Genomic DNA, 72,089 nt, shown 5'->3' with positions numbered 1-72,089 from the left:
TATTATTTTTCCAATATTAATATTAATATTCTAAAAATTATTTTCATGAAGTGAATGAAATATATTTTTTTACAATGCTTTATTATATGAAGTACATTTTCTTCCGGTTGGTAATATACTTAACCCAAAGTAGGAAATCTATGAATAAAAGCTGGTTTGGATGTCACTTTTTTGATACGTGTAAGATACAACGACTAAGCATCATTACAGATTCTTATTTATAGTATTGTCTGACCAAACAAGCTGCTAAATTTGATCTCGCGTTTGACCTTATTTAATTATATGTTTGACTACACAATTAGTGAATTTTGTAAAAATTAAATAATTTAATATTATGATAGTTCGTTGTAGTGTAGCTTATTTAATTTTTAAAAATAACTACTCCTTGACTATAAAAATGAAAATGAGCATTAGATTTTTGGAAGAATGGAGTACGTATAGTTTTACAAAGACTTTTAGATTGTCATCCATTAGACCATTACTAATAAAAATGATATAGCTAGGGTTTAATACAAGGATATAAATGAAAACAATAAGTACAATAAAAATACGAGTAAAGCAATAAAAAATTAATTACATCTATAAGGATTAAAATGATAATTTTGCCATACATTTCTTAATTAAAACCAATTTTGAAATTATATTACATACTTATTCACAATCATAGCGTGTACATATATAACTAGTGAATATTATTTCAGACTCCCTCCACGGCGCTAAATGCATGCGTAAGTCAAAGTATGATGTAGCATTCACTTAATTTGAAAAATGAGTACATATGTAAATAATAAGTTTACCCTAAAATGTAATTATAAGAATGTCCAAAGTAATTATGGGACAACAAAGATCGATGGAGAGGGAGCCAATTGTAGAGTACGTCTAGCTAGTTCAAATTCCATGGACCACAATGAGCATTTTTGACCTTCAAATAATCAAATGTGAAAAATATTGGATTCGTTTGATCTTTTTGTGCAACACTATTTTTGGTGGTGAATCTTCTCTCCATGCTAAACTGTTACGAAATTCTCAATCTAAACATGTTAACCTACTGATTTATTACTAGCTACTCTAATCTAAACTCGATGATAAACGCAACATATGGTTAAGTTGTGCAACAAAACATGCCTAATTGAACACGCATATCAAATTCTTCTGGAAAACTATCAAATCATTACATTAACATAAATAAAATTTTGAATGAAAACAATAACATAATGCTTGTATATCATTTTTGGCTGGTCTCAAAAGCGAATTTATTGGATCTATGATCTGCATTCTCTATTTTTTTGTACTTACAAGTTGCAACACATCCTTTTGACACATTATTTGATAAAGTGGTTAGAAAAAGTAAACAAAAAGATTAAGATATAATCAGAGTAAAATTTACTTTGTATATTATAACTTAACAAGTTCACACTTGTTTCTTAACGGTGGTAAAAATATTTCAATTATCTTATCTGTTTACGTAATCTAATACTCTACATCTTCTTTAAATTGGGTGTTGTAAATTATAAAAAAAAAAAAAAAAAAGATAAAAAAAAAACTTTAAAAAAAGGAGAAAGTGTATTATAAAAACTGTGGTAGTAAAATCCAATGATATAAACTAATTACCTAAATGATCTATAATTATGAAGCCTAATTTTTATTTTATTTGTTTTATTTTGGCAAACACAACATTGTGAATTTGCAAAACTATTGGAAGATGTAGGACCAATTAGGGACAAAATGGAGTGCATGTACATGTCTATTCAAATTGTCTGGAGGGAGCTTAGCTAGCTACGATTTATAGGTGCCTAGCTAAGCTACATATAATACCCTGGGTTAAAAGTATAAAATTATGTGCAAACTTTCTTTTTTTTCGATGATAAAATATGCAAACTTTTCTAGAATAATGCCTATATTTCTATACAAGTAATTTTACTTAGCTTGCCCCTATTTTTATTACTACGGAGTAGTATTCATTATTATTGTAAGATTTGACAAGCTAGCTAGTCTAGAAGTAACTTTATTTTGGTGATCGATTTTATTCTAATTTTGTTCCCTTTCAATCCAACTACTTAATGGCGAGTATACACAACTTTTTGACGGAACAAATTTTACTTTTGCATGGAAGATTTTTTTTTTACTACGTATAAATTCAGTTGAGATGTGTTAGGAAAGATTATACGACCTAATTACGCGATGATGACGTATAAACAATATCAATGTGAGCTAGTCATGAACTATAATAATACCTAGGTTTTTTTTTTCTAAAAGATATCAATGTTAGTCAATAGTAATGTTTAGTATTTATTGATTACTTAATTTATTATATTTTGTCTTATTTCGAAAGGGTCTGTTCACATTTACTAAACTGAGCTGAACTGAACTGAACTGAATTGAACTGGGCTGAAATGAATATGAGAGAATGAAATTAGGAGCTAAACTGAACTGAACTGAACTGATTGGAGCAGAGCTGAACTTAACTGAACTAAAATTAAGTAAATGTGAACAGGCCCTAAATAAATTTATGTAGATACTCAAACAAAAATAAGTTTGAAGTGAAATTATATTTAATATACAACTTATATTTTTAATAATTAAAATTATATTTACTGGTTTTATTATTTTTGTTCTTTAAACCTATTGATTCTATTGTGATTTAAAACTTGTTTTTGGTGAAGTGAAATTATTTTTACCAAATTATAATTATCTTTACATAATTAAAATAATTGTTACTAATTATTATTATTTTAAAGTTAAGAAAACAGGGTCTAACTAAGGGTCTATTATGTTCACCTTAATTTCACTTATTTCAGGTTTTAATAAGTTCAGTTCAGAAAAAAAAAACAAATAAAAAAAATAAAAGTTCAAATAAGTTCAATTCAGTAAAAATAAGTTCTGATAAGGGCTGCCCAACTTTAAATTACAACTAAAAAAAGGTTTTAATAAGTTCGGATAAATTTAGATAAGTTAAGTGAAATTCAGATAAGTTAAGTTCAGATAAGTGAAATCAAGTGAATTGAACACACCCTAAAATTGTATTTCACAGAATCATTTGAACCAAGTAAAATCTTAGTCTGATGTTCAATACTCCGTACTATACACAAAGTAGACAAGTAGTCAACAACAGACATCTATGTACGTATATTTGACCTATGTACATCAATTTCATAGATTAAAGTAATTTCATACAGAGTATTCAATATTATGGAGTAGTAAACAATAGACGTCTATGTACACAATCTGACATATATGTGTACACCAATTTACAAATTTACATTTCTCATATTTATGGTTTATTCCAATTATATACTAGAGATCAATGCGAAGCAAAAGTTTGATACTGGTAGTTAGTTAAGTATAACATATGATATATTTACAGTACTTAATTAACTCTGATGTCCTATAAGATAAAAGTCAAAGCAAGATGGACCAAGAGAGTGTATAGCATAAATGTTGTTGCCCTTAAGACACTTTAATTAGCAACTACAGTACATGTTATTGTAGAAGTTAGTTTTCCGTTGGCTTTATATTCTACAGAAAATGTACAAGTACTAGTGTTGCAGTTTTAACTTTGTTAATGTGACATCATATGTTCGTCTTATTTTTGTAAAGAGATTGAAAACTGTCTGTCATCATTTTCTGTAAAAGCTGTCTTCATACCTTAATCGAATTGTGACTCAGCCCACTTACATCAAAAGAATTGCATTTTTTTATATTTTTGATAGAAATTTAAAAAGATTTGTAAATTTACCCTACCTGTTTTTGCCATCATACTAGGAGCTTCTTTTCAATTTGATTATCTTATTTATTAATGATGACTCAAGGAAGAAATTAAATAAATTAAACAATCACAATTACTAGTTTGCATGTGTACCTTGTATATTTAATTAATTATATGTTTATTCAGTCAACGTGATCTCAATTTATAGTACTCCCTCCGTCCCTAAATTACATTCCTCCTTTCTATTTTTGGTATTCCAAAATTACATTCCTCCTTTCTATTTTTGGTATGTATTTTTTATTAAATCAACTCTCTTTTTCTGTTTTATATTTAATGCTTTCTCACTCATCCTTACCTAATCTCACTCATAATCCGTGTGCCAAATTACAATGAATATGATTGGTTAAAATTTTTTAATTAGGAGCATGTGATTGGTCCTTTTTTTTTGCAAAGGATTGATGACTTGTCATGAGTAATAACTAATCTATCTTTGTAATTCCCATTGCATTATCTAATTATTGTTATTTGTCTTATTCTTCCCTCCTTAATTCCCGTGTAAATTTCCAAAGAGGAATGTAATTTAGGGACGGAGGGAGTACATATCTTTATTTATTGAATTATAATGAAGATAATACATACATGAATCACTTGAAAATATATAAAGGAATTCTATGTATTGTATACTTTGTATATTATTTCACATATCATACACTATTAAAATTTTGAATGTTATTGGAACATGACTATTAAAGAAAAGGTACCTAGCTAAGCTCTTTGTGATTTTGTTTTGGATATAATAATATGACAAAGATGTAATTATACGTAGACCCAACCATCCATGTACTAGCCTCTGCAATAATCCATGCAAATCGATCCACTACCTAAAGTATATCAATTGATTGAAGAAAACCATTATAACATTTTTATTGGGATCATGTAATTGGCTAGTCTATGCTGTAAAATTCCAAGAATCTTGCCATTTTAGCATTTTACTAAACCAGAGAATAAAGTCATGTCTGATTATTAATTTATTATGGTATATTATAATGATAGTTAGAGATCGACCTATGCATTGGTTGGTAGCTAGTTTATGATATTATCTATCTGATTTCTGATTTCATTTTGTTTTTAGAGTTAATGTATGACTACTTTTGAAAAATCTTCTATTTGTCATGTTGTCATTTTTTTTATATGGTTCTCAACTTTTGTGGATGCCATGCATGAACCCTCCTCATTTAGTAAATGCCTAATAAATAGTATCTCAACTTTATCATTGTTCTTTGTCATTGCTCTTTATACATAAAAAAGAAGTGAATTGGCTCTTAAGAATTTCTACTAATTAAAAAAAATGTTTATTTACATAGTAGAAGCAATTTTTTTTTTTTTAATTTTTTTTTTTTTTTTTTTTTTTGACAAAATAGAAGCAATTGTTATTGCTTTGGATCCATGCAAAATAGTAAAAGATAAACAAATAAAAATTGTATGTATTATGGGTGATAAAACATTGGGTTATCATTAGAAGAGTGAAAGAGATAAAATGTTATCATTTTAAATTATGCTAAATGTGTAACTATAGTAATAGTCAAATATTTGAATTTAAAGGAAATCATAATACTAGTATGTTGTAGACGCTTTAAATAAGTAAACTAGCTAATGATTGTGTATAAATGGATAGTATTTTTTGTATCTAGTTAGCTAGTCATTTCTTATATATATGAACTTATTAGTACCTATATATTAGACTTTATAAAAACCTATTGTAGACTTGTAGTTATAAATTTAATTTGGGTAATCTTATTTAACGCTTGTTAGCTTACTAAAATTCCTGAAATAAGTGAAAGTAAGGTGAACGTAACAGGGCTTAAGTTCTCTTCACTGTCTATCTTTAGTAAAATTCTATCTATTCCATGCAACAAATAGATTATTATATACGTCATGGCTATGTTTTTTTTTTTTTTGAAATACATCATGGCTATGTTTAGTTCAACATATTTAAGTTGAGATTAGCTTATTTTAGAAATATCTAAGTGGACCCGTATTGTTGAATATCTTTATTTAATTTTGTAATTTAAAAGATTATAAATATTTCATATTTGAATAATGCATATATATTAATACGAATCGAATTAATGACCTTTGATTTGATGATTTTTATATTACATATTAGTGTAAGAAATATTGTCAAAGTTTATTTGGTCAAATGTGAAGAAAAAATATATTCTAATCAAATCAAGTCATATGAACTGAACACACAAAGTACGTATGTCAAAAGATTGTGAAAATTATAGTACTTATTGTACTAAAGCTACTAATTTATTTTTTCCAAAATAATCTCTGTGTATGTATGTGTGTGTGTGGTTTTTTTTTTTTTTTTAAATAATATTTGGATTTTAATTTTTGTTAATTAAAGGAGTTGATTAGGCTTTACTAATGGCATATAGCTTTAAACACCAAAAACCTTAACCTATACACCTTTTAACTGATACAAAATCCAACAAACCAATAGGCATAACTTAAACTTTAATGATAATCTCACTGACCCTGACTACCAGATTATGATGATAATTTTTGTTTGCACTATTATTATGCATAATGATTTGATTGGAACTCTTTTGCTTTACACTCTATAAACTTTATTATGTTAATTTTTCTTCATCACTATATTCCATTGAAGAACAAAAGACTGTATCACAGCAAATGAATTCTGGCTCACCAATACATACACCCATGCATATAAATAATGGAAAATATATATGTATGTGATAATATTAGGATGTGATTACAAGAAGTTGGAAATATACTTAAAAAGTTTAATTTACAAGAAATAAATAGAATTGTCAATTGATAAATTTTACTTTTTCTGTTTTTTATACCAGCAAGTCTGCAACACACCTTCTTGACACGTTATTTGAGAAATTAATTAAAAAAGTTAAATGAATGGATTAATAAGCAATAAAATTAAAGATTTTAGTATATAGTATTAAAGATAACACTTTCTTTTTATCGATGGTGAAATTAATTCAATTAAGTTATTCGATTACTGTTAAATTTGATGAGATAATACGAAATGAGTCTGGGTAACTCGAATAAGGGGGAGAGGGGAGAGAGTTTGATCCACAATCAAGCCAAAAGAGGTTCCATACTAAAATCAATTGGTGATATATAGTAGGAGTAACTACTCTGTCTTATAAAGTGGAACTATCTCTTCTCTTTCTTCAATGTGGGACACTCACATATGGGTTTACAATGGGTTCAACATACAATTACCTAGCCTTATATCTTTCTTAAAGTGGTTTGTTGCAAATAAATGTAAATGTAAGAAGTACTTAGCAAGTTCAATTAAGTGTTTGGTTGGAATATTCCAAACTTATGCATGCTCAAATTAGAGGTTGCCCTTATTGGTGTTCTTGATTTCACCTTTTTAAAATAATATAATTGATGTTATACAAATTAAAGATTTCAAATCTTGCTATTGTAGCTTTAAAAGAAGGCATAATAATTGATTCCATTCAAAGACATAGTTGAAGCGATAAAAAGATTTCATAATTATGTATTCAACTATATTATCTACGTTAAATCAATTAGCTTATCTTTTAGTAAATTAGAAATTAAACACTAATACAATAATTTTGATGCACATTAAAAATTAAGTACTCATTTTTTATAAAATTAAAATTTTAAAAATATATATATACTTTGTAATAAGAAAACTAATAATCTAAAATTCGCAAATTTGATTAAAAATAGTGGAGAAAGAACAATAATATGTCAACTAAGTAAGATGACTTTATGATTTGACGGCCATGATTGTCATGCAAAACTTTTTACATGACAAAGGCTGAGAGAAAAGGCCTAGATATCAAGGATTATTCAAATTCTTTCTCTTTTTTCATGTATGTGTTTTTTTTCCATAACCTCACAAAATAAGGGCTTGTTTGTTTGTTTGTTCCTTCACTTACAAGTTCATTATCATACCACTTTCTAATTCCCACAATCACATACAACTCGGAGAAAAATACATTGGATTTTATATATAGCATATATTATATAGATTTGGATAATATTTTTATCATTGTGAAAATGACTTTTCTAAAGGAATAATCTAAAAGTAGAATTTTAGTTGCCTCTTGTTTTATGTATTTTTGCCTCTTAATTTTATTTTTTTGGGTATTCAAAAAGTGAATAAATAGGTCAATAATTGTTTAGCTTTAATTTTATCTCTTTTCTTTTTGTGATTGAAGCCTCTCATTAAAAGTTGTCTCCTACCATTTTCAACTGAGAAAGCCAAAGAATTGATAAAATGGATCTGATGCGGGCATCATATAATGTTAGCCCTCCCATTAAACTTTCGAGTTACAATTTTTGTTATAAAAAATAATAATAATAATAAAATTAAAAAAAAAAAAAAGTCAAGGTGAACCTTTGATGATGTGTGGTGTCATTTCTTAGGCAAATTATTAGTTAAGCCGAGGTGTCATATTAAAGGGTAAAGTGAAGATGTATTTTTCATGTTTAAGAATTTAAGGTTTTATTTATTAAGACTAAGAGAGCACAAATTGAGTTGTATAATATATGCACCTTGTAATAACATCGATTCTTAAAGCTTCATCATCATATAGTTCACCCTCTTCCAATTGACTTTAAAATACTATCAAATCAATCATGTGAAAATGAAATTGAAATTGTCTAGCTAGCCTTCTCCTAAGTACTAATTTTCTTAATGATGCATGTAATCACGCGTGCGTGCAATTTGTAAATTGTTGTTAATAATAAATATTGCTATATGTTTTTCGTAAAAGGGTAAGGTAATTTATTCTTGGTAAAAGTAGAGCTAATAATTAAGGCTATCATGGGGCCAAGGTTAAAATTTTCTAAATCAAGAGTTAATTGCCTAGCTTGTTGGTGGTCTTGATAATTAGGGTGAAATTTCCTTACCATTTTCCCACTTTAAAGGAGCTTAATTAGCTTGCAAAAGTTGGATAGGGAAAAGAATCTTAAACATGGTTGGGTCAAGCTACATAATTCATCTTGCCATCCAAAAAATCAATTAATTTATACCAACACCATTTACCTGCTTTTGTTGTTAAAATTACGCTTTACTTAAGAAAACACGATCTTTTTCTCTAACGATCATAACATTTATGTAAAATATAATGCGATTGATAATTTAAACACCGTACCATAGTTTCTCTCCCCCAACCCATATTATTGTGATGACCTCTTTGCTTATCATTATCATCCACATATTTTACCTAATTAGGTCACATAATGATAAACATTAGGAGACCTTCCTTACGAGCCAAACTCTAATACGTGGAGCCGGTCATCCACTACTCACCAAAGGGATTACATCGTAACAAGATGTACGTATTAAATAGTGCATGTTGATATTACAAAAACACCCAAAAATTTAAAGAAAAAGAAGAAAGATAAAGAGGGATTTCAACACCATGCAAAGCAAAGTAAGTGATTGGAGTATTTAGGAGACAAAAGTTGTCTCCTCCACATTGAAATACGAATAAATAGTCGATAGTATGTTATGACGTATGTAATAATATTCTCTAATTTTGCATATATACAGGTGTATTGCAGATTTGCAAGGATACTATTGGTGTTGTTGAGCAGTCAAGTCTTGCACATTTAAAAGGTTGCATGTAACTATTACAACTACTATTAGACTACTTTCCTCATGCTTGTATTTCATTAAATTAGGTAACTCGTTCAAATTGGTCATTTGGACTTAAAAGCAAACTTAGCTTAGGGATTGTGATTTGTGAAATTTTGAGCAAGTCTTACCCTGCAAAGTAGTTACTGACTTACTAGTAACTTTGACCCTTCATGCACTACTTGTAAGTCTAAGAAGGTTCCACCTTAAAATTATATCGACGATGAGGGGAATAATCCCTTAGCCTCTTAAAAAATGGACATAATAACTTTCACTTTTCTTCAATATGAGATACACATCGTAACACTTTACTTTTACACTTTTTCAATTAACGTGGGACAATACTTCACTCACATGTGAGTTTGTTTATGGGCTCAACAAATAAATCTACAAATTAAATTTACAGATCAGAGTATGCATGCATCAAGGTGGACTTAACAAATTAAATTTTCTTATGATAGTTTGTTCGTACTTCATACAAAATTGTTATTAAAAATGATCATTGTTTATAATCTTTGGTTATGAAGGTAAATTGTAAGTAATAATGGTCAATAAACAAAAATTAAGGTAAAGAGATTATATGGGATATTCTATTTTGTTCACAAGGACATTGTCAACGAATCTTACTTAACAATAATAATTAAGGTGATAGTATAATGCCTTGCCAAATATCAATGACGGCTTTGCGAGAAACAACAAATTGATTAAAAATGAGAGTAAAGTTAGTGAAAAGTAACCAAAAACACAAATTCTTCAAAAAAAGTAGGTGTACATTAATTTATTATAAGACGGGTTAAAGTTATCATAAAAGTATTTAAAGTTATCCTTTATACTACTAAAGTTGTTATTTCCTAAAAATGAAATTTTTTTCTTACAAAAAACTTATAATGCATTAGATTAATCATATTAGCCTTTATAGTTGTAATCATGAATCTATAAGTAGAAATAACACATTAATTTAAAATTCAAATTAAACTAACAAAAAATTAATAGTTACCCTTTTAGTGATTAAAGTTACTATTAAAATAGTTAAAGTTATTCTGTAACTGACTGTCTTACAATAAAATTAACATACACCCATCTTACATAAGACTTATTGAACCAAAAATACTACTATATACGGAGTAATTTGTATAAGCTTGCAATAATCCTAACATTCCTTCCTCACCATTGCCGACACTAGATTGTTTGATGGACGAAGATTAGACCAACAAACTTCTACAGTCGTTTTCATGCTCCCATGTAGAAATCTAGCATATCTTAATGACCCACATACAATACATATTGTAGCCAAGTTCAGCATATACAAATATCATTGTCTTTATTGATGGTTTAATAAATGCATGCAAAGGACAAATAAATAATGTGCATATACTTCCATCTTTTTTTTTGAAAATTTTACATTGGTTTTTTGGGTTAATTATTCCCCTGATGAATACAATAAAGTCATACGACTAAAAGTTTTTAATGCGCTAAAGAGTTTGTTAGACGTTTATCATTATTAAATCAATTCTAGATAGCTAGCTAATTGTCCCCCACCAACCCACTTTAATTTATTTTTCAAAAATATAATTTTTTTACTTACGTTTATGTTATTTTCCAAGTTGCCTCAAAAAAAAAAAATGTTATTTTCCAAGTTAACCTTTTTTTTTTGTCAATTTTATTCATACGATAAGATACGAGGGGTCCCCCACCATATTTATCACAGGAATGGGGGATGAGGATCGAACCCTAACCACTTGGGAGGGGGAGGGACTAACTATCCCTCCATCACCTATGTCCTCTCCAAGTTTACTTTATTACAAACTCATTACACTTGCATCATATATATATATGTTGGACTTTAGATTGACTTTAAATTCAGTTTTCACAAGTGATGGTGATACTAATTTTTATTAAGAGAAAAACCATACTGAACCATCGTGCCTCATATATATGTAGTCTATCTGTTCAACTACACAAGGTCATGTTTAATTTGAGAATAAAAGGAGGTAAGGGCAATAACTACCTATTCCCAATCACGAGTGTGATTACGGGTTGATGGAGATTTCGGATCCAAAACCGGCCACAAATGACAATAATCGGGTCGGCCTAAAGTGACCTAACTCTAATGCGTAGTAATGCTAATGCTATTTCCTAAGTGTATAGTGTTAAATGTAGAAATAATAGGACAAGAACTCCAAAGATTGGGATTTGTAAAATATAGAACACCGTAATAGGAACAAGAAAGGGGAAAATGTATGGAAATATGAATACATGACAAGACATGGAAACTCGAAAGTGGTAAACGTGCAGGTAACATTGAAACACACTCGTGCAATCTTGGAAACATAATATTATATTTGAAAATTGTGATATTAAGATTTAAGAGCCACAAAGCCCACAATATGGCCAATTAATTTTAGCTATCACTCCTACGTTTATTAGTTAATCGACCTTTTTTGTGTAGCATATGCTTGACTCTAATACTACATAGGTCTCAAAGTAGATGATCTATGCAGAGATTGTTCCCTCGTACTACAATGTTAATTACTCCGTAAACTAGAATTTTAGGTATAGCTAGCTAGCTAGCTTGTTGCGGAGTAGCTAGTCTGTATTATACTATCTCCGTTCTCAAATAATTATTCACTTTATATTATGATTATTTCTATGTTCAAAACTTATCATCAATAGATTGAATTGGTAAGCAATAATCGATACACCATACATAGCCCTATATTAAGATTTGGAAGGAGTATTACTAGTGAGTGGACTAATAATATTTAGGAGAAGAAATATACAGTATATACATCTTGTTAGGAAGTAGGGATATACAATGAACCCACTCCGTGTTTTAATAAGTGTTACACTTTGACCGACACATAGTTTTAGGCAATATAATTGACTTAAATAAAATAAGAGGTAAGTGGGGTAGTTAGAGTATTAAAAAATTGTAAAACAAAGATAGTGGCCTAGTGGGGTTAATAGTTTATTGAAAAGTAATGAATATGAGAGGAGAGAAATAATAAAATAAGTAATAGTGGGTTTGGGTGGGGACCATGAGAGGAAATAGATATTACATTTAAATGTAGTTTTTTTTGCCAAAAATGAAAGTGTAATACTTATTAAAACACGACTACATTTAGTAAGTGTAACACTTATTAAAACAAAGAGGAAGTACGTGGAGCAACTAAAACCAAGTAAGTAATCACATATCAACTATCGTCTAGTGGGAAAATTTGCATCTCGCGACTCACAACTAGTCAACCAAGAGGTTGAGTAATTAAACCCTATTAAGATGTATTTTGGGGTAAATTTCCCTTACCCTTTGTATTTTGGGGTGAATTTCCCTTACCCTTTTCCCTGCTTCAAAAGTGTCTAATCCTTTATTTCAGATATTCTGATCCTATAAGTCCCTCTTCCTTACCAACTTAAAAAAAATTACAGATGAGCTAGTAACGGATCGACAATAATACTCGTATGTATATGTTAGTGACTTTGCATGTGTACTGCATCACTATCAACCTATAGGGCTATCACATCGGAAATAGTAGTCTCTAAGTACCAACAAAGACGGTTGGTGATGTCTTATAAAAGCGACAAAGAGTGACTAAATTTAATTCCATCAGTTTTTACATCAGTAGCAGTTGTAGTGCAAATAAGGGTACAGTACAATCTTAGCTCCCAATTTTGTATATTGGCCCATTTTCTACCCATTTCTTTACCTTGGTTTTTTTGGTCCCCCCCTAATATAATTTGTAACCCCGATCGGATCGGCTATCGCCCACTGTACGGATTATTAGGCCTACGTCCCAACTCCCAAGTCCCTAAATCGAGGCGTACATGTCCTACATAATTTATAAGCTTGTGCTTATACTTTCTGCTGCAATTTATGTAACTTAGACTTGGTTTTGGACTGTTTTTGGTGTTCTAAAGGCTTGTAATTAAGTTTGTACCATTTCTTCCGCTGCGTGGCTTAGGTTTTCAAATCCCAAAACAACAATGAAGATGGTGTACAATCCCAAGATCTAACCTAAACTGTGATACCATGTCAGATAATATAAACTCCTTAATTAGAGTGATTTCCATTGATCAATATTTATATGTTACAATCAGAAACCTAATCATATTAGGTAACTATAAGATATGTACAGATATCAAAGATAATCTTATACAAAATATATCCTAAACACCTAGGATGAGAATATTCTAGGGATATTCTCTATCAGTGTTGTCATGTTGTGTCACTTAGCTTGCATAGTGTGGGAAAATGGTTGTTTCCTTCACTAGGTCACGACACGGTTCCCGATGAGGGTATGCTTGTTTTAAATTTATTTTGTAGATCAGAGAAATACATGTATTGAATACTCTGCTCTATGAGGAGATATTTTATTATTTATTTTATTAATAACCATGGTGTCTAAGCAAAATACAAGAAACGCGAAAATCCTAAAATTACAAAGTAATTTAATATTCAATTTGACATTTTATTTATTTCCTTTGAAGTATCTCTATTACTAGGAGTTTATCGACCTGCTTCATTAATATCTTCTAATCATACACGACTACACTTTAATTACAGTATTTCTTTAATTGCCTAGTATCTCAAAGGTACAATTGCATACTTCTCTCTCTGTCTCTAAATCCATTAAAACTGTGTTAACAAAAAGTAATCAGTTTAGCATACTTAGGCCCTGTTTTTTTGAGCTATTCTGCTCTACTCTGCTCTATAGAAATATGTTTTTCTCTGCTCTACAGTGTTGGAAGTTTTGCTCCGCTTTGCTGATTCCTCCTACTTTGCCCAAAAGCTCAAAAGAGCAGGGCCTTATACTCAATCAATTTGGATTTGAGTAGTTGATTTTTGCCTTTTATGTTTTATGATAAAACAATATTAATTCTTGTATTAGAAGATCTAGCAAGAAGCTAGTGTTATCATATTATTCATATACGAAGTACAAGTATTAATTACACAACAAAATTAATAGGTCGCCAAAATACGTACAATAATAGGAATATATGTCACAACTTCTCCTTTAAACAAAATAATTACTATTGAAGAGTTTTAATTAGATTTTTTAATCGTTGCAAGGGAGTTTATAAAATAAATAAAGAAGAAGGAAAAAAGTGGGAGCCTCAAGTTTGAAGGTATATATGTTGACGACAATTGATGACAAAGCAACTGACGATACGATATGTTTTTAAAAAGTTACGATAAAAGGGTCATAATTTCCCACTCGATCAACAAGATAATTCAGATTGCAACTCTCTTAGTTACTCAACCTCATAGCTTTGTAAAAACATTTTTTTATTTTTATTTTAATTATTGTTACATGTTGTTGACTTCTTGTTACGAACAATATTTTTTGCTATAATTATTGAGTAATTTTCTTTCAAAACTAATCTTTGATTAGCTAAATTGATTTATGATTTCATCTTTACAATTAATCGTACTTACTTGTATTAGAAATTACTCCATCCATACTAATTAAACCTAATTATTATATAATCTTACACGAAAAATTTATCTCCGGTTTTAAATGTTTTCATTTTGACTTTTTTGTGAGACAATCATTGTCCACTTTAGAAAAACTTTAAAAGATGGAGAGTGTACTCTGTATTTATATAAGTTGTAGAAAGCATGGCCCATATGTGATTTCCACCATCCTCAAGACAATGACCATTATAATTATAACTTGGAGCTTTTTCCATGTGTATTTCGTTGAAGTAAATTAATTTATGAAAAACAAACATTATTGTCCCACCTTAGCTTGATACTTAATTCAGTGTAAAACAAAATCAATACGTTGGTACGTACAACTTTTAGAAAGGATTTAAGCACACTAAAAATTGATTTTGGCACACCTCCATGCGAGAAGAGCATTGTAAATTATGCTCTCACATGGAGCTGTACCTAAATTAGTTTTCCTACAATTCCTTGGCAGAAAGAATAATACATCCTAATTAATTTTATTTTATCTAAGTGCTTTTATTTTTGTTTTAATGTGAAAAAGATGCTAGGAAGTATCATATAAGAATCTAAAATGAATATGAATAATTAAGTCAAACTAATTATACATCAATTGGATACACCAATTTACCCATGATTTTGTTATACATTCTAAATTAATAATTTGTACTAACTATTTTCTTTTGAAAATAACCTATCTTGTCTGTACTAATTTTAAAAATGTATTACAGGTAGTATATTTTAAAAAAAAAAATTCTTCATCTAGAAATACTAATAAATGAAATCCCTCAATTCGTGGCGTCTATTAATATGCAGTGAAAGAACCCAACTCGTAGGTTAAAAGCCATACTTAATTTGACCTTATTAACAAAAATCCACCTTTAAAAACATAATCAACTTTTATTAAAGAAAGGGATTCTGTACAGTTGATAAGTAGCCACTAATCAATCAAGTCGAATTGTTGTTTACTACACATTGTTACAAAAAGTGGCTACCTCTTCACTATTTACCCCACTTTTACCTTAATTACTCGATTCTTTCACATTAATTTCACTATGTGTAAACCCTAATACTTCCATCACTAGATTCCCAACTAACTTGCTACATTTGACTTTTCACGATCGTCACTTGTCTTGATCATATTTATTTGTCCTTGTCGTGTAAAAATATAGAATATCATCTTTCAAGACTTTTTTTTATAGGTAAAATATAGGATCTTATCGGGCCATTTTCATAAACCTTCTCGATTGTACCCCATTATAGGATTTAAACTCAATCATGAGATTGAATACAATGTGCTCTCTGATCCACCGAGTAAAATTAGCTTGGAGTTCTTTATTGAATACATAAGTATTTTCATAATTCATCGAATCACAATTTATGGCCTGTTCTCATTGACTGAACTCAGCTGAACTGAACTGAACTGAACTGAACGAGTTGAACTGAACTGAACTGAAATGAAATGATTATTTTATAAGAGAAGAAAATTAGGAGCTGAACTGAACTGAACTAAGCTGAACTGAACTGAACTAAATTTCAACGTAAGAGAACATGCCCTTAATATATATAAATAAATTAAAGATGCATATTTTAAAAAGATCTTTTTACAGATGAAACATTGACAAAGAAAAAACGCGTTGAGGGCAAATATGTTGGTATATAGAGCCATATAGAAGATTCTATAGGTCGAGTTTCATCATAGTGATAGAGAAAATATATGCACATAATATTCTCTTCATAGGTTAAGTATATGCGATTTGTAAAAATAATATATTTGTATATTTTGTTAATACCTTAATATAACTAATATATTTGTATTTTTTGTTAATACCTTAATATAATTAGATTTCTCATTGTAACAATTAGACATATATTAATCAATTGAAATCACTGTAATCATAATGTTTTACATACATATTCTAACTATTAGTTTTGACATCAGCCTCAATAATTCAATTTAATAAGGTAACTAGGTATATATCATTCTCTTCACATTAAATAAACAGTAATCGGTAAGTTTAAGGGCCTGTTCACATTTACTAAATTGAGCTGAACTGAACTGATTGGAGCTGAACTGAACTAAACTAACTTGAGCTGAAATAAATATTTTATGAGAGAAGGAAATTAGGAGCTGAACTGAACTGATTGAAGCTGAACTGAACTGAACTGATTGAAGCTAAACTGAACTGAACTGAACTGAAATTAAGTAAATGTGAACAGGCCCTAAGTTTAATTTAATATAAGTAAGCTAAGTTGAACAAACATAAGTTTTAGTTTAGCAAACATAATTTAAGTGGTCTATAAAGAATAAGTTTTTAATTAATAATATACAATAACTTCAAAGAACACATATAATAGTGTGAATAAAAAAAGTTTTTAATTAGTAAAAATAATTTAAAGTCAACATAAGTAGTTTGATTTTAGAAAATATCATCTAAAGAGAAAAGACCATATTCTCTTCATTTAATTCAAATAATATTTATTAAACAATCATTTCAATTCTGCAAAACTAAGTTAAATAGCAAAAATAAGTTTAGTTTAGTAAAGATATATAAGTTTGAAATAGTGAAAACCAGTAACCCCAAAGGACAAATATAATAATGTAAAAATAATTCTTATTAATTAGTAAAAAAAAATTGGTAGGACAAAAATAAATCTATTTCAGTAAAAAAATAATATTAATTTAATAACAATAATTATAATTCAACAAAAGTATATGATGAAGAGAACACAACCTTATATACAACAATATGACATACAGAACTGTATACATGGAATGAAATGACTCAAATAAGTATGATTGTTATTCAACTCATTAATCATTATTATACACATCCTTTTTATGGCCATCTTATTATATAGACATTTAGGGCATGTTCTTTTACGTTGAAATTCAGTTCAGTTCAGTTCAGCTGAGTTCAGTTCAGTTCAGTTCAGCTCCTAATTTCCTTCTCTTATAAAATATTCATTTCAGTTCAGCTGCGTTCAGTTCAGTTCAGTTCAGCTGAGTTCAGTTCAGCTGAGTTCAGTCAATGAGAACAGGCCCTTAGACTGAACTCACACAATTAAAAATATTACTGATTAGACAACACGAAAACATGAAATTCAACATAATGGTTAATACACGGAGCAAGTATGTTTTACTATTCTTTTGTTTTTCACATTAGCTAGTACTTGATACCAGCCACGTACATTTATCTGATCTCCAATCAACAATATTACAATAATAATATAAAAGCATAAATTGAGACGAATCGTATAAGAACCCACATACTGATTCAAAGTACAACGTATTGTATAAAATCAAACATCTATAAATTATAAAAAATGGAGGAAATATGAAACAGAAGGAGTACTTGGTATTTTAGTTTGAATTCCCTTTTATTTTTCAATCCTTCAATACATACACCTTTGCTTCCTTTAATAAGTTGAGTACAATGAGAGCCCACTCTCCTCCACCGCCCACTCTTCTTCACTCATCTCTCTTTCTCTCTCTCTCTCATTCTTCATAGTCCTGACTTACTCCCCCATTTATAAAAGCAAAATTCTTCCCCTTTCCATATTTCTAACCTCCCCATTTTTAATATCTTCCTTGCTTTTCATTTTCCCCCTTTTAATCATCATATTATATCTTCATCATGAATAATAATAATACCAACAATAAAAATAATAACAATAATCCCTTCTCAAATTTCTACCTCAAATTGTCTAAATTCAACTCTCACCCTCATTCACCTTCCCCTTCTTCATACCTTTTCTACAATAATAACAACAACAATAATAATAACAATTATTATTATCCTAATTACTCCAATAATAATAGTAATATCAATAATAATAATTTCTATTATCACAATAATAATATTCCAACACCACCCCCTTCTCCACCTCTCAAAGAAGCCCTCCCTCTTCTAAGCCTATGCCCTTCAACCATGGACATAGTCAATGACAACAACAATTTCATCAATCAAAACTCGGCTCGACTTGGATCGTCTAAAAGCACCAGCTTAGAGGAAGAAGACGAAGACGAAGACGAAACCGTTACAGTAGCTTTACACATAGGGTTACCAAACCCTAGTGCAGCTGATCTTGCTTCCATTCTATCATCACCTCCTTCCAACTCCAGAAACAATAATAATAGTATGATTAGTGAAGAAGATGGAGATTGTAATAATAATAACAATAATAATGAAAATGAAGAAATTACTGAAGATTTTGGGCATCCTTTTTTAAGCAGGCTTAATAAAGGGCAGTATTGGATCCCTACTCCAACCCAGATTTTAATTGGTCCTACTCAGTTTTCTTGTCCTGTTTGCTTCAAAACCTTCAACCGTTACAACAACATGCAGGTCAGTCACTTTCCTCTCTTTATCTTTTCTTTTCTTTAATTAATTAATCTCGATCGCTCGAGAACGTAAACCAACTTATACTGTCATCTCATATCGAATCTCGTCTACATCATTAACCTTTCGATCTGGCCTCTACAGCGTCTATCTATCTGTAAAGGCAGACTGTTTTTCAGAATAATTTTCTTTAGAGTGTTTTAATAATATATGTTTTTGGAATTATTTTGGAATTAATTTTTAGTGAATTGAGGTTTTAAAAGAGGAAATCACGGCATAAGATTGATTTTAAGATTAAATTTAGAGGACAATTATGCATGGATTAGGGGTAATTGTTTGATTTTTTTTTTTTTAAGATTATGTCTGCCTAAACCTATAAATCTAAATATATTTATTTAATTTATATAACTGAATCTAGCTAACTAGACAGACCACATATTAAAGTTATTATACAAGTATAATTGAATTTATATAATATATGTATGTATATATTAAATGTGATTGAACAAGACAAGCCAATGTTCTTTCTGCAGTATGTAAATAGGAAGGAATAGGATTGAGTGCTTGGGAGTTTGTGCTAATCTTATTGATACACTCTGTAGTACTATTCTTCTGATTGTGTCAGTTTGCTGGGTCAAAACTCAACATTATTTCAACCTCTGTCTCCTTTCTCTTATTTTCTCTCTCCTCTTTCCATTCAATTCCATGAACGTCTTAGAATACCCATTAGTTCTTTCTTCTTAACTTGTATGAATACTAGAATAAAGTCTTCATACAATTGCATGTATGTCTTGAATTATACTGAAACCGTCTAGATTCAGTTGTCACATTAGTATATACGTTACTAGCTGATGACTAGCTATTGTTGTAGTTACGGTGTATCAGTATGTAATGTGAGAATTAATTCTGAACAGAGAGAGTATATGTATTTATGATGTTGGCGAGTTGAATTGGGAGATTGTGGGCGAAATAGAGTTTATGTGTAGTTGTTTTCAGGGCAATAGGATCATGAAGATAGTTTTTGAGTGGGAAGCAGAATCTTGGATTATCCAACACATATATTGGTAATCTTTCATATGCATAAACTATACTTTCTCTAGCTAGTTACAATAAGATCCCCAACATTTAGATAAACAAAATTCCATTCTTTTTTTGAAAAAAAAAAAATTAAGATAAAACTGTTTTCTATTTATTTTTCCCTCTTATATCTTTGTCAATGATAATTGCCTTTCAATGATACCCTACTTTTCCAAGGGCAACTACCCTTTCTTGAAATTGAAAGAGGCTAAAAGGGACAAAATCAAGCACCTAAAACTTAGCAAATTCTACTAAAATTCATCTCATCTTTTTGTTTTGATTTATTTTTGTCCATTCCAATGTCTTGTTCATGATGCTTTCATAAATTCTAACCATATAAAGAATGTTGTGCAATGTGCTTTGATTCTACAAAATTATAGGAATAATTAAGTAGTGTCGACAGGGACGGTGTCTCGGTTCATTATATATCATAAGTAAGTGAAAATTTAAATTCCCGATGAGTTGAAAATAAAATAGTTTATTTGACGAAGGATGAATTTTTACAATTGATGATAGGTTGTAAATGTAATTAAAAATAATAAACAATGAAATGTTATCGTCAAAGGGTTTGAGCTCTAAGCCTCTAACCTTGAGGCGGTGATATGTGCCGTGTCAACATGTCATGTCATTGAGTTTAGTTCACTATTTGTATCTTACCTTTAAGTGATTAGGGTTGTGACTTGTGAGGGAGGGACATAGTTACATGAAGTATAAGTCTTACCCTAGCTAGTTAAATGCTGGCCCTAACAAATTACAAAATTACTATGCATGAACTATGAACTGCACCTAAAACTAGATAATTTATTTATGACTATCCGATTTTGAACTTATTTAACCTAAACATAATACGAGTAGATGAAGTATTATATAATTAACATTGACATGAATTAAACTAAATTTGGCGCAAATGATCCATTGGCCACCTCTATTTCTTGATTACTAATGGTTGGGTGAATACGACCAACATTAGAACTGCAAAAACAGGAAGATAGTTTATGATGTGAACCTTCTAGCTAGTTTTCCAACTAATTTAATGTATTTTCTATCTTCCTTTATATGATCAATATATAGAATTTGAACAAATCTCTCTAACTTCAGACCCTTTTTTTGGCTGACTCCCCCCCATCTGTCCAACAAATAATAGTGGATTTTTAAAGTATATCTTTGACTAGAACTATTACTCATTACATACAACTTAAAATTAGTACAAAAAAAAAAAAAAAGAAATATAATGATGTCTATTCAAAATTTCAAATTGTACTTCACTAAAAAAATTATAAAAATACAAGTTGGTGGTCAAATTTTGTACTACGTATAATCTTATCCATGAAAAATCAAAACAAATTGAAACTATCATAATTTGTTTTCCTCAAAAAACTATCATAATTTGTAGACAAAAGGAGTGCAAAACAAAGAGACATATACTTTCAAAAGAATTCTTCTCTTTACATGATGCTTTCAAAACTCTTAATCATACTTTCTGTAAATAATAGACTATATTTTCAATCCCATAATGATTTATAATGATACCTATATCTAAGATGTGTGTAATATATAGTATTGTGATGATATAACTTCTTTTATATGGAGTACTCTTATTGCTTAAATAAAAGTGTCACTTGCTTTATTCGACTGTTTCTAAATAAATTTATCACTTCTATACATGGTAACCTTATACGCAATACGATCTTTTATGTTACAACTTTTTGTATAGACATTTAACTAACTATGAATATATTTGTATAAATCTATAGATTAGTTCTTAATGGAGTAAGAAAGCATGTAGTTTTTGGGATATTGATTGACTTAATTATCACTAAAAATGTTGTTTTGTATGTTTGTAGATGCATATGTGGGGGCATGGATCTCAATACAGGAAAGGACCGGAGTCATTGAGAGGCACCCAACCAACAGGAATGCTAAGGCTACCATGCTATTGTTGTGCACCGGGGTGCAAGAACAACATCGATCACCCACGAGCAAAACCTCTCAAGGACTTCCGAACCTTGCAAACACATTACAAGAGAAAGCATGGAATCAAGCCTTTCATGTGTAGGAAATGTGGCAAGGCCTTTGCCGTGAGAGGTGATTGGAGGACTCATGAGAAGAATTGTGGTAAGCTTTGGTATTGTATTTGTGGATCGGATTTTAAGCACAAGAGATCTCTCAAGGACCATATTAAGGCCTTTGGACATGGACATGCCGCGTATGGAGTAGATGGTTTTGAGGAAGAGGATGAGCCAGCATCAGAAATCGAACATGATAATGAAGAAAGCCACAACTCAAGGAATCATCAACACTAGCTATCTAGGGGTATTTGCTTCTTCCCTTCACTTATACTCCATATATGATGTGTATATTTGATTAAGTTAGCTAAAAGCTTAAGCTATATATAATATACACTCGATCTTTTAGATTATACTGTATATTTGATCATTTTGGGTTTTATCAATAGCTCATGATGAAAGATGAAACACTTTCAAACTATATGAGCTTTTGAATAAGTATTGTTGTTGCTTTTGGGTGTTGTTTAGCAAGGATGGAGGAGCCTAATAGATGGCTTTAATCTATCAACTTTGGTAAAGAAGATGATTGAAATAAAGGAGATAGATAAGACAACCCCACATTCAATATGCCGGAGTTATTTGAGATCTATTATAATTATGGAACAAAGGAGAGCTAAATTTTGTAGATTGATCATTACAAAAGTGTATTATTAAGCACGTATGTAGCATAAGCACATCTTTGTGGAAGTGTATGTATAATCATTGATAGTGACCTACCTCCATGTTGGATGCCAAGTCAGTTGACCCAACAACCTTGCCCGATGTTGAATTAGATTAAATATTATTAGGGTCGGGTGCACCTGAGAGTATTGAGAATGGTGCTTTCAATCTAACTTGTACATAACATGCACATGCACAAGTGGAGAGGTAGTATGTTTATTGTCGTGTCTAACTTGTGAAAGAGCACGTATTGTGTAAGTTAATCACACATGATGCATACACCGAAACAAGCACACGGTAGATTGGATCACTTTTCAATACATATGAGTACTTCTAAATGCATGCAATATTGACTTCTTATACGGTTATACCTTCAAGTTATAAGACATTTATCCCCTTTTTAATAAAGGCGACATTTGTGCTAAGTTCTTATGATATTACTAATTGTCAAGCAAATGCACATTTCATTTGAGGTATATATAGATGATAGATGCATCCTCCTTTTATCTTTCGTTTGTTTACTACCCCTGATTTATGCATAGTACCTTGTGTTGAAAGACAAGAGAAACATTTTGTGTCACCCTAATTCTACGTGAAAGAGACCAAGTACACCGAAATATTAAACTAATTATTAATCTCCTAGTTAATCAATTTAAGGTTCGTCCTCTTATACCATCTATTGCCATGTACTAACATAAGAGCATGTGTTACTCAACTAATTCTTCAGTAATACTCAACCAAAAGTTGTATAATACTCAGTAGTTAGACATACAAGATGTAAATTAGTTAAAGATATTCTATCTATTAGCTACTTAAGGCATTAAGCAATCAAGTTTCATACTTTAAACTCTTCTACTTTGTAAAAGAAATTCCTTTTCTTGAAGTCAATTGATTATTGTAATATCTTATACTGTAAAGTGTACATTCATGCATGCAATTAGATTGGTTATTGGACTATATATACATTTGGACCAACATCTGTATAAATAATCATTATATGTGTATTTATTTTTATTTCTTAACTCGGCGCATATATGCATCTAATTAAGCTACCCAATAGGCCAATAATAATAATAATAATAATAATAATTGATATTTTTTTTTTTGTGTAACAGATTTATACAAGACATAAGCTACTTAAAAAATGAAACTTTTGGATGGATAATGATATGTAATGCTACTAAAAAAGTAGACATTACAGCATAAAATTGTTGGATACAAATGATTTCGGTAAGAAAAGATGATGAGAGTGTCAGTGAATGGTACAACTAGGCAATCATGGTTAAACACTTAATGAGCAACGAATATATAGTACTATTAGTAGCTTAACCGATCGAGCTTTAAAGCGATAGATGGTGATCAAACAATACAATAATGCTCTCTTAAATATGACATGTATTCCCATTTCTATGATAGTTATATGTATGTTGCATCATTATCATACATAAGTAACATAACACCAAGAGGGGTCCTCCTAATGTATAGCGCTTCCTTCGTCATAGGAATTTTATCGAGAATATATAAATAATAAATGTCATAATTATTATATAGCGTGTCGTTTTGATTCAGATTAATTTTAGCATCAAGATCAATTCAGTAGATCGGATCATTTTTCATATAAAAAACAAGTAGTAAATAAATATATATGCTTCTACCTCGTGTATTGATGTATATTCTTGTATCACATTTAGATAAAACTTTTTATATAGTATATACTCTTAATTAGAACATATGGAACTAGCAATGACGAAGAAAACTTTTCCTTCCATCTGTTACAATTCTCTTCATTGTACAAATTATTTATAGGACCAAATAATTAATCAAAATATAGAACACAGTTTGACGGACTTAAGCAAATTCAAGTGCCATAATTTGATACTCTTCTCATTCAATTTTCATTTCATTAAAGCTAAATACATACAATATGTTTGAGTACGTAAATTCATGAATTGAACGAGATTTAAACTTGCAATCTCAAGTTTACTCAAAGCATTTATGTAATTCTCTAATATAAATGTCTAAATAAGTGCAGTTAGATCATGACATTCATATATAATACTATATATAATTATGCAGTAACTTGTAGACCTTGGTATTGTCCGAGTCCAAAACTAGTTACATCATACTTTCTCCGTTCTTTTTCACTTGACCTGTTTCTTTTACCACGTTTGCCAATGCAAAACTTTAGCAATCAATAACTTTAATTTTTCATTCAAAAGTAAAAATTATAAAAGCTGTATATAATGGTACTTATTGAGACGAATTCAAAAAGATCCAACATGAATGTATTTTTTTCTTACATATCATTCATAAAAAACGGTCAAAGGAGGGGTGGTAAATAATGTAAAAGTCAAAGCAGGTCAAGTAAAAAAGAACGGAGGAAGTATGTCCCTAATAGATTATCCTAAACATTCAATTTCACTTATATAAAAACAAGTGCAAATGTATGGGAAGAGCTATTGACAAGGAAAAAGAAAGAGAGAGCAAGTAGGTTGCAAACTTGCAGTTGGAGAAATCAACCAACTACACTATGAAGCAATGTTTTAAGGTATACCAACACATTTTATTTTATTTTATATTTTATTATTTGAAAGGGGAATTCAACATTTACTTTATAGAGTTAAATATTACTGAATAAGGTTATGCTTAGATCATATGATTTGAGTTTAAGTCATGAAAAACTTAAGAACCTTTATTAATTAATAATCCTCTAATGATACCATTGCACATTTGCAACCCTTTTGTTTGTAACATTGTAAGTGGCTTGAGACCCTTGAGTCAAAGATGAAAGGAAGGGGCATTTAAACCCCACATTATTGGGCTTTGGGCCTAAAGCATGTATAACGCAGGAGAGTAGTGCAGGTCCCTCAATCCTAAGAGCTAAAGAAAGTTATCAAGTTACCCAATACAAAATATTATCTTTTGAGATTAGGAGTTTTATCTAATATTTTAAAACTAAGATAATAACAATTTTAATCACATAAATATGAAAAATATTTTTAAAAAAAATACTAACAAACGGTGCATCGCACGGGTTTCATCTAGTGAAACCCTAAATTGATTTAAAGGTTCTTTTAACAGAAAAATAAAGAGTTTTTTTTTCCCTTCTTATTCTTTAGATGTAATTCATAATGTTTAAAGGCCATCGTCATGTACTCTTTAAAAGATTTACCTCATAAAAGTCGCCTCCTTACATGCAAAAATCTAAATAAGTTAAAATAAAGGATAAATTATATTTTATGAAAAATCCACTTTTTTTTTTTCTTTTTTTAATTTAATCATTCATTAAAATTTCTATTTTAAAATGCCATAAAAAAAAGACTAAATAATTAAATAGTAAGCGTAAGTAGAACTCAAGCTCACTAAGTAAAATGTCAAGAAAATGGGATTAACAAATCACACCTCACAAGCACCAAAAAAAGAAACCATGGTTAAGAAACCGTTTTACTAAGATTTGCATTCCCAAATTAATAGGAAGTATTTTGAATGCTTATCTAACGCCCTTCGTTAGCAAGATCCTATTAAAAATTATTAAAAAATTAATGAGAATTTATGATCAAAGTTTTTATAACCTTAAATATACCCGTTTGACTTTTCATTATCTCCAAGACGTGTATTAAAATGTCTCTATCTCTATTTTCATATGCGTAAATTATAAAAACTTGATATTAATAAGATATACAAAGGGAAGAATCCAACAATATTCCACATGAGCATATAATCTCTTATAAATAAATGATGATTTATGGTCAAAATTTTCAAAGTTTGACCTAAATAAGTCAAACGGGAACTATATTAAGGGACGAAGGGAGTAGGAACAAAGAGAGTACTCTGTATCAATAATATACTAGCTTAAGGCCCGTGCCATGCACTGTAAGTCTAATTTTTGTAAGAATAGCCAACAAATAAAATTAAACAAAAGTGGATTTTTTGGGCTGCCTAAACCCTAGATTTTTTTCACGCGGGTCTTGGTTTGATTTAGTCTAGCTAGTGGCCATATTAGTAAAACTTATTTATAAATAAATTTTTAATAAATATCAAAAATTAATCAAACAGCATATGATATTTTACCTTTTCCTAGAATAATTAGACTAAAATTAATTGATATTTTACCCTTTCCTGGAATTAGACATATGATATAATTGTCAAACACAACATTTGTTTTATAGTTATAATATACTCTATAAGTCCTTAATTTGTAATAATATATACGTAGTAGTAAAATCTCAGAAATAAAATTATAATTAATTTGAATTTATAGTCATATTAAAATTGAAATAAAATATTAGCTAGAGGAATTGGAAAAAAAAATTAAGTATTTTTTTAAAGTAATTTCTTTAACATCTTATATGAAGCAATTTATTATTACTTTTTTGCAAAATTTAATAATACTCTATTTGAAAGACAATTAAAATTAATTGTATATAGAAAAAGTATGAACACCAAGTAAAATAAAGGAATATATTTGTCATTAAGACAATATTTTTTTTTTTTTTTTTGAAAGTTGTCATTAAGACAATATAAAAGATTTGGAATGGTATTATTATAGAATCAAAATCAAATATTAACAAAAAAAAATAAAAATTGTCATTAAAATAACATAAAATATTCGGAATGATTATTATTATAGAATCAAATGTTAACAAAAAAAAATGGAGGAAAAAACAGCACCAAGATATGACACATGTCACTCCCGGTGTCTGATTTAGTATTAAGTTATTGATTGATTTAACAAAAATTTTTATATGTGGCTAGCCATCATAGGGGTTATTTTGTTAGTGTAACAGGGGTTATTAGGTCGATGTTAAAGGTGTTACTTGGTCATCAAAATTATAGGGTTACTCGGTCAGTATTATTTGGGTTACTTGGTTATTGTTATAGGGGTTACTTCTTTTATATGCGGCCACACGGTATGACCAGCCATAGAGGTGAGCAAACTAGGTACTTGGTCAAAATTTTAGGAACCGAAGTCGGAATTGGTTGGGATTGGGTCCTAAAATTTAGAACCGAAATTGGAATGGGTTCAACCGGGTCCTAAAATTTAGGACTTGGAAAACCACTAGGTAGCGGTTGCGGTTGCGGTTCTAAGTACCCGGATTTTTCGCTCACTCTTAGCCAGCCACACACAAGACGAGTTGTACATTTGATGATAATAATTATATCAATACTTAAAAAAACTATGATTAGAGTTAATACAGGAATAATGAAAAAAGTCAAATGTGGCAATTACTAATCCCGGAAAGAGGGAGTTTTCGTATAACATAACCAACAAATCAACAATATACAATTTCAGCTTAATTTCAGTTAAGTTCAGTTCAGCTCCAATCAGTTCAATTCAGTTTCTAATTTGCTTCTCTCATAACCAGTTCATTTCAGCTCAATTAGTTCAGTTGAGTTCAGCTCCAATCAGTTCAATTCAGTAAATCAGGTTAGGTCCTAAGAGTATTTAACAAAGAAACTAGTTATTGACCCGGGTGATGCCCCAGATCATCATAAATTCATAAGTTAGTTTGATCAAATTAATTAAGAAGGGTTGATGTCGAACAATATTTATAACTAAATGAAAATATAATAAGAGGTCAATATGAAAAGTTTTTCAATTAAATTAAATACTATAGCATTAAAGTTAGACCAATGAATAGTTTTTGTTAAAGAGATTAGACATTAATACAATTCATCAATATGGTGAGAGAAGAGGGATGACATGTAGGATTACATGCATATGTGGCATATGGGTGACACATGTCGTTAGCATGTTGTCCCCATTAGTTTTAATAATATTACTAGATATAAGCTGGTGTGATGCACGGTTCTAGTAAATTATTTTATTAAATACAGTATAAGATTTGAATAAAATTCCTAATATCATAAGATAATTTTTTTAATTTAACATTATATGTCGTTATTTTATTTATTTTACATGGCGCTTGAATTGAAAATCCCAATCCTCATTCATTAATTTTGCTTAGGTGACAATTTAAATTTTTTATTCAAAAATAAATAACATATCTTTTTTTACTGGTTAAAATAAATCCTTTGCTTATGCCTTTTTTGTATACTCGTTTTGTTTCAAATGTTAGTCTCATTTAAAATCTTTTAATTACTAAAAAAATTAGGGAGAATCTTCTAAATTTCTCTCTAACATAGTCAGAGATTTAGTTTTATTCGTCTCGATAAGTACATAATAATTATGTAATCTTTATAATATTTGCTAGTGAGAGATTAAAGATAGTTGCGATCAAAGATTTGCATCCATATATATAAAAAGATAATCATTAGTTTTTTAAAAAGTTTAAATTTTAATTATTTACTATTCGTTGTTTTTACATATGTGACAAAATTCTTAAATCTTATTCGCCACTTTTTCGTAGGTGGCGAGTGAATTTTTTAATTCTAAAATAAATTATTAATCTAATTTTTCATTGGTCAAAATAATATCTTTTCTTATGTGCGCTCCAAATGCTCTCCAAAAATGCCTACTTAATTTATATACTACCTCTGTTTTTTATTAGTTGACATATTTTGACTTTAGCACTATTCACACACTCCACTTTGACCATCTTTTGTGATTTATATGTAATGAAAATAGTCATGGGGTCTTGTTAGATTCGTCACGATATATGTTTTCAAAATATTAACTTTTTTATAATTTTTACTTATCGGTAACTAAAGATATTAAGATTATTAACGTTTTGATTTGTGCATTACGTGACTAAAGAAATGTGTCAACTAAAAAGAAACGGAGGAAGTATATATTAGATTAGATTATTATAGATGAGTAGGAGTATTAAACTTGGGTTCGAGCATTGCCAAGATTGCTTAATTAATATAATATCAAACCCCTTTAATCTTGTATTCTTGTTGAAGTCTTTTCTCATGTCAAATGTTGCTCAATCTTAATCTTGTTTAGCGAAGAAATTCAGAATCTCATTTCCATTGAAAATCGTTAAACCCCTAAAACCCTAATTCCTGCGCTTTTCTGTTCCTTCTCTCTCAAATCTTCTATGATCCAAATTTGATTCTAATTTCATATTAAAAAGGAGAAAATTGAAATGTCTGTATTCCTAAATTTAATTGAGTATCTTCAATTTTCATCAACTTAAATCAAAAAGAAAAAAAAAAAAAAATCCAAGAAGAAAGAGGGTAAATTAAAGATGAGTCAACCCTCAGTGATTCTTGCAACTGCTAGCTATGACCACACCATTCGATTTTGGGAGGCTCAAACTGGTAGATGCTATCGTAATATTCAATACCCAGATTCTGTAAGTTTATAATTTTTTTTTTTAATAATTTGTTTTTAATCTAATGTAGTTGAGAAATTTCTGAAATTAATCGGTGATTTACATTGTATTATTTTTAATATTTGTGAAATGGTATATATAATTTGTGTTTTGGTGAATATGTGTTAATTGAACATATGATGGGATGAATTTTGGTGTAAAGATGTGATCTTTTGTTTGTTTGACAGCAAGTTAATAGGCTTGAAATAACCCCAGATAAGAGATATTTGGCTGCAGCTGGGAATCCTCACATTCGATTGTTCGATATTAATTCGAGCAACCCTCAACCGGTAATATACTTTGATCAGAAGGTTTATTGGCATTGTGATTGTGTTTATGTGTGGGTGTTCTATGTTACCTGGACTTTAGAACTCATATCGGACAAGGGTATGTGTCCAAGTTTTAGGCTCGGCTTTTTATGAAAACATTCCATTAATTTGGTGCAAAATGAATTGTTAGAGGTTTTGTACCTGTGTAGGAGTGTTGAGGTTCTAACACGGCTACTTGAAGTAAAATGAAGAGTCCAGGTAACATAGAGTGTGTGTGTGTATGTGCACACGGGGGGGTGGGAGCGGTGGGGTGGGGGGAGGTTGTGTTAGTTGCTTCGAATTGATGGTGTAGGATTATATCTTTGTCATCAAAATGGCAGGTGATGAGTTATGATTCTCATACGAATAATGTTATGGCAGTTGGGTTTCCATCTAATGGAAATTGGATGTATTCTGGTTCCGAGGATGGTACAGTGAAGATATGGGACCTCAGGTAACAACATGATTACTTATTTTTGTGATTAGTTAGAATGAAGTTGATAAAGTAAAGACATTGAGTTTCGATTTCAGAGCTCCAGGCTGTCAAAGGGAATATGAAAGTCGCGCTGCTGTGAACACTGTTGTCCTGCACCCAAACCAGGTTAATTTTAGGCTATTATTCTCAACTCTTTTATGCTTGATTTATCTGTAGTTTTGGGTAATTGATGTAAATGTTGGACGATGGAGAATGACTGGTATTGACTTTAGTCCATAACACCATATGGTGGACTCTCTTAACACCTTTGCTTAAAACTTATTAACTATGGAAAATGAGCTAAAGGCATTTAATATTCTTGTTCGATCTACACTAACAATAGTTCTTTTGTAAAGTGGTGAACTAAATTTTCTTTTGGCTCTGTATTAAATGTTGTTTGTCTGCTCAATTGGATCTTGCTAAGTTACAAATAGAATTTGCCAAATGGCTAAATCTTAATGGATCACCAAATTTTACTTATTAGCCCATACGAAGTACTACCTTCGTTTCTTATTATTTGCAACAAAGGAATTTTTTATGTCTCACAAATAATACCCTATGTTGCGAGACTGAGGTAGTATTTTTTTGTTGTGGAAAAGTTATCTTTATACGTAGTTATATTTGAAAAAAATGTTACTTCTTCATAATTGTTGGCTGGTTGGTTCCAGATTCAATGTTGTGTTCACGGTGATTTTGCAGACTGAACTGATATCAGGAGACCAGAATGGCAATATCCGGGTTTGGGATTTGACAGCAAATTCATGCAGCTGTGAATTGGTAGGTATTTAGTGTTGCTAACTGGTACACCAATATAATTTTTAAACAATTACTAATGCTTGGTTATTGAAAGAAGGTTTTGCTTGGTATAATTTTTATACTACTATAGTTTATACCCAATGTTTTGGATTTATCTATCTGAGTTGAACACTTAGTAAATTTTTGTTTTCTTTCCTTACAATCCTGGAGTATTTGTCCTTGGTGAATCTTTCTTCTTAAATTCTAGAGCAATTCTATTCTACATGGTTGTACTCATTATGTTTACCTTCCGTTTAGACCTCGGCACATTTTGTTTTTTAGTTTCCAAACCAGCTGGCCTTTAATTAATATTTTGGTAACATATGAGATGAAATCGTAGTGTATCAATCTCTTTTATACAGTAGTTATTTTTAGCTTTTAGGGCCATTTATTTTTTCGAAAGGGAAGGCAAAGGAATGAAGAAGAACATAATGGGAAAGAATTGGAACCCCTAACTTACCCCATATATTGTGGTTGCCTATAGTGGAGAGGAACATGTTTGAATTACCTTCTGTCATGTTTGATAAAAAAATTATTGAAGGAAGGAAACAAGAAAAAATAGCTCAACAAAAATAGTTTGTGAGGCACTTATTCGATTACGGTCTTATTTTGACATTCCATATTTGGCAGATGTATCTTACCTAACCTTAAATGTTATAGGCATTTTGATGCATGCTGTTGACTTGAACCTTATGGGGTTTAAGAGTCATCTAAGGATAGAGAATGGTGGTATGTAAAGAAAAGTTTCTAAGAGTCATCCAAGGACATAGGATAGGTGATTTATGAACATTATAGGGGCTATTTGGCTCACATATTTTTGGTATTAGGTATGAGTTTGGAATCAAACCCATACTTAATTGGAATCTTTTGCAAAAAAATGAAAAGCTCAACCTACAAGATTTGAAGATCTCAAGTTCTCATACCATAGGGAGGGAGGTGGGTTTAATCCTAATCCCATGAATCAACTTTTTTTTTTTAAAAAAAAAAAACCCCATTTGTGATCTGCTCATCTGTTATTGAGGTTGTTAGTTCAAAAGCGAAGTATATCATTGAACTTTTTCCTTGTTTGTCTAGCCATTTCAAGCATATATGTTTATCTTTCTGGTTTTTGCTTTCCATGTCCAATGGATTCAAAGGTCCAACGGCAAAGTGTTTTGTCTAAGCTTGAATAGCTTCTCCAACAATTCAAAATTTTTACCTTCTTTCAGCCTGGACGTGTTATAAAGCATTCCGACTGCAAACCAAAAAGTAGTAGTTGATAAACTACAGATTTAAAATTTTTTTGGGTTATCAGGTTATGTATCCTTTATCAGAGGGAATAAATTTTGGGATGTTTGCTCCTAAGCTGAATAATTGTATCTTCCCTCTTTGTGTTATATAAGATGGAATCAAAACAAGAACAATCAAAAAGAGACCACGAGTTCTTTCAAAAAAAAAAAAAAAGACCACGAGAAATATATGGGAAAGTGGAAAACCCAAAATGGGGAAACATCACGGGACTAGTAGTTCATACAAGAAGACTTCACCCCAAAATAGATGGAATACAATTTCTCTAACAATACAATTGTGGAACAGTAGAACACTCACTTACAATTTTCTTAATCCTCTCACTTTTAATAGTGGCTTTCTTTGTCTCTTAAAGGTACACACAAAATGCTTGTTGTAGATTAAATTGCCAAACCCCGCCAAGGTTTCTCTATCTATAGTTGTCCAAAATAAGTCCTAGATTGTTGCATACAAAGACGGAGAAAAGGTCCTAGCTACTTTCAACTAATCACCTTTGTTGGTATTTTTTTACTGTGAAAATTTTGGTGAGAGAAGTCGACCACCAAAAGTCAATCTTTTCACACTATATGATTACCAGAGTGGAGAATTCAGAGGAGTTTAGGAGAGTATGAAGATCAGAAGAGGAAGAGGAGGGTAGAGGTCTGATTTAGCTAAGGATGGAGGTGGGTAATGTCATATATGGAGGAAGCAGAAGTAAGAGTGGGAAGGGGGGAGTGGAGGGGAGAGAGAAATTAAGGGTTCCTTTTATTTATTTATTTATTATTATTTATTTAAATAAAAAGTACACTATGGAATTATGAATTTTAATAACCAAACCCCATACCTGATGCCATATGCTGAACAAAACACCCTCTATATCTATTTCTCCGACTACTAAGAAGCTAGGGAAAAGAAGTTGGTTTGAGTAACTTAAATTTGGATAAGAATGAGTAAAAGATTTGTTTGCTGCAACAAGTGAAAGAGAACTTTATTTAATTTTTGAAATTTATATCAATATCGTTCTTCATGAGATCTGAAGGTAGTGCAAAATGTGATCTGCCGATGCTTCCATCGCCATTCTATCATTATCCTATTGTGTATGTCTCCACAAGTATGAGTTTCAGGGTTAGTAAAGCATGGTTTTATCTGGCTCCAACACATACATATCATATTATGGATGTAATTTGTAGTTAGCACTTAGCTGGCATTTGCTTCTAAATACCAGAATGGGTGATTAAGGAATTTAAAAGATGCAACTGAACTAAAAATCGGAACTCCCAGGTACCAGAGGTGGATACAGCTGTAAGGTCTCTGACAGTGATGTTTGATGGAACCTTGGTAGTCGCTGCAAATAATAATGGAACCTGCTTTGTTTGGCGTTTGTTGAGCGGGACACAGGTGATTGAATCATTTGATGATTTTATGTAACTTTTTTTTTTTTTTTTTTAATTTTTTTGAGGAAGAATCTCTATGTAACTTTAATGGTCTCTAAGTTGGAATTTCTTCTATTGCAGACAATGACAAATTTTGAGCCACTACACAGGCTTCAAGCGCATAAAGGATACATCCTTAAGTGCCTTCTTTCGCCTGAATACTGTGAACCTAATAGGTTTGTGCCCTCTGAGCAGTTCATGTTTTATTTACACATTCTTAAGGTGTTCCGTGAGTATTGTTGCTTAATATACCGCTAACAAATGTACATATAAACAATGTGTCAGCATTGGTGTGTGGCAAATGGCATGTATTGGCTTGTAGGGTTACCCTTTTTATGATAAGTTTTTTGCATTAGGTTTTTGATGATGTTTAACAATACACATGAATAGATGAATATCCTTGATGGCTGTAGTTTAGGGATAGAATTTAAAGGAGTAGGAATGAACTCATGCAGCTATCTTGGTTAGATTTTTCCAAATTGGTTTCTTCATAGATAGATCCTCAAGGTTGATTCTAGATAAGCTGTTATTTTAATTGATAGTTCACAAAACCAAACAAGTCTAAAACCGGACTGGAATAATCAGGTCCCCATTGCCAGTCCAAGAAATTCCTGATTTCCGGTTCCGGTTCCGGTCCATTCCAATTCCAGTCTGGTCTGGTCCAGGTCTGGACCAGTGCACAGTCCTAGGTATAGCATTATCTTTCAAAGGAATCCAAAATTTTCCCTAAAAAATTTCTGTGGTGTTCAATATCCTTAAATTAAAAAATTGGGAAGCAAGGGAGATGTAGAGGTTAAAAAGAACAAAGACTTGACTTGTAGTCAAGAAAGTCGTGTGGGAAGTGGAGTAAAAGAGGAAGCAGAATTGTTTTGGGATGGCAATGTTAAGGAGAAAGTGTTTCTTATTAGGCAAAAATGTGGCCTAGTTACGCCATGGTGCACCTGGTTCATGGGATTTGTTTGAGTACTCATTGTCTCATCTATGCTGGTTTGCGACTCTTGTTCAAGGAACTTACCAAAGGAAATCCTTTGGTGGAAAATTTCTTCATAATGAGTATGTTAGAGCTTGAGGAGAAAAGCAAGGGAGTTTGGTAGAGGAGAGACAGAGAAGAAAGAATCAGATTGTCAGTAAATGGAGGAGATTAGATAGAAATTATAATGAATATTATCGAGAGTTTATTTTAGCTTTTATCTTAATGTTCTTGATTACTTCTTTCTAAGAATTCTATTTTGAGATCTCCATATTCCCCTTGAACCAGAAACAAGACCACAAGAGTGTGTTCAAAGTAGAGAGAAAGAGGTTGGGGAAGAGAGGGGGGGGGGGGGGGGGGTGGGCATATTAAGTTTCGGTGTCTTATGGAAAATGATACATATAGTATACAGAATTTCACTCTTATTTTCTATGTGATCATACCCTTAAAAGGTTGTCAAATTATGGTTGGCCTGTGTATTGGCTTAAGTTGGAAATTTTTTTTTTGGGGTTTCGGACTTGCTCGTATATTTGTTCTACATATCTGGTTGAGTTATGCTCAAACTTGGGCTGCATTGTCTTCCCTATCTGTAGATGAAGGTAGTATATGATATAAAATATTACATTCAAGTGTCTCCTGGACAAGGGTCAGAACCATTGCTAATGAAATCAACAGAAAGTTTGTGAATGTTGAATATTATTCATGAGGATGAGTATGTTGATTAAACACCGAAGGACCGAACCCTAGGTTAAAAAGCTCTAATTCAGCTGTTAATAACTTAATACTTGTGAAAGATGATACAATTGATGTGGAGGCCATGAAGCTAACAACTACAGTACCTGTCCAAGAATATGGTAATCGAAAAGGGAGTTGAACTAATTGTCTTTTTAGTCCTTTTGTAAGCTAGACATAATTTTACTGGAGGAGGCTTTATGATTTTTCAGCTAGAACTCCTTTTACATCCATCAAATTGACAGTTATGTATAAAATAACCAGTAAAATCAAGGGTAACACTTTTCTACTTATTTTGACCTCAGGTGTAAGATAAGGAAGTTCTCTCTTCCTTTTTTCTTCCATGTGGGACTTGGGATGAACAACTTGAACAATTTGTTGGAAGTTTTCTCTTCCTTATTTCTTCCATGTGGGACTTTAGATGAACAACTCTTAACAATTTGTTTGGGTTATTCCCTTCTACTTGGATGATGGAGTCCATTTTATTAGGCTAACACACATGTTTTATCTATATAGGTCTTTTGTCTTTGGCCTATATAATGAAATATGAGTAAACAAATCAAAGGGGTTGAAATAGAGTAGAAGCTGCTAGAAATTAGAGTATACATCAAGCTAAAACACATGCACAAAACAGATGAATCAGAGAATGAGAAAGAGAGTTCTCCATAGAAGATGTTCGGTTTTCCATCTAATTGAGACCCAAATGGAAGCCGATTGATGTCAAATTTGGACACAATAATCTTGTCATCCCATGCTAACTATCCAATGGTTGGATTATTGCTTTGTTCTCCGACAGTTGGTAATTTCTATGTATACCTAATTCCTACATAGTTGAGTTTATCCATTTGTTAGTGATGTATCTGGAGAATGGTTTGCTCCAAACATATTGTTTGATGTTGTGGAAACTATAACATTGTTTAGAGAAGGATAATTTAGTGTACCCATAAATTAGTGGAAGGGATTGGTGCCGGTTTTCGGTTCTCGTGGTTTTTCCTGGATTGGGTTTCCACGTATATCTTGGTGTGCTTTATTTTATTGCATTTGGATTATTTAAAATTGATTGTTATTGTCCATATTATGTTTACTCGGTATTTTCCCATTTTACAACAAATTAGGGAAAATGATATTGTTGTGCTTCCGCTTGTGATTGTGTATTGTATGTGCATCTTTTCTTACAAAGTGGTATCCGAGTATGGTTGTGAAGCGATCTTGGGCAAGTTGGCTACAGTTTTGATGTGTGGGAGGCTCCCTCATGTGTGACCACGCGATTAAGATCAATTTGCCTTGTATCAAAAGTCCTCTTAATGGGTGGTCAGGCGGCGAGATGTGGTGCCCTTGCGTTGAAAGCCCTGATGTTGGGTTTAGGCAGCGTGTCCTGTGGTGTTTACGGCAATGCTGATGGGTGATTTGACTGATCAAAGGAGTTATTGTTAGAGGGGAGGCCATGAGTTTGTGGTCCTTGGTTCAAGGGGAGGATTGTTGTTGTTCATCCCAAGTCCCACATGGAAGAAATAAGAAACTGAAAACTTCCTTATAAGTAGAAGCATAGTCCATTAGTATGAGGCCTTTTGGGAAAGAGCCCCAAAAAAATCCGTGCGGGCTAGGCCCAAAGCGGACAATATCATACTAAAGTGGAGTTGTGGTGTGCGTGTGGCCCAACTGAAAGGGGGAGGGAGAAGAAATGTCGCACATGCTGGTGTTCTTTATCTTCTTGTTTATGTTTATGTTCTCTAGCCTATCTGTTTTAATCCATAGCTGTTTTTTCCCTTTGTGGTCAGCTATAAGCCCAAAATCCACTAATTTTATCCCAATGTTTGATCATTAATATCTATAATTGTCTTTCAATAAAGCGTATAAAAGTTACTAATCGAAAAATACACTTTAGTAGAATAGAAAAATCCACTAATATTTTACAGCATAAGTTTTGTTTTTATAATAATTAAATTAAAGTAAAGCATGTGAATTGTTTAAAAGTGGAACAACTATCGAGCAAAATTCTTTTTATTATGCTGAGTGAATTTGTTCTACAGATACCTGGCAACTACATCATCTGATCATACGGTCAAGATATGGAATGTTGACAACCGTTTCACCTTGGAGAAAACTTTATCTGGTAAGCATCTCTTTTAATGTACCTATTTGATCTTATAGGGTGCTCAGTCTTGCCCATTAATTATTCATCAATGGCTGTGCTTGATTTTTTCCAGGGCATGAACGGTGGGTGTGGGACTGTGTTTTTTCTGTAGATGGTGCCTACCTAATTACAGGTTAGTTGTCATATCCATAGAACAATGAATAGTTTGTTTTATTTGGATTATTGAGGGGCATGCTGCATAGAGAAGTCCTGCCTCACAATAGACATTTTTGAGTGGCTAGCTTATGGCCTTCATGTGAATGAGGGTATTGTTTTCGTAACTATTTCCCAGTTATTGCCAGGATTTCTAAGCTACTATGCCCTAAGTTTTATGCTTTGATTTTGAACTACTACAATCTTTTTCTGTAATTACAATTAAAGAGAGATGATTTTGCCAAAAAAGAGGTCAATGAGGATTGATTAATGCTGGACATAATTGGGCTAATATGCTTGGGTGGGGTTTCTTTTCTTAAAGAATTGAGCAAAATTGCCAAAATTTTCCTTAACGATTATAGGTGTTACATGTGTACCATACCAAAGTAGGGTATATCTTTCCCTTAAAAATTATAAATGTAGCATTTTTTGTAATTCTTTGATATAAGGTGTCATTACCGGTTGGTATGGTAGGCAATGATAAATTGTGATAATGATGATTTTCATTGCAATTTGTAATGAGTCTCATTGTGTTGGTTGGCTATCACATATGATTTCAATACTGCATTACTGCCCTGTAATGCTGGTATGAACTTCCTTGTTTACATATAAATTTTAAGCCATCACCACCGTTTATTCACAGGCCAAACACGCCATAAGAAATTTCCTTCTTCGAGACATAAATATTGAAATTGAAATGGTTATAATATAGGGATGTTCAAACTTTTTCTAGATATTGAAGCTGTCTCATTATCATGGAAACCTAAAATAGAATTGTGATTGTAGAGTAGGAGTAAATGAGCATGCCCTCTTTCAAACGTAAACGTGTGTATGTTTTCCAGTAGTTATGAATCTGTGCCTGGATACTAAAACTGCATTGTTGATTTTGTTAGCTTCCTCGGATGGAAGTGCAAAGCTGTGGTCAATGTCAAGTGGGGAAGTCATCCAAACATATCAAGGACATCATAAAGCCGTTGTTTGCTGTGCTCTAAATGATGGAGCTGAAGTTTCTTCTTCATGACCCTTTTACGTTAACTTCCCATTGTGTAACAAATAAGTCCCTAATCTTTGTGATTGTATTTCGACTAATCTGCTTGTGTACATAGTTTTTTCTTTTCATAGATTGTCGTAGCATTGGAAAAGGGAGTTGAAGTTTGATTTTCATACCAAAAAAAAGGTGAGCTCTCTATTGAAAATAAAATGCTCAGCCTTGAAACGTTCACTCTGTATTCCTGCTTTTCTAGGTTTAGCTGCACAGAAAGGGGTTAGAGAAGCTTGTTGAACTCAAAAAGTATCCATGAAACACTATATGGAGTACTAATAACTTATGCACTAAATGTCTAAATTATTGAATCATCAACAGATGCACCAAGTAATGAGATAGATGATTGACAATAATCAAGACAACACGACATGACTAGCTAAAAAAAAAAAATTTTTAACGCATAAACCCTATTAGGCTATCCTTCTGCTACACCCCATTTGGGGTCATGGGTGACGGCCAAGGTACCAAGCACAAATTCTATGTGACGTGTTGTAGATGGTGACGATTGGCCTCAGAAAAGGCTCATTGTTAAGACGATGATGGCCAACTAGATTGTCACATAACTCTGTATCGTGTACTGTGTTTTTTTAGATTTATAATCAAGTGCCTGAAATGTGTTGGGTTCTTATGTTCGAAGAAGAGACTTTGGTACATACATATACTCTTGGCAAATAACATATTAATGACTTAATGAGCATCACGCTAGCTAGGGATTATAAGTTAGATTTCTTACGAGAATATTAGTGACATAAGAACATGATGGATTTCGATTATAGGTCGTTCCAACATCAAGAGCCCAGATTTAGCTATGACTCTCATGTGAACTGGGGGTAATACGGCTAACACCCTACAACCTCCTTACCATGGATCAGTCGATTAGTTGCTTAGGACTCCAGTGATAGTCGTTCGTTCTCTAATTAACAAGCCTGACTCAGTATAGTTGTCCATTAATAAGATCATCGAATTGTAATCCTATTTTGTAGTAAGTAGCATTTTGTCTTAAAGTTATTACTATATGTTCGTTTATCCTCTTTCTTTTTTCTTTTGTAACAGGTCTCCAAGAAACATTAACACCTTAACAATACTGTAAGTTTATTCATTATATGACAGTTAACAAATGCACAATATATAAGATGATCACAGATTGATACTCCGCAATAACTAGCACAATACAATACAACTAGCAATGTAAACACACAAAGAAAAAATGAGGACGTGAATATCAGTGCAGATAGCACCTGGCCTTACGATTGAGGTCCTAAATAACCACCGGAATTAACAACAGCAAAGTCAGCGTTAACTAACCCACGGCTGCCGCCCCAACCGGCCTTAATCTTTTTAACGACGTTTGGTCCCCGCGAGAGAAGGTGACGGGCCTCTGAAATGCTCGTTGCCAAAGCCGATAAGACGATAGCTAAGTAAATCATCACGTAGAGCTTGCTAGAAGTTGAAGTTGCCATTCTTGTATTATACTTGGGCTAAAATCTTGACCTTTTTGTAAATAAAGTATGTTGGGTTCTAAAATAGACTTTGGCGCATATATTTATAGCTGCTCCTTGCAAGTAGCACATAAATGAGCTATTTTAGGTACGGATGCTCCTAGCAAGTAGTACATATATATATGATGATTGAGCATGAATGAAGGCACGTAAAATAGACTTTTGGAAGTCATAATAATAAGGTAAATGTATATTTATACCACAATTAGTTAGACCTAACATACCTTGGGCACGCGGGCGTCTCAATCCTAACCTAAGACTTGCTTGCTCTTGTATGGAGTGCCCTGTATTTTCTAGCTTTTGCCAACTATGCCAAGTTTTCTTTTTGAACCTACATTATAACGCAGATAGCGTAAATAAGTTTTGCACTAATGTTGATTAAGCCACTATAAACAAATACGGAGTATGGCATTACATGCAATAGGAATCATGTTATATTCATGCTCCGTTTCAAAATGATAATCAGGTTTAGACTTTTCATGATCAGTCTTTATAAAATTTAACCAAAAAATCTCTAATATATTCAAAATTTAATCATAGTCATGTAAAATATTGTTAGATCATTTCAATGTGTAGTCTAAAATATATATCATTTTTTTTTGTACTTTTTATTAATAAAAATCAAAATTTGACGGTCAAAGTGGTATGTATTTACATCATGCAAAATCAAAATAGTACTCTGTAACATCTTTTAGGATAGATGGAGTTTATATTAGTAATGTCCAATATACCTTGATTAATATAATTATTTCAATAACGTAGTGTTGTGTATGAAATTTTGCAGAACACTGAAAACATAATTGAGAAGAGAGGAGTAATGGACCTTGCATGTGGGCACCTACCCTGTTTGAATTGGGTTGAGCTTTTATTTGTTTAGTCTGCAAAGTTAAGAGTTATTGGACTAAGGTTTCAACTTTCAACACAGTACGAAATGAAATGCAAGGGTGTAAATAAAGGCAAAAGGGAGTAAAACATACAAGTAGATGAATAGAGAGAATAATACTCCATAGGAAGTTCATAGAACAAAAAAAGAGGTTTAAATCCTCTGTCCCATTTTTCATGTTCCATTTGTGTTCCACTTTATATCATTGATTGTAATAATTACAAGGTCCCATTTCTCAAATTTTAAAAGGCAAATAAATATTTTCAAAACCAATTATATTTAGTGGAGCACCAGTGGGACACAAATTATGGGACAGATGATTTTCTCCCCAGCCGTGAAGTATTAGAAATTTAAAATTATGAATAAGTTTTTCTTTCGAAAGTTAATACTTCGTATATTTTAGTAATGCAATCGCTACTTTTGCCAAACACCCATACTATCAACCGTTACTTTAACAGCTAACCTCTACCCACTAATAATTGTCCGTTAGTCCCTACCGGCTACCTTAACAGCTACCCGCTACTCGACCGCTAAAAGCTACATGCTACCGCTAACTTTGCCAAATAGGGCCTTTATTGTATTATGGCGTTTTAAGTTAATCTAATGAAACATGATAAATAAATCTTACTATAAAGCATATTTTGAAATCTTTAATGGAACAAAACGTATAAGTAGACAAGAATTTTACTATAAGTACCTTGATTTGTTGGATTCATTTTGTGTCATCAAATGATCATGAAATCTCTAATAACTATTTTCAGAAGAATTTTTACATGTAACTACATACATATTGTAGCGCTTAAATCCCTTCATTTGAAAGGAGTAATTTTATCCAATGATTAAACCTCTAAATTTAAAAATAATAAAAATGGCAAAATAAGCCTCATTTAAAAATACAAAATAAATAGTTTTTCATTTTTTTTTTTAAAAACCATCAAAAATAAAAAACATCATCATCCTCTTTTTTCAATTCTACACGACATCGTTGAACAAACAGGCCGGTGTTCTGTAACAACTTAAAGAAGAATTGCATAATTGGAACACACATTCAAAGGTTGAATGCATGGCTATGATCAAGGTTCAAGAGAAACTGAATTAAATCAAGGTACAAGATTGAAAATATCTAATCTAATAACTCATGTAATCTTTTTTGATAGAAGTCCTAGATGGTATGAGAAGTCATGAAATTTAACCCAAAGAACAAAAAATGAATAATTAATTATTTCCATGAGGAATTCTAGTGTAAATTAGAAAGATCAATAAAAAATGTTAAATTTTTAATTAAGGTTTATTTTTTGGAGGGAAAGAAAATTACATGTTGTTTGTCTCATTTACTTATTTGTACCGTCTATAATGCCTCTAAACAATAATATTTAGAACTATGCCATGTAAAAGCTTATTTCATGGCCGTTGTAATGTTTTTGGAGACCCTGTTCTAAAATGAAAAAATGGGCCTTAATAATTTGAAAACATATAAAATTTTAATTTTTAACCTATTATTTACGCCATACACAATTAGATAACCCTTATATATTGGGAAGATATTTAGCAGCTTGATAAAAATAATTATGAAAAATTAAAATTAATTGCTGAAATGTTTTGCCGTTGTTACGAAATATGAATCGTTTAATTTTTAATTTCGCTGCAATTAACTTTTTTACATCAAAAATTCTGGAATGGGGATATATACATTACAATTTCATGGAATTGAATTGATGTAATTGTGAAAATACTAATTTGAATTGATAGAAGAATATGAAAAGTGTTAGAAATTAATATGGGAGCTTGGATTAATAGAGGGAATATGATGTGCATTACAAATAAGGAGGCTCTTGAAAGTTGCAGCTTTATATAAAAATTAAATAAGAATTGAAAAAAAAATAGTCCATCTAATAATCGGGGCCCTGTGCTAGGGAGCACTTTGCACTCCCTATTCTACGGCCATGGCTTATTTCCTCTAGTCCTTTTATTTGTTACATTTTTTACTTTTTACGGTCTTCATGCACATATGTATAATTGACTAATTGTGATCACTTATGTTTTAATTTATTTATTTTTAAAACTTCTTTTTGAAGAAAACCACATATGTTCAAATGGATAATAATTGTAAAGATTTATTTGATAGATTTTTAAAGATATCAAAATTTTAAAGATTTATTTGTTACATTTATCTTGAGATGATTTTTATAGATATCAAATTTTGATAATTTTGCTTATATTAGAGATATTAGTCGCTTCAAAAAAAAAATAGAGATATTAATTATTTTAATTATGTATTGGCATACACGACAGTCAAAACTTTGCAACCCAAAGTGAATGAAAAAAATAAATAATTCTTGTATTTTGGCACAAGACTTTATATTTGAAAATATAATAAAGTTTTTAGCTGAATTGAATGTTCTCACTTTACATATTACAATTAAATCTTGATCAAAACATTATACTGGTTAAAAAATTATTGTAGTCATCCCAACAATTGAATGTTCACTATTTTAATTTGCGTTATCATGATTATATTGTAAAATTAACTCAATTGTGATTTTATTATTTCAGGTAAAGGAGGCTTAATTAAATTAAAATCTCGCATTGGTTAATCAAGTGCGAGTTAGCTGAGTAGGCCCATTAGATGTGGGGGGAAGGATAAGAAAATCCCCACCCCCAAGAACCCTTATTATAATTTGATCCCACAACTTCATTGTTGTAAGATGCAAAAATTTCCATCAAGCCTTCATTCCTTGATGGCTTGATAATTATGGTCAATGAAACAGTATAAATTTGACAGTTTATTCCTCTAGTGCAACCTACCAAAAAATCCAATAACAAGAAAGCATATTATAGAGGTTAAATTGTCCTCCACCTTATAATCAAGTCAAAGAGATCAAGGCAATATACTAAAATCCAATCAATCAAGTGCATAGCACTCTGCCAACTCCGAATCTACAAATCCTTCTACTATGTCACTACTTCTAATTTACCCTTTTCCTCCATTTTTACCTATAATATAGCACGAAAATAGCTCGGATTAAAAAACACGTACCTATTATCCTCAACTCCGAGCCATTTCTACACTTCATTAGCACGAAAACAACAGTAGAGTCATTGATGTGCCTCTAACTTTTTACCGTGCAATAAATCAATTTCTAATGCTAATAAATCAACCTTTTTTTTTTGTTTCAAATAAGTTCTTACAACTTACAAGTCATAGTAATCCGTACTTGTAAAAACAATAATTCGGGGCCCCATTTACCCACCCACTGCACCTTATCCTTTCTGGTTATATAAACTGCACTAAGTTTATATATTCAACTATTATAATCTAATAAACACCAAACAAAGAGTAAAGTTATTAACTCACACTCTTCCATCTCTCTTTCCTTCTTTCTAACACTAGTTCATTCCTTTACTAAAACTAGTAGTAGTCACATATCTTCATCCTTTTGCTAGCTAGCAACTCTTGCTAGTTAGTTACCTAACGGTTGAAATTCATTGCTCGTACTTTGAAATTTGATTAGAGATGATTTCGTGGCACGACCTCTATACCGTGTTGGCGGCCATGGTGCCGTTGTATGTGGCTATGATATTGGCTTACGGGTCGGTCCGGTGGTGGAAGATCTTCTCCCCGGACCAATGTTCCGGGATCAACCGTTTCGTGGCCATCTTTGCCGTGCCTCTCCTTTCCTTTCATTTCATCTCTACTAATAATCCGTGGGAGATGAACCTTCATTTTATAGCAGCCGACACTCTACAAAAAGTGATCATGCTTGTGTTATTAGCCCTTTGGACTAACCTTACTCGAAACGGTAGCCTCGAGTGGATGATAACGATCTTTTCCCTTTCTACACTTCCTAACACCCTCGTTATGGGTATTCCTCTCCTCATTGCGATGTACGGGCCGTATTCGGGTAGTCTTATGGTTCAGGTGGTTGTATTGCAGTGTATCATTTGGTACACGCTTTTGCTGTTCTTGTTTGAGTACCGTGGGGCAAAGATTCTGATCATGGAACAATTTCCCGAGACTGCAGCGTCTATAGTATCCTTCAAAGTTGATTCCGATGTCGTCTCGTTAGACGGCCGGGACTTCCTGGAGACGGATGCTGAGCTTGGACAAGATGGAAAACTCCATGTTGTGGTGAGGAAGTCTAATGCCTCTAGACGGTCTCTGTCTGGTATGACACCAAGACCGTCTAATTTGACAGGAGCTGAGATTTACAGTCTCAGCTCCTCTCGAAATCCGACCCCTAGAGGGTCGAATTTCAATACCTCGGATTTTTATTCTATGATGGGATACCAAGGATTTGGTGGCAGGCTCTCGAATTTCGGGCCTGCCGACTTGTACTCAGTACAATCCTCACGAGGACCTACCCCTCGTCCTTCTAATTTCGATGAGAACCCGAACGCTTCTCCAAGGTTCGGGTTCTACCCAGGAGCTACTACTACTACAGTAGTACCTCCTGGTGCTAATCCTCCGAATTCGGCTACTGGGTCTTACCCAGCTCCGAATCCGGAGTTTGTCAATGGCACAACCGGTGCCATTGCCGGTGGTGGTGGTATTAAGAGTGGTGGAAAGAATCAAGAAAAGTCGGGCCCGCAACAACTGGCGCAGCCCGGGCAAGGACAAGGACAAGGACAAGGACACCACCAAAGCAAGTTGAGCCATGATGCTAAAGAGCTACACATGTTCGTGTGGAGCTCTAGTGCTTCTCCTGTTTCAGAGGTTGGTGGGCTCCACGTTTTTGGGAGTAATGATTTCGGCACTCCTGATCAATCTGGTCGCTCTGATCAAGGTGCTAAGGAAATCCGGATGTTGGTTTCTGATCAGCCACAAAATGGTGAAACAAAAGGTACACTTTCTTAACTAATTTAATTATATTTATTCTGCAATACGTGATTTTGTCATGAATTTCCGAACCAATCATGTTACGAAATACTTCATAGTTTATTTAATACTCAGAATTTGACTGCAGATATATGAAAAATAATTAAACAGCTTTAAAAAATTATAACAATGTTGGATTTGTCTATTTGATTAAATGCATATTATATATAAATTCCAAAAAACAGCCCCATTATTGATTTCAGGGCTTAGGAAAAGTGAGGAATTTGCAAGGGAGGATTTCAGCTTTACAGGTGGAGAAGAGGAGAGAGAAAAGGACGGGGCGATACCGATGGCGGGGATAAACAAATTGGGATCGAGTTCGACAGCGGAGGTACACCCGAAAGCGGTGGCGGGAGCGGAGGAATTAGGTGGTGCTAAAAATATGCCTCCGGCAAGTGTAATGACAAGATTAATCTTAATCATGGTTTGGAGAAAATTGATCAGAAATCCCAACACGTATTCAAGTCTAATCGGCCTAATTTGGTCATTGGTTTCTTTTCGGTAAGTTAATTGGACCCTACCAAAGAAAATTTAGCCAAAGAAATAATGTTCTCATAACCTTTTTGGTTTTCGCCTTTTTAGAAAGTGTTGCATGCTCTACAATTACATACTCTCTCGATTATAACGGTTTAATTGATTAATAGATTACTATTAAAATAATTTTTATCTTTTGTGTTACACTAAAACGTCTTTAAAAACCAACTTATAGTCAATCATTCTATCAAGAATTAATAGTCACGTTGTTGGTTTAATCAGAACTATCAGTAAGCAGTAACGTATAAAGTAACAATTAAATCCGAACATATGAAGTAGGAGTGTTTTGTTTGTTTGCTTTTGTTTGTTAATGAATTATATAGCTATAAAGATTTATGAATGTTTGGTTACAAATGCAGGTTTCATGTGAAAATGCCGATAATAATAGAGAAATCAATCTCAATACTTTCAGATGCTGGACTTGGTATGGCTATGTTCAGCTTAGGTGAGTTATACTCCCATAACGTTTCTGGTTGATGCTTCCCAATTTCCCATGTGCTATGTTTCTTAACCGATCATGTAGGTCCATTTGCTAGAACACCAAATTATATAATAAATATAATATTTTTAAAGTTCTCTTTTTTATTTCAATCAATTGCAATTATTTGGGATGGATTTTCGCTTTTATGTCTACCTTCTATATAGAAAAGTTTAGAGCCCGTTTATAAGATAAATTTAGATAAAATAAGTTGAACTCGTTTTTCTTTATGCTAATTTTATTTGGACACTGTTGCAAAGCTGACATTTAACCATATGCTTCAATTATGTCCTCTTTTTTTCGGTGCTTTTGCTTTTACTAAAGTGTTCTCTCTTCTCCCTTAGCTTCTTTGATCATGGTTGTCCCAATCTAGCATCTGGCCTTGTTGCTAGTATTCTTTGTTTGTTAGGGCCTTAGGGGTAATTATTCTCTATTAGCTGGGTAATGCTGTGGAAATTACTGTTTGAGGGCAATTAGGTAATGTCATTTTATGTCAACTATTTAATTAGTTAGATTAACTGAAATATCGATAGTATATATAGTGTTTGATATTAACATGTATTTTCTATAGTTATCAGAACTATATTAACTTAGGAATTTATGTTAAATTCACGTGTCTTATAATTTATCTCCAATTGAATTGAAAATGAAATTGATTATATACAGTTGTATTATACAGCATTTTCTTTTATTATAAACTCATACTAGTTGGACTTTAAAGTCTGTAACATGATCTTTATCATTAGATAAAGGGACAAATGTGCTTCATATTAATGAGATGACACATAGTTGAGGAATCAATTGTCGTTAGATTTGAAGCAAACATATTATTACTTATAATATTGTGTCGTATTTTGGAAAGGATTTTGCTAAACATAAAACAGTAGATACAATTTTTTTTTTTTTTTTTTTTTTTTTTTTTTTTTTTGGCAAAAGATATAAAGAAAGATTTTATGATGTATGTTCATTGTTAGGTCATACTCACAATTATAAAATTCTTTTGAGATTAAGTACTACAGTAACAATTTTTTTAGTACAATAACCAAGTCTTCTTAAATTTTCATCACATAATCGATGAACACGATATTCAATTACCATTATTTTTCTCATCATGCAATGTCTAAGAAAAGCAATCAACCTATTAATTTTACATAAATTTTTAAGAACTCCTAATAAATTGGTATGGTATATTCTTAAATGCCCTAAATAAATCATGTCATGACGGAGTATTAACTATTGGAACACAATTTCTCTATATCGTTGTCAAATCACCTATATGTATGTCCTTTTGATATAATTTCATAATTGGTTGAGCTATAATGTTAGTTGTTAGCTCACATTGATTACACATTTTTCGTATATTACTAATATTGTACTTGATATATAACATAAAAGAGTAAATGAATCATTAGGCTTGAGCTAAATTATTTAGATAAGTACTTCGTAAGATGAAGGATCGATGCTATAAGATAAGAACCTCTCTCAAATCAATCGATCTTAATTAAATATGATAAATAATACTGAAAATTCGACAACAATGTCAAAAGTCCCATTGACATGATTTAGAGTTGTGGTTAGTAATGGACTGACGTATGTACAAAAATGTGGGACCAATACCTTTGTGCTGCGTAGGTTTGTGGTCCTAGCATGAAGGCCATTAGGTCGTACTAACAATTAAAACCTTATCTCATGTTTTTGTGTTACATATTTTCTGCAAATTATATTGGTGGATGCTAATATGAGTAGGATGCATAATTTGTTTATACACTTATACTTGTACTACTATGATTTATGACTAGAGAATAATTGTTTTCTTTTGTATAAATGGAAACTTTTGAAAGGTTTGTTCATGGCTCTACAACCAAAGATGATTGCATGTGGGAATAAAGTTGCCACCTTTGCTATGGCTGTTAGATTTCTTACCGGTCCGGCCGTTATGGCGGTGGCTGCCATTGCTATTGGTTTAAGGGGCGATCTTCTACGAATTGCCATTGTTCAGGTTTGTATTCAAGACTTACTCGACAACCCAATATATATTTTTACAAAAATTAAATCTCAATGTTAATTAAGTCTAATTTAGGCTAATTTAATTTAAATTAGTTAATCACAAACAGTCAAATTTTAAAAATTTATTTTAGAAAATTCCAGGTGAATTGGACGCACTCAGTCATAGCGTAGTAGAATGATGACTTATTTTACAGCATGAATAACATGGCATATAAATGTAGACTAATTATAATATTTTTTATGTAAAAAACAGGCAGCACTTCCTCAAGGGATTGTCCCGTTTGTTTTTGCCAAAGAATACAACAATCATCCAGCCATTCTGAGCACTGCGTAAGTACATTTTCTAAAGCTATTTCTTTATTTTACTTTATATATTATGAATTTTTATTTAATTGAAAAAAGAAAGTAAGAAACTTTATATATATAATATGAATTGTAACATGCTTACGTGCCTAACCAGATGCAATTTGCTAATCAAAAGAACGGCAAACTTTAATGACTATCAATTTGCATTTCATCATGTTGCATTATACTTTACTACACGTGAAAAGTTGATTTTTCTTGATGATTAAATATTCAAAGTAATTATAATCTATGTTACATGAATCTTATCTTATAAATCATGATAATTAATGCTAATAACCTAGCTATTGTGTGATGTAACATTAGAGTTGTTGTCTACAGACTATAGTAATGCTTTCTTTATTCTCATATAAGTATTCTTCTTGAAGATTATGGATATAAATAAAAAAAAAATGAATATTATATTAATATTAAAAACAATTAAACAACCAATAATATTGTGTTAGATTTCAAATTGACAAGTGACAGTCTATTAAAATATTTTCAAGTGACCAAATTACATTGAATATAACTATTACTCATAATAAATTGTTTTACATACTTTATAGTTTCACTATTTGTGATTTTTGTATAATAAATTGTTTGACGAATTAAAATTCGCCACACCGGCTATTACTAGATGGCTACATATAAATTGTTGTTAAAAGTTTTAACACTTAGTGTTTCAATTTTTGTGTACAGCGTGATCTTTGGGATGTTGATAGCGCTACCAATTACCTTGGTCTACTACATCCTTTTAGGGTTATAAAAATTCTACTCCATTTCTTCACCAAAGAATGAGATTAAGCTAATTAAGCTTATTACTACTTCGAAGTTATCCATCAATTTTGGGGAGAAGAAGTTAATTAATTCCAAAAGTCCAAGGTGTTTGGATGTAATTGGGTGCCCTAAAAAAAAGGGTACAAAAATTTTCCCACTTTCAAGATACTCTCAACTCTCAAGACTACAATGGTCAAATTGGGATATTGGAAAAGTGAAACTACTAATTCACATTCACCAAGCAAATCAAGGTGATTGGTTGTTAGAGCTAAAGATATTTGACTTATTGAAGGAATTTGCTGCCTAATTTGAGGATCATGCTCCCACAAACTTTAGACCACCCCAAAAAAATTTGTAATCTCAATTTTTTTATCAAAAGTTTGGGAAAAGCAGGCAAAAGAGAGGAAAATAGGGATAGTTGTGGGTCCCCAATTTTTATATTATTGTTAATTAGTAGTTTATTTAACTATTACGGAATATTATTATTATTAGTTGTAGCAACGTGGATTGCTATTTAATTAGATTTTTTTTTTTTTTTTGATGTAAGATTAATATTCCGTGTGTAGTATACTAGTATTGTATTGATGAAGAGGTTGAATGTAAATTTTGATTTGTAAATGCAAATTGTTTTTCTTTTTTTCAATTTATTTATTTGAAAAAAATTCAATGGTTGTAGTCTTCTAGATGTTTTTAGCAAAGAGTAAAGAAGTTGTCATTGTAGAATATTTTATTATGTTTGGCTATTTTAACTTGTAAGGTTAGATTCTACTTTCTAGTTGTAGATCATGTCAACAATATTTGCGGTTCATGCTTCTCTGACAAAGTATCGTGTGTTTTTCATAGTTTCTATTTTTAGGGCAGTGCATGTGTACCATATTACTCCAACTATTTATGCGCATAACGGCACAATGCGGCCTTTTGTTATTATCTATTGAAATAAAATCTTGGTCGAGGACATTTTATGGAATAATGAACATTTGTAAGAGATGTTCAATGTTCAATTGTATACAAATTTAATAGGATCATTATCGTAAATGTTATGATTCTGTATACATAGTAATTCATACCAAATGAGTTGTGAGAATCAAATATGGACGAGTAATTTTGTACCTAATGAGTTGTGGGAGACTAGATAACCTTGTTGGCTTATAAAGTTGGAGGAAACTTTCAAAAGTGAATACAATGGTAACATAATGTTATTAGTACTTTAATAGTTTAATTTGTTGGTGGAAAGACAACTTTGTCCTTGGTTGAGATTGATGTATGCTTATCTATTTGATTCCTGTAGACTAATGGATGAAAAAATCTAAAGGATTTATTAGCCAAAGACGAACCCTAAAAATGTTGGCATATGGCAAGATGGCAATATATTTTGTGGCTCCAAAGAAACATACCATTATTTACTTTATTGGATGTGGAAAAGGAGTCAATATGTATTAGAGTTTGGTTTGATTTGTTATATTTATGTTAATATTGTATATTTGGCAAGTCTATCTTGTTAGGAGTTTTAGGCAAGTTAGGTATTCCTTTGTATTCGGTATATATTTGTGATTAATGGAATATACGAAGCTAAGCCGTTTTCTCCAATACTTCTCCACTTTAACAATATGGTTCCAAGCAAAAACTTAAAGCTAAGGCACACTTGTATAAGGTCAATGAAACAAAGGAAGTTATAACTATGGTAAAAAAAAACAATGGAGAATATGTATGACTATGCAGTGACGGGCATTGGGCCACAAAATTTGGGACGGAGGGGGAGGTTTGATCCTCCGATACAACTTTTTATAAGCATCTATTACTTTATTAGACGTCTCAGATAATTGTAGGTGGGGTCAGCCCTGCCCATCATAACCAAGATCGATCTTCCCTTATGACCATGGATAACACATTTGTGATTATTTAATTTGGTAAATTTGGTTTTTAGAATATAAATGTATTGGTCATTTACGTCAACTAATTTTACTAAAGTATGTTGAAAATCCAAACTCTGGCCCTCTTCAATAAAATACAAAGTAATCAAAGAACTAAGGAGCATTTTAATTTTATGTTTTGAGGAAAATGCAACACATGCATTTACACCTTTGATGAACACTCTTTTTTTAACACAAATAGAAGCATATATTACTTGGGCTGGAGCCCCATAATTACAGCCTAACTATTCAAAGCAGTGCGTGAAGCAAAATGTACCCTTTGAACAATATAAGTAGCACAATGTTTTAAAACTACAACTAGAAGATTGTTCAACAGATAATTAACTAACATACAGATGAACAGAAGTCTAAGGATTGGGCTGAGCACGTAAAGCATTAAGGTCATCTTCATAAGCAGCAACACAATTGGTAGGCACAATGTAATGTGGGGTGTGACCTACAGCCATTGTCATAGCATATTTGGCTAAGTAATGTGCCAAGCAATTCAGGTCTCTTGGAATGGTACTGAAGATGATGACCATATTCTAGTTGTTAATAGCTCTGGCTACATCAATGATGACTGCAGCCAGCTCATTATGCATTTGATCCCCTTCCCTATTGAGTAGTCCTTTGATGGCTTGAGCATCAGTCTCCACTTCTAGGAATTGCAGTGGCATAGCTTGAGCAAAGTTTAGGCCATCCCTTAAAGCATACAGTTCAGCTCCTAATGAATTTGGAGCATTATATTTGCTGGAGTAGCCAAAGTACCACTCTCCCTTATCATTTCTGAAGACTCCTCCTCCTCCTCCTCCTCCTTTCTCAGTGGAAATCCATGAAGCATCAGTGTTGAGCTTTAACCATCCACCTCTTGGGGGTCTCCAGTAAGGAAGCTTGGCTATGGAAGGACCAGCACCATCTGAGTTTTTCCCTTTACATCCAACAGTTCCCTGCAACACAAATGAATTGATTTGATAATCTATAATGAATCTGTTAAAAACAAAATTACAATTATAGACCTCATTGTTAAAGATAAAACCATTTCTTAGTCTCCATATATGCCAAAGACCCATGATAAAAATAGATTTCTATTTAGGTGTAAGGGTGAAATTATACAACAGCCAAGCATTCCAGTCATAATTCATGAAAGTTGTGTAATTAAAATTTGGGGGAGGTTTGATCTTCTGTAATATCATTTTCCAGAGAATACTAGAAGAAAAGCAGTCCCTAAAAAGATGAATGAAATCTTTAAAAGGGGATTGACATCTTAAGCATACTGGGTCAAAACCTAGAAATCTGAAAGCTAAGAGAGAAGTAGTTGGTAGAATGGAGTGGACACAATTCCACATAAACATTTTGTATTTAAATGGAACTTTGAGCTTCCAAAATGTTTTCCAACTGAAAGGAAAAGGGAGTGAATAAGGGGCTGGATTTTTTGAGAGAAAGTAGGCAGTTTTAATTTTATTGTGAAGACTCCAGACACATGATGTTTCCATCTTAATTGATCAGAAGAGAAAGGGGCTCAGATTGGCAAATAGGGGTGCAAAGGATTTGGTTTCAAATGTGAGTTGGTAAGAGATATTTGACATCATCAATATACTTCCCATTCCTTATAATATTTGAAACCCTCCAATGACACTTAGGTTGTGGAATATCAGTTGGAATGATTTTGTACAAGGGTTCATTTCCAACCCAGTGATGAAACCACAATGAAGTATACTCTCCATTTCCAATTCTAATTCCTAATTCCTCACAATCTTCAATGTGGAGAGATATTATAAAGGGAAGGGAATTATTGTCCAAAGACCTTTGATGAACACTTACTTGTACTAACTAAGCAATGCCCTGGCCTATATACTCATTTGAAAACATGACTAAGTTTAGACCTAATAATAAGATATATCTATAGTGTTTTTTTTTTTTTTTTTTTTTCATAATGATATCATTTGATTGAGCTAGTAATGGTTTAAAAAAAAAATCTTTCTAAAGGTTATGTTGAAAACTATTTTAATTAGTGGGACTCGTCCTACAACTATTCGAATGACAACGTAACAACTAACCGAATTTAATCCCTAAAAGGAAACAATTCTTACACATCAAGAACTTTTATTGAAATTAAATTATTTTACTTAAATTAGTTTTGTTGAAATCAAAATTTTCAAATTAAACTTAAATTACTATTCAGAGCTTATATTATTTTATTATTTAAAGGGTTTGTTTATTATTTAAATAACCAACTCATCATCTAGCTATCTTTTGCATAACAAATACATCAACTATATCTATATGACTACTACAAAAATCTGGGCAATATTTTTACTCCCTCCGTCTCTAAATGATAGTCCCTTATGGGCAAAAATCACGGGAATTAAGAAACTTAAATAAAAGTATTAAAATTACATTGAAAAGATAAATTTACATTGGTATGTAAAATAGTAAAGAGAGAAACTAATACATTGAAAAACAAATTTTACATTAAAAAGTTAAATTTGCACAAATATTGTTACAATTGGAGGGAATTTTGATTAAGAAAATTGATATTAATGGTACTTGAAAAAAGCAAATGGGACTATCAATTTGGGATTAAGGGCCTGTTCACATTTACTGAATTGAGCTGAACTGATTGGAGCTGAACTGAACTGAACTAAGATGAAATGAATATTTTATTAGAGAGGGAAATTAGGAGCTGAACTGAACTGAACTGATTGAAGCTGAACTGAACTGATTGGAGCTGAACTGAACTGAACTAAACGGAAATTAAATAAATGTGAACAGGCCTTAAAAATAGGCCATAAGGGACTATCATTTAGTAAATTTGTAATTAATCAAACGCAAATCTTCTTACAACTTAAGCCAAGGTACGAATTTGTATAAGCATTAATTATTCATTGTTGTAGGGGTGATTATAAATTTTACCATAGTTAAAAAAAAATCAACAATTTTATGATCAAGTTCTACACATTGTTTAATTATTGTTGGGAGATAGGAGTTCCTACCATTATGTTCTGTCACTATTTTAAATAACATCAAATGTTAGTATTTTGTTCTTTTTATGCTCATATCAGTAGCTGAGCTTCTTCAATTTACACTACTCTTGCTATCCTTATCGGATGCCAATCATGAAAGAAGAAAAATAATGTTTATCCACATGTAAAAAGACCAAGATTTAGGCCATCTAGCCATGTATTATTGGATCAGCTTTTTATTTGTTAAACTGAAATTATATTTATTGATTAGATCTGACTTGTACGGATTGTAATTGATATCAATTGAGAACAATTTTTTTTTATAAATGAAAGAACTTTTATTTATACACTAGGAATCTTGTCTCGCAAAACTGTCAAAATCCGCAACTTCTTTACAGGTTTGAGCATGAGATTTGAAGCTAAGGCCACAATTGAATTTTGGATCACTTCTAATACACAGGACCTTTGTCTCAACTACTAAGCCAATACCTCATTGCTACGACAACAGATTGTATGTCATACTTCGTATGATGCAAGTGTATCAAATTAAATGGTAAAGGGACAAAATTGGTAAAAAAAAAATGGACCAAAAGGCATTAATGAGAAACCAATGACATATAACAAAAACAAGGTCCAACCTTGTGGAAAAATCCACGTAAGAAATAAAAGCCCTAAAAGGGGGCCCATCTTCATGTGGAAGCCCATACTACACTCATGTGCTCAAGATTTACACATTCTTTGCTTCTCCAATTTGTTAGGTTAATAATGATGGTAACTCTAAACCATATTAGGTCTGCCTCCATTATTGTTCATAAGAATTGAGACTTTAAAAAAAAAGAAAGAAAATTCCTTAAGTAGAAGAAGATATATTGATATATGATAAGATAGGACTCTACAATTCATGAAAGTGATACAACAAAATAATTTAATTTATTCATTAAAAAATATATATTTTAGAAAATACTTTTAGATGAGTTTGTGTAGAGCACTTAAGCTCATCAGCAAACCCACATGTGAGTGAAAGTGTTGTCTCACATTAAAAGACCGTAAAAGTATGGAAATGTATCTCACATTGCAGAAACAAGAAAGTTCTATTTACTTTATAAGGCTAAGGAGCTACTCCCCTTATGGCCATATGATTTTAAAGTGGAACATTTTTAATTAAATTTGTATAGTGGACATTCGTGATGGATGTGACCCAGACTCATTTATCAGCTTGGTCTAACCAATTTGTTTATTTCACAACATACAAAGCATATAAAAAAAGGAGAAAAAGATTGGATACCCTTGAATGTGACATTGACAACCATCTTTAGTGTCCCCTTGGCTCTTACGGTTTTGTAGAAGAGCCTTTGGCAGGGAATTTGTGTGGTTACAAAAGAACAGTCCCTACCAAGGTGAAGGGGTGTTTACAAGTTTACAACTCACTAGGCTGCAGTCCATATATGGCGCAGGATGGGTGCCCTTCCAATCCTTGGAAGGTAGTTTTTAGCATCCATTACCTTAAATTACCCATTGTCTATGTAAATGGTGCTACGATTATGGGTGTAGTTTGACCAGATGTTTCGATGTGTCTAATCGGATGTATGCTTGGGTCGGGTCATGTCGGATCTTTGTATGTGTATCCTTTTGGTCTAAATTGGTTTTTGCCCTTTCTAGTCAATAATAATAATAACAATAATAATAATAATTATAACTAACCTATATATGATTAAAACATACTACAGCTCAAAGACATCATTTGGCTTCTTACAACCCAAATAATATGACCATTAGATTAATTAATTTCTCCGAGAAAAATAAAATCGATCAAGCTAAGGGGTCTAGCAAGGGTTTTATTTGCAATCTCAAAAATCCTAACATTAAACAACAATCAATTTTGATGAAAATGTTTCGGTAATCAAGTAAAAACTAATTACCATAAGCTACCCCGTGTTGTAAGTTCATGGCTACAAAAAAAGTCAAATTTAGCCTCAACACCTTGAATTATAGTTTGAGTGTAGCAACACCCTGAAGTTTGACTAGTAGCTAGAACACCACCAAATATTAATTAAGGGACAATAGTGCACGCCATCAATTACCCTTTCATTATTAGAAATGTCTCAGTTGAGTGCCTAAAATACCCATTAATGGCACGCATTGCACCCAATATAATAGTCGATAATGTGTCAGTTACCACTAAGTTTGGTCTGATGGGTGCACCCAAGCTATAGTTCAGGGTGTTGAGACCAATATTGATCAGGTAATGGGTGCACCTAAATAAAATGGTCTCTCTTTATTTTATTATATATTCAAAAATCATTTAAATGATTTTCATTGTTCTACAAAAGTCTTACAGGACAGTATATTTCATTAATTAAAGTCATACGACATCTACAATTGACAATTAATGATAATGAAAACATATGTAGCAAAATCTAACAAGAATTAACTGGGGATGGGCTAAGATTCCAAATACGTTGATATTAACAATTGGCACATTCTCAATTCGTTGTCTCATACAACTTTTTGAGTGGATCTGTTGTCGCTTTACAATTTGGTGATGAAGAAAAAACTTATGTGTAATGATTTCATAACCCGAATTCGAGCAATAATCAATCGTAGCCCCGCAAGACTGGAGACAATATCAGACGTAAATAAAATCTTGTCTTTCGAAAGAGTTTGAAAAATCATGTCTTTCGAGAGAGATTGAAAAAAACCTTCTCTTTCAGATGAGACAAACCCTTTCTTTCGTGGGAGAGATTATTATAACTTAATTTAAAAAACAAATAAACTTAAAAGAAACAAATTTTTGTGCTTTTTACTATCTGATGAAAGCTCCTTCAAAATTAACAATAGATGCTAGAGTTTAGGAGAAAGAAAAAAAGGAGATTGAGGCAGATTTTTCTATTTAGGATAGTCAAAGTTAATTACCAAGAATAATTTTGACATCATGCAGATGATTTTCTAAATTGATAAAAATTCTTTAACATTAATACTCCCTCTGTCCCATAATACTTGACACACTTCCCACTTTCGTTTGTCCCACAGTATTTGACACGTTACTAATTATAAAATGAGACACTAATAAAATAATATTTTTCCCACATTTTCTCTCTCCTCACTACCCCCACCACACCCCCACTTATTGTTTTCTTAAAATATAAAAATACAAAAGAGAATCTTTTACATAATAAACAAATATTTTAAATGGACCCACTTGTAGTTTTCTTAATTTACGTGTCCACCCCAACGTCCCAAGTATTATAGGATGACGGAGGGAGTATTGGATACTTATGAAAATCAGAAAAATAATAAAAGTATATTTTAGAAACTAAAAAAAAAAAACAATCACCTACGACCAACAACCCCACCGACGAACAATGACCCACCCCGCCAACTACATAGCCCCTGATTTACCCCCTTCCCGACACCACTAGCGACCCACATTTTTTCCCGCACTATCGGTGACCCTTCTCCCTTCCCCTTTCCCTGATTTCCCCCCTCCCCCCTTTCTTCAATTTCCCCCTCCCCCCTTTCTTTATCTGTTTCCAACCCCCATCCCCTCCTTTCCCTTACCTCGAAATAACCCCCTCCCTGAAACGATCTTCCTCCGCCATTTTGGGGTGCGGCCCGCAAAAGAGAGGAGGGTTGTTTTAGGGTGGAATAAAAGAGGGGTTAGAAACTTATTATTTAGGGGATCGGAAGGGTGGGGGTTGCTAGTCGGGGGGAAGGATAGGTTGGGGATGTCGGGAGGTTTCCAAAGGGAAAGGGGGGCGGCTGGCAAATTAAAGGACATGGAAAAGGTGGTTGGCCGGTGGTAGGGGGTTAGGGTGGTAGGGGCCCATGCTAAATCCACACTTCAAGCCCAATGAGCTCTCATATGAGGGGGCATGATAGAGTATCTAAACCGATATTAGGATTTAACCATCAGCTTAGCTTTTGGTTGAATTGATCATTTAACATCTTGTTGCAACATGGGATGCCGATATATGCGAGGAAAACCATGTATATATGCCAGCTTCGATACACCATGCATTGGCAAGAATCATTGGGGTAGGGTTATGGCTCATAAAGTTGTAAAGAAGTCGATTGTTTGCTAAAACTACTTGTGAAAACTCGGTTAATGATCAGTCAAATCTTGTTTGTTAAGTTTGGAGTAGGGTTATGGCACATAAAGTTGTAAATGAGCTGATTGTTTGCTAAAACTAATTGTACGTGAAAAACTCGGTTAATGATTGGTAAAATAATCATGTTTGTTAAGTAAGTAGTCGCTTGAACAAAAAATCCTCTTTGACGAGTTAATGTTTGTGAAAGGTCGTTTTAATACACGTGTATATATATACTCGACCATAGCTCAATTCAGCCTTAAATTTACATCAAAATTCAAAGAAAACAAAATTTAAAACTTTCAAAGATAAACTACTTTTGTTGAACAAGCTAATTAAGTTAAAGAGTTTATTATGGCACATTATGTTTGATCCGATCCGTAGCAACAAAAGTCCAATATGGAAGTTAGTAAGTCATTGTAGTGGAACATCTTATATATATTTTTTTGTGTGAAATGATATGCTCCGTACATACTACAAATTCTAAAGTTTCTCATCATTAAATATATTAATTACAGAAATATTTATCACTATTTTAATTATTAAAGCCTAATCAATCAACATCATGCACTAATGATTTACGACCTACATAAATATTTTCGATCTAGCTTTTCTTAGTTTGATTTCAAAATCCAATTCCAAAACCTAACTATATCTTAAATGGTGCTAAAATCAATAATCACTCGACTCAAATCAACTTGCCTCGTTTGTTGCCCTAAAAACAGTTTCATGTCACTTGGTCAAAACCTTTTAAGTTGTGTATACATTTAATTATGTAATAAGTAGGGTTGCAAGTTAATCGACTAAAACTCAGTGACGTATAAATCATATACAAATGATTAAAATTATAATGATAAAGATTGACAAGAATAATGAATACTATTAACAATAATGCAAGAAAGATGATATTTTTGCCATATAGTAAACAACTCTACACATAATGACAAATGTTAACTAGATGATTAATAATCTTAAAAAGTGATCCAAAATGCAAAATCCAAAGAGCAAACGTAGCATAACCAAAGTCCATAGATGAATGAATAGACTAGCTAATTTGAAATACATGGTAGGGTTCAATAATATTTGAACTAACATAAAGGCGGTGTCCTCGTGTGCATGGCTTTAACGTACACAAGTAACACCACACATGCAAGGACATGCTTATGATTAGGCCAACTTCATTTTAAGACAACCAAATCAAGCCACACCTCGATCAATATCACTTCAATTCAATCAATAATATAAGCCTTTTTTTTCAACCTATTTATTTGCCCTTTAGCTTGTTACTTGTTAGTGATCCAACGATGATAGTTTCATTTCATAAACTATATTCATCTTACTTGAAACATCTCGTTTGATGATGTGCCCCACTTGTTGTTTCTCCATTCATATTTCACATGATCATTCCTATTGGTTGCCTACACCAAATATATATATATTTATTAATTTTATTTCATTGATTTTTATAATGTAACTGCCTACAATATACATAATAAAAAAAATAAAACTACTATTTATATGTAGAGCAAAACATAGAATACCAAAACTGAACATTGATATAAATATTAAAAATTAATGAAACCACATGATACCAAAGGGGAATAGTGTCAAAACACCAATACATTAACAATTTTAATTATCGAATAGTTTAGTATATATCTATGCACTATGCAAAATACATTACATCTAGTCAATTGGAGTTATGTAGTGATTAAAACCTTTTTTATTTATATTATTATGAATGTTTGTTATAAAGTCATGCATGTACTAATAATATGAATGTTTGTTATATAATGTTGTGGGTAAGTGTTATCATTATTTTGTATTTTCAAGGTGCTTCACTGCTTCTACTTATTTAACTTAGAGTTGATAAAGTATAAAAACATAATCATGGGTTCAACCATTGGCTTAAGCTTTTGATTGAGTTGGTCATTTAACAAGGATTTTAGATTACAAATATTTTTATTTTGTATTTCGAACTCTTAGATGGAGTATATAATAAATTCGTATGCATAAGGTTTGATTAGATCAGATTGGCATTCAATTTTATATTTTGTTACAGCTCATGTAACTTATGATGATAAATATATTTTTATGATCTAATTTACAAGCATATAAGGGAAATAATAAAAAAACTACTATTTTTATGTAGAGCAAAACATAGGATACCACAAATGAACATTGATATAAATATTAAAAATTAATGAAACCAAATGATACCAAAGGGGAATAGTGTCAAAACACCAATACATTAACAGTTTTAATTATCGAATGGTTTAGTATCTATGCACTATGCAAAATACATTACATCTAGTCAATTGGAGTTATGTAGTGATTAAAACCTTTTTTATTTTTATTATTATGAATGTTTGTTATAAAGTCATGCATGTACTAATAATATGAATGTTTGTTATATAATGTTGTGGGTAAGTTTAATGTTGTGGTTAAGTGTTATCATTATTTTGTATTTTCAAGGTGCTTCACTGCTTCTACTTATTTAACTTAGAGTTGATAAAGTATAAAAACATAATCATGGGTTCAACCATTGGCTTAAGCTTTTGATTGAATTGGTCATTTAACAGGATTTGTAGATTACAAGTATTTTTATTTTGTATTTCGAACTCTTAGATGGAGTATATAATAAATTCGTATGCATAAGGTTTGATTAGATCAGATTGGCATTCAATTTTTTATTTTGTTATAGCTCATGTAACTTATGATGATAAATATATTTTTATGATCTAATTTATAAGCATATAAGGGAAATAATTATGGAATTAAGCTATTTCATTTCAAAAGATTTTGCAATCCGTGCATCGCATGGATCTAATCTAGTTATATGGATGAAAATAGTACATACAACTTGTAACGAGAGAGATGCTATTAGAAGGTCTTCCAAAATCCTAAGTGATAGGAGATGTGATGATAAACGGGCCTAGGCTACACCCGACACAACTGTCCACTTTATACGACTAAGGAGGTTCCACCTCAAAACCATATGGCAATGAGGGGAGTAGCCCCTTAGCCTTATAAAGTGGACACAATTATCTTCTTTCTTTTTTGTGGGATACACATCCCAATACAAACTCTCTTTTTTTAAACTCAACCAATGTGGGACAACACACCACTCACATGTGGGTTTTCTCTTGGGCTCAGCATGGGAAGAGATCATATCAACATAAAACAAAGCTGAAAAATTAAGTCATGCCTTTTTATTTCAGTTTGTTAATTGCCAAACGTACTTAATTCTTTATTAATGAAATAATGATAATTAGATATTCATAGATTACACGTTAAACAAAATTATTATACGTGACTGGCCACACTGTGTGGCCAGCCATCATGGGGTTACTTGTTAGTGTTGTAGGGTTACTTGGTTAATGTTACAGGGGTTATTTTGTCAGTGTTATAAAGGTTACTCGATCAGGTTAAGGGGGTTACTCGGTCAGTATTACAGGGGTTACTCGATCAGTATTACAGGAGTCAGGGGTTACTCGTTTGGTCAGTATTACAGGGGTTACTCAGTGTTATAGAAATTACTTTGTTTGTTTTACAAACAGCTACATACACAGTGCAAAACCAGCTGTTAATATAAATATAACAAAAATGTGGTATCTCACTTGATAACATGTATGAACTTTGTATAGCAGGTGAAAAGCACACATTCTTTTCAATAAACAAATTAGCTAGATATGATAATAAGCTCTGATGGGAACTTGGATGTTGAACTGACTATAAGGAAAGATGAAGATAATATAAAGAATATTGTTCACAGAAACGAGTGAGAAGTTGTACGAGTAAGAAATAAAGATTGTCACATATTTCTTTCATGGGAAGTTTAATTGACAGAAAGGTCAGATGATGTGATGAAAGATGATTATGGAAAAAGCATTATTGCCCTTCATGAAAATAATATTCCTTATAAAAGTAATTATAATGAGTTATATATGTGTAATTGAATTGGAGAACACGAACTAAACATACTATAAGAATACAACTAGTGTGTGGCCCGAGCGATGTTCCAGGTTGTTGGTTTGTACTTCGATCTTTAATTTGATAATGTTCGACTTTTTGTGTAGGTACTGTGTAGTGGTTCGGGCATTGTCTCTGGTGTTAGTTTTTTTTTTGTAAAATTTTTTCTAACCTCATATGTAATTATTTTCTAATCTTGTGAAAAATAAATAAAATTATATAACATCTAATTTACTTAATATTTGAAAGAAATATATAATGTTATGTGAAATTTACAACATTGATAACAGCTGGTGGAAATGGTAAATGTATAGCCTTAATGTCATCATCATGTGTTGAAGGTTACAGGTTCGAATTTAGCTCAAAGCACAATTTATTTTATTAAATGAAATTGCAAGCTTATGTGGCGCATATACTTTGCATAGTGTTGTGCCATTGTGATATGACGCATATACTTTGAAAAGTGCCACGTGTTACCATTTCTTTGAAAAGAATGCTTTTTAATATATTAGGGTTGCTAATGAGCGTGTCATAGCTAGCCTTGTTCAGGGAGTTTTTTTTTTAAATAGTTCAACAAAAAAAAGACAACTAATTTAACATTGATGAAGATCAAAAAAAAGAAAAGAGAAGGGCAAGTAACATTAATGAAGACAACGTAAAATCTTGTACATATTAATGAGGGTAACATGTAAATGTACATTTTGAATATTGAAAAGTGAAATTGGCAGCACGCTATTCATAAGAGTAATCTTATACTTGTTATAAGGTATATATAAGGTATATATATACAAGGTAGGAATATAATATAAATAGATTGATAGAGACTCGTCACATCAGCTTATAATTCATATTCGAATTTAGACCTCCCAAGATAAGGCTATGTTTAGCTTACCTTATTTTTAAAGCCTTATTATTGTTTAATTCAGATCCAATTAATAAAATTAAGTTCATATCAGATCAGCTCCCAAAAAAAAAAAAAAAAAAAAAATTAATATAAGATTTTATCATTTTATTTGTGACTTTTTATCACTAATTATCTTTACTTTCATAATGAAAAAATTAGAAAAATTATATTTTTAGAAATTACATTTTTATACAAATCAAATAAGACTCCATTTGATTTTTCTTAATTTATAGATTAGCGTATATGTAAAGTCAAAATCTATTCAAATTAGACAACCACGTCAGATAATATTATACGTAAAAATATGCTGAAGAATAGGGTGAATAATATAGCCTCAGGTTAGGAAAGTATATACATGTTAAATATCTGGTCAAAGTTAATACGAAGTATAACAATAGTACAAAAAAGTCAAAGTGTTGTAATTTTATGAACAAACAAAACTAATATATAATTTTTTTTTAATATAAATCGAATTATTAATAATTTTTTAAGAATAAAAGTAGTTAATTTAGTATTAAGTTGAGTCTTCAATTTTCAAGACTCCGCTACAAATTTTGTTAAGACCAAACTACTTAAATGCATAAAAAAAATAGTCTTATCTTTAGATCACAAAATTAGAAATTGATGATGTCACCTAGAGTTTTAAGACCTAGGGTTAATCTTGACTGTCACGGCCCGAGAGTTTTGACACCAGATTGTGCGGCGCGCTCTTGTCTTTTGGTGACAAGGACGCAAGCCTAAGACGAAAGAGGTTCGTGAACACACAACAATATGGACAACAACAAAAGAGGTACTTTAAGGAAGCACTCGTCAACAACGGGTGCAGAGTTGGGGCTTGTGATGACTGATACTTAAAGCGGGCACAAGCTGAACTGACAAGATGAAGGCGTCTTTTGAGAGTCCCTTGATTTGGTGGGGGATGCTTTAAAACAAGGCAAGCACAATATCTATGAGGGCTACCCAGTTAATCTTCATGATTAACGAACTTTGTCAATCTTTTCAGCTACGTCAGCTTCTTGCATTTGAGGGAGTCTAGTCAGCAGCCTAGTCACATGTTGAAGAATACAACTTGGATGAAAATGGTTAACGACTCCGTCACTTGCTTTTTTACTTTGTCATTAGATGCATTTATTGTTGGTAGGTGGTACTACATTGACCATGCAAATATAAATCTTTAACTCATAAATGAAAAGTTGTGGGGCAATCATCTTTGACTAACGGTAGTTAACGATTGCAAGCTCCATGTTGTAAGCTGTGAAGTCCAACAATGCATGGGTATGCACATGTGGATGAGGTTATATAAACGGAGGGTTGAGAGAGATTTAGAAGTGTCTCGCAGGGGTAAGTTGGTCATTTCATGCGGGATTTAAATTTTGTCATTTTAGATTCAGTGGTACAAAATACACTCTTAGTGGTACAAAATATAATTTCAGTGGTATTTAAAAAAAGGTTCAAATTTCTCATTAGGCTATCAAATAATACCATTAGAGCTCAGTGGTACAAAATACATTCTCAGTGGTACGAAATATAGTCTCAGTGGTATTTCAAAAAGTTCCACTGGAGTTTTAGTGGAACAAAATATAAACTTAGTGGTAGTGGTCCCCAAAATTTTTTGTCCGTTTTTGCACGTGATACATGTCTGAAAAGTTTTAATGGGGCCCACACTATCTTTTTCACTCTTCCTATCTCTCTCCTCCTTTCTCTCTCTTCCTTTTAATTTTATGTTATTTTAATAGTTGTGAGACACTTCCATTTGTCTCACAACCCTTGATTTATACTTCCTCCATGTGGATGCTTAGTTAAGGAAATTAATCCCAGTCATCAGGTGGAATTGACAATTATATCCTCAACTAACTAAGATGAAACATCAAAAATACCCTTAGATTGACAAAGTTTGTCAATCATGAAAATAAACTTGGAATTTCCCAATATCTATAAAGGCTTAAAACTACACACAAGTCTTAAAGCAATAGCACGGGGTAAGGAGCTTTGCATGACAATTGTTACTTAAATATTGACTTATGTTGGAGTGTAATTTACTATTATTCATTTGATCAAATTGCTTGCTGCATGCATGCAATTCCTTACTCGCAACACTCTAGTATTATTTGACGATTACCAATGCATTATTTCATTTTCTAGCAATATTTTACCTATTAATAAGTTCAGATTATAAAAGCATATGAAAGTTTAATTTATAAATTGAGGTGAATTTCCAATGGATATATGTTATGAACGCTTATATAATTAATCTAATATATTATAAATTTTTTATAAGGGTAAATTTTAGATCAATGGCAACTTTGTAGTTTATATGGGTAACATTAGATACATTTAGGGTAACTTTAACCCGTCTTACAATTATTTAATGAAAGTCCGCCTAAATCAAGATTCTGTGTTTAAACAATGTATAAGCCAAAAGTACTCCGTATCATAAAAGAAATGAAGTAAGATATAACAAATCTGATCTATAGAAATATGAAATTAAGAAGATAAGGTAACCTGTAAAGAAACAAGAATAAATAAATAAATAAATAAATAAGGCAAAAAAATATATGAATTAAAGGAGATAATAAGTACATACTCTTAAATAGAAATAACTAGTTTACATTAAATTATTTTTGACCACTAATATTAGAGACACTATGATTCATTTTATTAGTAAAAAGAAAGATCACTATGTTAAAATAAAAGCTATTATGTTAAAATAGGTCATAAGAGGTTATTTTTATCTTTTAAAAATAAAATTTTAATATACTGGTCTATAGGAATAATAAAGGTCACTATATTAAAATTAAGGTCAATATGTTCAGCATAATACCATACTTTAAATTCACAATGATATTAAAGGTTACAAATATTTTAATAAATTTAATAAGGTTTTTATGTTAAAATTAGGAACAATGTATTACATACAATTAGTTGTGTGCGTATATATGGATCTCAAATCCACAATAGTATTATTGTGAAACAGAACACATCAGTTTTTCCAGATAACAAGACAAACACATTAGTATTGACAAAGAAGTTTCAAATTTTTATTAGATCTCCACATTATATTACAAGCATAATCAATGAATTCCTCAATTTCTCTCTCAACACTCCTTTCTCAATCTCTTTCAAATGAAGGTTCCAAAATTAAAAAAATCCTCTAGTTTCCACATTATTGTATGGTGAAGAAAATAGGATTGAATCAATAAATTAAATCGAATTGTTAGATCCTACAAATTTGAATAAAAAAAAAATATGTGTTCCTTCATCATACTACGTATGTGAACTTGTGAATGGATACACATCTTGCAAGCAATTCAATGATGAAATTCACATTTCATATACTCCGTAATATAATTGCCTTATCCTTTTTAAGCTAAGAGAAAAGGTAAGATGTTAAAATACCAACTCAATTAAAAGTTTAAGCTGATGGTTGAGGTTTTTTTTTTTTTTTTTTTTTTTTTTTTTTTTTTTTTTTTTTTTTTTTAAAGAAAGCTAATGGTTAAGGTCTAAGAATATGTTTTATACTTTACCATAACAATGTAGTAAAAGGTAAGTTTGGCCACAATTAATCATGGCCTATCTGACACAATAATCTTGGACAACTCTGATCAATCCTAAACTAATTGTACCATCCGGATCACAATTCTAACATCATTGTGCAATTGGTGGATGTAAAAAAAAAAAAATACCAAGTAATTTGACATTAATAATGAGTAAAATTTAGAAAAACGGAGTAAAATTGTGTTCATGTCTTGTGATAGCGTTGTCGAAACGGTTACCTAACGTAATAAAATCTTAATATCTTAGCTTCTTTATTATGCTAGCAATTGATTTGTCATATAATGTATTTCATTTTCAATATAGAAAAAGAAATGGAGACAACTAGATACAGTAGTACATTTTCACTCTCGTAAAAATATTATTAAGACATGGATTTGTACATAATTGGACCACAGAATTAGAATGTAGCGTGTTGTATGATCATACTAATAATTGCATGCAAACAAGGAGAGATGAACATGGAGAATTGGAGATAAAGAGATGGGGAGGGTCATGGTCATACATGTTGGGTTAACTCTGGACATTAACCAAATCATAGGGTCCACCCAAAGTTTTTTGGGGGGACCTTACTCAAGAAAATTATCAACACAAAAAAGAAAAATATATTCTAAATATCATTTAGTAAATAGTAAGGTTCCTTTTCCATTCATATTATTATTAGCATGATTGTGATGAATTTCTGTCGTCGTCTCATTAAGACTGCCTCATTTTTTTAATAAGTAATATATTTTTAAGATATGAATTTTTTTTTTTTCATACCACATGAGATATTGAATGAGATCAATCGATGAGGAATTACATTGTATATCATTAATAAGGCATTTGAAATATAACTATGAGACAATCTTGGAGAAACGGACAAAGTATGTAGATCTATCACTTTATATTTTCTTGTTTGTTATGAATTGTAATGTCACAACTCTAATGTCTTCTTTGCAGAAAGTTGAGAAATATTAATAGTGATAGTTCGTCCATCTGAATTTTAGCTATAAAATTATATGACCAAACCACCCCACTTGTTTGGTTTTTTTCTTTGTGGTCCTTTTGTAAACCAAAAGTTTTACTTTGGTAAAGCTATGTAGCACATGCTTTCCTTGAGCAATTGCTTTGATTTTATAGAAACACTTATTTATTTTTTATTTATTTATATATATGTATATATTATAAAAATAAATAAATAAATAAAAAATAAAAAATAAAAAACCAATAATTCAGCACAAGTTATCTTTGACTAAATGATAACTCCCCTTATTGATCAATCGTGAGACTAGTTAAGTATGTATCTTAAATCATTGATGCAACTAATGTACGTAGTTTGATTTAGTGATACAATTCCTAAGCTACCTTAATAGAATCTATAAAGATCATAAACAACCTCAAATATAGCTTATAATCGAGTCAGGGGTTATTACTCTTATTTATTAGGGTTGGAATTTTTTATCGCCCCTACTTTGAGTATGCTATTAGCTTCAAATTTTAACTAAATAACCCATGACACATTCGTTCTAACAGGTTCTTGACCTCACATTTCCTAAAGAAGACGTGTAATAATTAGGTTTAACTAATTTAACTTCATTTTAGAAGGCCTACTTATTTTCATATTGATATGTTAAATTACGTGTAGTAAACAAATTTTACCCTAGATAAGGATATATGGGGCAAGGAATTTACTTAATTGATCCTCTGATCGTATCCTCATCCCTCTCTCAAATTCCATCTACTATGTTCTAATGGCATTGTCTTGAAAAAAAGCATATCTTTGACCACTCATAAGACGTTATGCTCTTGTTAATATGTACAGTAGTTAAGAACTTTTTTTTTTTTTTTTTTTTTTTTGAGAAACTGTAGTTAAGAACTTCAATAATACTAATTCGTAATTAAAAAAGTAAAAAATAAAAAATAAACGGATTCTTGTAGTTATTTTTTACTGTTTAGAGAGCCACAAGGGTGGGATGAAAATCGATCCCGGATCTCTGGAAATCGGGAGGGAAGCTCTAACCACTTGAGCTATCCCTCACTCTCGGATTCTTGTAGTTATAATACACGTTGGAATCAGTTGATTAATTGGCAATATATAATTAGATAACAATAATTAATATGCATGCAAATATGCAATAACTAATAACCTTTACTTAACTATACATACATTATAAAAATCACCACTTTTAACATCTTATGTACGTATAGTAATGGCATTGAGTAAGCAAGCAAGCAATAACGCACAGTAAAACGCCTATCAATATATTAAAATTGGTCGGCAGTTAGGCTACTACACCATTTGGTAACTCGCAGTAGTCGCACGAGGGCAGGCAGTACACTCTGGCTATGAACCATAAGGCCGGCTAGACACCCCCACCTGCGGGGCCATTGATCGAGTGGCCCCGGACCAGGATCAGGATCGGACCCGGGCCTTCGTAGCTAGTTATTGAGATCTTTCTAGTCGGCTTCCTAATGTTGGTTATAAGAGAAAGTTGATAATTGCAATGTTTCCTACATACATTATGTATATTGTATAGTAATGTTACACAAATCATTTTACTATAAATAACACCCACGTGGGAAGGTATTAAAATTGGTAGACTATTTGTTCCATTTTTGGGTCCCATACTCTTATGGCATCTAAACATTCAAGGTGGTACTACTAATATCCCCTCATATTAACTAATTTAATTTCTTCATTTGTCAATACTAAAAACTTTATTTTCATCATTATGATTATAGTTAGAATAATCCTAGTGATGAGCAAAAAATAAATAATACTTCATGAATAAATAAATGAAATGCAATAAAAATGAAAATAAAAATTATCAACATTTTATTGAATTATGAAATTGTGGGTCTAAATATTTGGGGTTAGGTTTGATGGATGTTATAAACTTTTTCTTTGTAGAATTTTCAGATAAATGTTGGGTCTTTTAAGTAAACTTCACTAATCAGAGTTGGCAAATTAGGGGTTTGTTTGAGTAATATATTGGTGAATTAATGTGGCTCAATCTTGAGCATCATTTGAATCATGACATTAAAAAGATAAAAAATACAAAATACAAATACATAAAACTAAAAACTTAATAAATCGAATTTTGCACTGTTAGAGATACACCGTACGAGATAAGCTTGTATAAATCATAAGTAAATACATTTTTTTTTTTTTTGGAAAAAAACAAAAGTAAATACTAAAGAATATTAAATTAAACATTTATAAATACAAAAATAAACATACTACCTTCATTTTATATTATTTGCAACGATAATACATTTTTTACTCACAATTTATATTAAATCGTTGTAAATAATATAAAATGGACGTAGTGAGTATTCTACAGTAAATAATTTAAATTAAAAAAAAATTAACTGAAAAAAAATATGACTGACATCATTTTATAGTGCAATCAATGCTATTTGCATGACAGCATAAAGGGGCGGCATAGGGGTTATGCAAAAATTTGCAATATCTGTGTTTGTATAACAGCAGACTATAGCAAGATTGATCTATGGGCCGAGTGAAAGTTGGATACAAAATTAATAATACATCAATTATATTTTTTTGGTTTCATTTTTGGAACGTCAACAATTTGGGCCTATGGATATTGCCAACAGCTCACATTTCATGGGTGTTGTGGCAACATGTTTTTAGGTATCAAAAGAGAGATTTCGGCCCCCATTATATTTATGTGGCAAGACAAATCCTAATTTTTTTTTTTTTTTTTTTTTTTGAAGGAATTCTAAATTTATAATAACTATAGT

General features: G+C 31.5%; 3 protein-coding genes across 4 annotated transcripts; all 3 read left to right on the top strand.

Annotated features, from left to right (window-relative positions):
• Positions 1-18,293: 18,293 nt before the first annotated feature.
• On the top strand, positions 18,294-22,724 carry LOC145608856 (zinc finger protein WIP2-like). The gene is made up of 2 exons (XM_081664452.1): positions 18,294-19,166; positions 22,082-22,724. Exons 1-2 carry the CDS (start codon positions 18,456-18,458, stop codon positions 22,538-22,540), a joined length of 1,170 nt encoding a protein of 389 aa, XP_081520578.1. The 5' UTR covers positions 18,294-18,455; the 3' UTR covers positions 22,541-22,724.
• A 7,059-nt stretch (positions 22,725-29,783) lies between these two features.
• LOC145608706 (target of rapamycin complex subunit LST8-1-like) lies at positions 29,784-39,736 on the top strand. Its single transcript, XM_081664313.1, has 10 exons — positions 29,784-30,225; positions 30,432-30,533; positions 30,893-31,005; positions 31,083-31,152; positions 31,726-31,803; positions 34,369-34,485; positions 34,602-34,696; positions 38,253-38,335; positions 38,430-38,489; positions 39,403-39,736. Exons 1-10 carry the CDS (start codon positions 30,118-30,120, stop codon positions 39,528-39,530), a joined length of 954 nt encoding a protein of 317 aa, XP_081520439.1. The 5' UTR covers positions 29,784-30,117; the 3' UTR covers positions 39,531-39,736.
• A 5,506-nt stretch (positions 39,737-45,242) lies between these two features.
• On the top strand, positions 45,243-51,596 carry LOC145608514 (auxin efflux carrier component 4-like). Of its 2 annotated transcripts, none has more exons than XM_081664129.1 (6): positions 45,243-46,777; positions 47,016-47,313; positions 47,706-47,791; positions 49,666-49,823; positions 50,085-50,161; positions 50,876-51,596. In XM_081664129.1, exons 1-6 carry the CDS (start codon positions 45,451-45,453, stop codon positions 50,940-50,942), a joined length of 2,013 nt encoding a protein of 670 aa, XP_081520255.1. In that variant the 5' UTR covers positions 45,243-45,450; the 3' UTR covers positions 50,943-51,596. The 2 variants fall into 2 exon arrangements, with proteins under 2 accessions (XP_081520255.1, XP_081520254.1); XM_081664128.1 differs by having other exon boundaries at positions 46,998-47,313.
• The last annotated feature ends 20,493 nt before the right edge of the window (positions 51,597-72,089 follow it).

This window comes from Chenopodium album, chromosome 23 (genome assembly GCF_948465745.1).
Source record: "Chenopodium album chromosome 23, dcCheAlbu1.1, whole genome shotgun sequence".
Classification (NCBI taxonomy): Eukaryota; Viridiplantae; Streptophyta; class Magnoliopsida; order Caryophyllales; family Amaranthaceae; genus Chenopodium; species Chenopodium album.
This window is presented reverse-complemented; position numbering and strand designations above follow the sequence as displayed.

Bases quoted from the DNA above. Each gene is read 5' to 3' on its own strand.
- LOC145608856 (XM_081664452.1), top strand. From the start codon at position 18,456: ATGAATAATAATAATACCAACAATAAAAATAATAACAATAATCCCTTC. The intron at 19,167-22,081 runs GTCAGTCACTTT...GTATGTTTGTAG, and splicing joins ACCGTTACAACAACATGCAG to ATGCATATGTGGGGGCATGG.
- LOC145608706 (XM_081664313.1), top strand. From the start codon at position 30,118: ATGAGTCAACCCTCAGTGATTCTTGCAACTGCTAGCTATGACCACACC. The intron at 31,804-34,368 runs GTAGGTATTTAG...CGGAACTCCCAG, and splicing joins ATTCATGCAGCTGTGAATTG to GTACCAGAGGTGGATACAGC. The intron at 38,490-39,402 runs GTTAGTTGTCAT...TGATTTTGTTAG, and splicing joins TGGTGCCTACCTAATTACAG to CTTCCTCGGATGGAAGTGCA.
- LOC145608514 (XM_081664128.1), top strand. From the start codon at position 45,451: ATGATTTCGTGGCACGACCTCTATACCGTGTTGGCGGCCATGGTGCCG. The intron at 47,792-49,665 runs GTGAGTTATACT...AACTTTTGAAAG, and splicing joins TATGGCTATGTTCAGCTTAG to GTTTGTTCATGGCTCTACAA. The intron at 50,162-50,875 runs GTAAGTACATTT...TTTTGTGTACAG, and splicing joins CCAGCCATTCTGAGCACTGC to CGTGATCTTTGGGATGTTGA.